Source organism: Phyllobates terribilis, unplaced genomic scaffold (assembly GCF_046119375.1).
Source record: "Phyllobates terribilis strain yellow unplaced genomic scaffold, ASM4611937v1 Scaffold_2__4_contigs__length_985480577, whole genome shotgun sequence".
Taxonomy (NCBI): Eukaryota; Metazoa; Chordata; class Amphibia; order Anura; family Dendrobatidae; genus Phyllobates; species Phyllobates terribilis.
This window is the reverse complement of record NW_027362762.1, coordinates 235,228,170-235,300,258: the sequence shown is the minus strand read 5'-3', so window position 1 is coordinate 235,300,258 and position 72,089 is coordinate 235,228,170.

Below are 72,089 nucleotides of genomic sequence, written 5' to 3'. Positions count from 1 at the left end.
GCATGGTACCCCTCATCCCTATCCTGGTATGCATGGCACCCCTCATCCCTATCCTGGTATGCATGGCACGCCTCATTCCTATCCTGGTATGCATGGCACCCCTCACCCTCAATCCTGGTATGTATGGCACGCCTCATCCCTATCCTGGTGTGTATGGCACCCCTCACCCCCATTCCTGGTATGCATGGTACCCCTCACCCCAATCCTGTATGCATGGCACCCCTCACCCCCAATCCTGGAATGCATGGCACCCCTCATCCCCAATCCTGGTATGCACAGCACCCCACATCTCTATCCTGGCATGCATGGCGCCCCTCATCCTGGTATGCATGGCTCCCTTTACCCAATCCTGGTATGCAGGGTACCCCATCCCTCTTCCCTATCCTGGTATGTATGGTACCCCTCATCCCTATCCTTGTATGCATGGCACCCCATCCCTCATCCTGGTATGCATGGTACCCCTCATCCCAATCCTGTTATACATGGTACCCCTCATCCCTTTCCTGGATTGAATGGCCCTTCATCCGAATCCTGGTATGCATGGCCCCTCCAGATCCCTATCCTGGTATGCATGGTACCCCTCATCCCCAAATCCTGGTATGTATGGCACCCCACATCCCCAATCCTGGTATAAATGGCATCCCTCATTTCAAATCTGGTATACATGGCATCCCACATCCCAATCCTGGTATGCATGGCACCCCATCTCTCATCCTGGTATGCATGGCACCCCTCATCCCCAAATCCTGGTATGTATGGCATCCCCTTCCCCAATCCTGGTATGCATGGCACCCCATCACTCATCCTGGTATGCATGACACCCCTTATCCCCCAATCCTTTTATGTATGATACCCAATCCCTCACCCTGGTATGCATGGCTTTCTCATCCCTGATCCTGGTATGTATGGCCCCCTCATCCCTATCCTGGTATGCATGGTACCCTTCATCCCCCGATCCTGGCATGCATGGTACCCCTCATCCCCCAATCCTGGTATGCATGGTGCCCCTCATCCCCCAATCCTGGTATGTGTGGTCCCCTCACCCCCAATCCTGGTATGCATGGTCCCTTCATCCCCCAATCCTGGTATGCCTGGTCCCCTCATCTCCAATCCTGGTATGCATGGCACCCCTCACTCCCCAATCTTGGTATGCATGGTACCCCTCACCCCTCAATCCTGGTATGCATGGTACCCCTCATCCCACAATCCTGGTATGTGTGGCCCCCTCACCTTCCAAACCTGTATGCATGGTCCCCTCACCCCAAATCCTGGTATGTATGGTACCCCTCATCCCCCAATCCTGGTATGTATGGTACCCCTCATCCCCCAATCCTGGAATGTGTGGCCCCCTCACCTCCCAATCCTGGTATGCATGGTACTCCTCATCCCTTTCACGCTGCACACATACAAAAAAAAAACACTTATACTCACCTTTTTTCCCTGTGCTCCAGCTCTGCTGTGTCCTCTTCTGCTGGAGGCTGGGGGAAGAGTGTGGCACATGCCCATACCGTGCTGCCCCGCACCATTTTGCTGAAGACACACTGCAAATGTGTCTTCAGTAAAATGGCGCCAGATAGCGCTATGTGCATGCGCCGATTCCGACGCCTTCACTCCACCCTGGTCTCCAGCCAGAAGAGAGGCACTGCTCCTCCTGGTCAGGTAAATATGTAAGTATGGTGCCGGAGATCGCGGTATGCGTTTAGTGTCTATGCATACTGCATACACTCCTCTTACCTGTAACGGCTCCATGCGTTCTTCTGTCTGGAGCCAGACTGCGCAGACGTGTTGAGCTTGCGTAGTCTATAGAGGCTTCAGACAGAGGGATGCTTGTAGCGTTATATTAAAGATTGTAGGGTGTAATTTTGCTAAATTGTACAACGTTTAAGAATAAAAGTAATACCCACAACCCTTTCTAAAAAAGGACAGGACAAAAAAATTAGGTCAGTTAATGTCCCAAACGCAAGCAACTGCAACACTATATTCAGTAGCTTATGAAGGTCAAATGTTGGACTATTTCAACAAGGCAGTGTTATCTTGTTTATTTTACCTTCTTATCGGTGTCTGAAGAATACAAAAAATGATGTTATTAAGGTGTTTTAACTGAGGTATATCACAGATCAATCAGTTCATGGTAATACTATGCAGGTCCATCACTTCCCTATTAGTGTTGAGCGAGCACTAAAATGCTCGGGTGCTCGAAGCTCGGGCCGAGCTCGCCGTGATACTCGGATGCTCAACTCGAGCAACGAGCCCAATGTTAGTCTGTGGGAGACCCGACAGCCTTTTAAAAGCCTAACAAGTGGCCAAAACGATAGTGACAGTGCTCAAATGATATGGGGACAGCATGGGGATCGCCCCAGGTAGCATTTCTGACCCCCAGGTCACTGCTGTGAACAATGTGGTCAGAGGTATTAAGCCACATTTAAGGGCTCACAATAAAACATTCAAAAAAGAAACTGAAACTGCTTTCCTGTGAAATATGTTAAGGAAGTTCCTTTCCAGGGTAAAATATATAACAAAAAAAAAAATACTCCTCCACACTTTGGGCTATGTTCACAAGTAGCATTTTTATGCGTTTTTGCACTTTTGTATTGCTTTCAACCGTGACAAATGCATTCACGGGGAAATGTCATTTTAACATTTTACAACCTTATCTGGCCACGTGCTGTGTGATTCATGCATACAGTGCTGAAAAGACATGGGAACAGCATGGGGAAGACCCCTGGAAGCATCTCTGACCCCCATGTCACTGCCTAAAAGTGTGCCAATCAGAAGTCATCCTTGCCGCATCAGAAAAAGCAGACTTGCAACTATCCCCGTGCAAGTCCTTCTCCCAGAGCAGTGTTCAATTGTACCTCCCCTATTCCTTGCAATGCAAGCTCAAGTATGCAGCCTGCCACCCACCCACCCCCAGGCTGCAATTCCATACTGCTTGCTTGCACGTGAAATTGGGCCTTTAAGGCATGTGGAGGCGGAATCTGGCCACCACGTCATGGCTGCATTGGCGGCCTGGTATCCATACTCAGTCCCCAGCCGCCCGGCGGCCGGGTGTCGACACTCGGTCCCCAGCCGCCAGGGGACAGCCGGGTGTCCATAAACGGTCACCAGCCGCCTCTATTTCTCCTGTCAACTTCCCCCACACACTTTTCTTAGCTCGGCCTGCTTTAGGGCAGCATTGGAAGAGCCAACCAGAGAACCAGACTCCTCCGGTGGGCCCTGGCTTCTCCATCAGGGGAGATGAGAGTGCCAAGGTGAGGAGCATGACGATGATAGAAGTTAGCATCTGCTTTGTTCTTGGAATGCAAGCGCATGTATGTAGTAGCGGCTAGGCCTGCGGTGGTCAGCATTTTGGCTTACATCCTACCTCCTCCGAGGATTGCTGGATGTTTTCCTGCTACTATCCCAGTTCTATGACTCCCGTTAAAACAAAGGTGATAAATGATTGATAAGGTGGTGGCAAAGGAGAAAGAGCAAGAGGAACAGGGACCATTCACATCAATATCAGGCCAGTCAACCACATATGTCTTGAAGGTTATGTTTCTGTAACAAAAGGAGCGGTTCGGCTTCACAGTTATAGCGCATTCAGTGAGTGTAATGCCTACCAATAATTTCGAGGCACTCCAATGCCCCTTGGAAATGACATGGAGGTCAGAGGTCCTTAACTAAACCGTTTTTTCCATTTATAGCTACTGGGTCTCCTGTAGACTGTTGGCCTAAGCAGTGAATGAAGGCTTTCCAAAAATTATGAGGAACTGCAATGCCCCTTGAAACAGACGTGGATTACAGATTATTAAAATCCTTCTACACATTATTGGGGAGTGGGTCTCCCTTAGTTTTCGCCTTTGCATTGAAAAGCAAAAGCTGTCTAAAATTAGGAGGAAATGCAATGCCCGTTGGAAGAGTCGTGGAGGTTAGAGATAATTAAAAACAACATTTCAATGCCCTTTGGAAGAGCTGTGGAGTTCAGAGTGGCTTAAGAATACGCTTTTAATTCCCCTTTGAAGAGACGAGGAGGTCACTGAAGAGTAACAAGATGGTTTTAATGCCCCTCGGAAGAGGCTTGGAGGTCCCAATTGCTTAACAAGATGCTTTTAATGCCCCTCAGAAGAGACGTGGAGGTCCCAGTAGCTTAACAAGATGGTTTTAATGCCCCTTGGAAAAGTGGTGGAGGTCACAGTAGCTTAACAAGATGGTTTTAAATGACCCCTCAGAAAAGACGTGGAGGTCCCAGTAGCTTAACAAGACAGTTTTAATGCCCCATGGAAAAGTGGTGGAGCTCACAGTTGCTTAACAAGACGCATTTAATGTCCCTCAGAAGAGACGTGGAGGTCCCAGTAGCTTATCAAAACGGTTTGAATGCCCCTTGGAAGAGAAGTGGAGGTCCCAGTAGCTTAACAAGATGCTTTTAATGCCCCTCGGAAGAGACGTGGAGGTCACAGTAGCTAAACAAGACAGTTTTAATGACCCCTTGAAAAGTGGTGGAGGTCACAGTAGTTTAACAAGACGCTTTTAATGCCCCTCAGAAGAGACGTGGAGGTCCCAGTAGCTTAACAAGACGCTTTTAATGCCCCTTGGAAAAGTGGTGGAGGTCACAGTAGCTTAACAAGACAGATTTAATGCCCCTTACAAGAGCCATACAGTACAGCATCTTAAAAATATTATTCCCATTATTGGGGAGTGGGTCTCCCACATTCTTTGCTATGCCTTCCAAGCAAAACCTGCCAAAAATTAGGATGGAGGAACTTGCAATACCCCTTAAAAGAGCCATGCAGTACAGCATAATACAAACATTATTCCCATTATTGGGGAGTGGGTTTCCCATAGTCTTTGCTTATGCCTTCCAAGCAAAAGCTGCCAAAAATTAGGACGGAGGAACTTGCAATGCCCCTTACAAGAGCCATGCAGTACAGCATATTACAAATATTATTCCCATTATTGGGGAGTGGGTCTCCCATAATCTTTGCTTATGCCTTCCAAGCAAAAGCTGCCAAAAATTAGGAGGAACTTGCAATGCCAGTTCGAAGAGTCGTGGAGGTTAGAGTTAATAAAAACAACATTTCAATGCCCCTTCGAGAAGTGGTGGAGGTCACAGTAGCTTAACAGGACGGTTTTAAATGACCCCACAGAAAAGACGTGGAGGTCCCAGTAGCTTAACAAGACAGTTTTAATGCCCCTTGGAAAAGTGGTGGAGCTCACAGTAGCTTAACGAGACACATTTAATGTCCCTCAGAAGAGACGTGGAGGTCCCAGTAGCTTAACAAGACGCTTTTAATGCCACTCAGAAGAGACGTGGAGGTCCCAGTAGCTTAACAAGACGGTTTGTATGCCCCTTGGAAAAGTGGTGGAGGTCACAGTAGCTTAACAAGACAGTTTGAATGCCCCTTGGAATAGTGGTGGAGGTCCCAGTAGCTTAACAAGACGGCTTGAATGCCCCTTGGAAAAGTGGTGGAGGTCACAGTAGCTTAACAAGACGGTTTGAATACCCCTTGAAAGAGACGTGGAGGTCCCAGTAGCTTAACAAGATGGTTTGAATGCCCCTTGGAAGAGACGTGGAGGTCCCAGTAGCTTAACAAGACAGTTTGAATGCCCCTTGGAAAAGTGGTGGAGGTCGCAGTAGCTTAAAAAGATGGTTTGAATGCCCCTTGGAAGAGACGTGGAGGTCCCAGTAGCTTAACAAGACGGTTTGAATGTCCCTTGGAAGAGACGTGGAGGTCCCAGTAGCTTAACAAGACGGTTTGAATGCCCCTTGGAAGAGTGGTGGAGGTCACGGTAGCTTAACAAGATGGTTTGAATGCCCCTTGGAAAACTGGTGGAGGTTGCAGTAGCTTAACAAGACGATTTGTATGCCCCTTGGAAAAGTGGTGGAGGTCGCAGTAGCTTAACAAAATGGTTTGAATGCCCCTTGGAAAACTGGTGGAGGTTGCAGTATCTTAACAATACGATTTGTATGCCCCTTGGAAAAGTGGTGGAGGTCGCAGTAGCTTAACAAAATGGTTTGAATGCCCCTTGGAAGAGACATGGAGATCCCAGTAGCTTAAGAAGACGGTTTGAATGCCCCTTGAAAAAGTGGTGGAGGTCGCAGTAGCTTAACAAGACGGTTTGAATGCCTCTTGGATGAGACGTCGAGGTTCCAGTAGCTTAACAAGACGGTTTTAATGCCCCTTGAAAGAGACGAGGAGGTCCCAGTAGCTTAACAAGATGGTTTGAATGCCCCTTGGAAGCAACGTGGATGTCCCAGTAGCTTAACAAGACGGTTTGAATGCCCCTTGGAAAAGTGGTGGAGGTCGCAGTAGCTTAACAAGATGGTTTGAATGCCCCTTGGAAGAGAAGTGGAGGTCCCAGTAGCTTAACAAGAAGGTTTGAATGCCCCTTGGAAGCAACGTGGATGTCCCAGTAGCTTAACAAGACGGTTTGAATGCCCCTTGGAAGAGACGTGGAGGTCCCAGTAGCTTAACAAGACGGTTTAAATGCCCCTTGGAAGAGATGTGGAGGACCCAGTAGCTTAACAAGACGGTTTGAATGCCCCTTGGAAGAGTGGTGGAGGTCGCAGTAGCTTAACAAGATGGTTTGAATGCCCCTTGGAAGAGACATGGAGGTCCCAGTAGCTTAACTAGACAGTTTTAATGCCCCTTGGAAAAGTGGTGGAGGTCACAGTAACTTAACAAGACGCTTTTAATGCCCCTCAGAAGAGACGTGGAGGTCCCAGTAGCTTAACAAGACGCTTTTAATGCCCCTTGAAAAAGTGGTGGAGGTCACAGTAGCTTAACAAGAAGGTTTTAATTCCCCTTACAAGAGCCATGCAGTACAGCATCTTAAAAATATTATTCCCATTATTGGGGAGTGGGTCTCCCACATTCTTTGCTTATGCCTTCCAAGCAAAGCTGCCAAAAATTATGACGGAGGAACTTGCAATGCCCCTTACAAGAACCATGCAGTACAGCATATTACAAACATTATTCCCATTATTGGGGAGTGGGACTCCCAAAGTCTTTGCTTATGCCTTCCAAGCAAAAGCTGCCAAAAATTAGGACGGAGGAACTTGCAATGCCCCTTACAAGAGCCATGCAGTACAGCATAATACAAGCATTATTCCCATTATTGTGGAGTGGGTTTCCCATAGTCTTTGCTTATGCCTTCCAAGCAAAAGCTGCCAAAAATTAGGACGGAGGAACTTGCAATGCCCCTTACAAGAGCCATGCAGTACAGCATATTACAAACATTATTCCCGTTATTGGGGAGTTGGTCTCCCATAGTTTTTGCTTATGCCTTCCAAACAAAAGCTGACAAAAATTAGGAGGAAATTGCAATGTACGTTCGAAGAGTCATGGAGGTTAGAGTTAATTAAAAACAACATTTCAATGCCCCTTGGAAAAGTGGTGTAGGTCACAGTAGCTTAACAAGATGCTTTTAATGCCCCTCAGAAAAGACGTGGAGGTCCCAGTAGCTTAACAAGATGGTTTTAATGCCCCTCGGAAAAGTGGTGGAGGTCGCAGTAGCTTAACAAGACACTTTTAATGCCCCTCAGAAGAGACGTGGAGGTTGCAGTAGCTTAACAAGACACTTTTAATGCCCCTCAGAATAGACATGGAGGTCCCAGTAGCTTAACCAGACGGTTTTAATGCCCCTCGGAAAAGTGGTGGAGGTGTAGCTTAACAAGATGCATTTAATGCCCCCAAGAAGAGGCGTGGAGGTCGCAGTACCTTAACAAGATGCTTTTAATGCCACTCAGAAGAGATGTGGAGGTCCCAGTAGCTTAACAAGACGGTTTGAATGCCCCTTGGAAGAGACGTGGAGGTCCCAGTAGCTTAACAACACGGTTTGAATGCCCCTTGGAAGAGACGTGGAGGTCCCAGTAGCTTAACAAGATGGTTTGAATGCCCCTTGGAAGAGACGTGGAGGTCACAGTAGCTTAACAAGACGGTTTAAATGCCCCTTGGAAGAGACGTGGAGGTCCCAGTAGCTTAACAAGACGATTTGAATGCCCCTTGGAAGAGACGTGTAGGTCCCTGTAGCTTAACAAGACGGTTTGAGTGCCCCTTGGAAAAGTGGTGGAGGTCGCAGTAGCTGAACAAGATGGTTTGAATGCCCTTTGGAAGAGATATGGAGGTCCCAGCCGCTTAACAAGACAGTTTGAATGCCCCTTGGAAGAGACGTGGAGGTCCCTGTAGCTTAACAAGACAATTAGAGTGCCCCTTGGAAAAGTGGTGGAGGTGGCAGTAGCTTAACAAGATGGTTTGAATGCCCCTTGGAAGAGACGTGGAGGTCCCAGTAGCTTAACAAGACGGTTTGAAAGTCCCTTGGAAGAGACGTGGAGGTCCCAGTAGCTTTACAAGACGGTTTGAATGCCCCTTGGAAGAGTGGTGGAGGTCGCAGTAGCTTAACAAGATGGTTTGAATGCCCCTTGGAAAACTGGTGGAGGTTGTAGTAGTTTAACAAGACGGTTTGTATGCCCCTTGGAAGAGACGTGGAGGTCCCAGTAGCATAACCAGACAGTTTGAATGCCCCGTGGAAGAGACATGGAGGTCCCTGTAGCTTAACAAGACGGTTTGAATGCCCCTTGGAAAAGTGGTGGCGGTCGCAGTAGCTTAACAAGATAGTTTGAATGCCCCTTGGAAGAGACGTGGAGGTCCCAGTAGCATAAGAAGACAGTTTAAATGCCCCTTGTAAGAGACGTGGAGGTGCCAGTAGCTTAACAAGACAGTTTGAATGCCCCTTGTAAAAGTGATGGAGGTCGCAGAAGCTTAACAAGATGGTTTGAATGCCCCTTGGAAGAGACGTGGAGGTCACAGTAGCTTAACAAGATGGTTTGAATGCCCCTTGGAAAAATGGTGGAGGTCACAGTAGCTTAACAAGTCGGTTTGAATGCCCCTTGGAAAAGTGGTGGAGGTCGCAGTAGCTTAACAAGACGGTTTGGATGCCCCCTGGAAGAGACTTGGAGGTCCCAGTAGCTTAACAAGACGGTTTAAATGCCCCTTGGAAGAGACGTGGAGGTCTCAGTAGCTTAACAAGATGGTTTGAATACTCCTTGGAGAGACGTGGAGGTCCCTGTAGCTTAACAAGATGGTTTGAAGGCCCCTTGGAAAAGTGGTGGAGGTCGCAGAAGCTTAACAAGACAGTTTGAATGCCCCTTGGAAGAGACGTGGAGGTCCCAGTAGCTTAACAAGATGGTTTGAATGCCCCTTGGAAGAGACGTGGAGGTCCCAGTAGCTTAACAAGATGGTTTGAATGCCCCTTGGAAAAGTGGTGGTGGTCGCAGTAGCTTAACATGACGGTTTGAATGCCGCTTGGAAAACACGTGGAGGTCCCAGTAGCTTAACAAGACGGTTTGAATGCCCCTTGGAATAGTGTTGGAAGTCACAGTAGCTTAACAAGACGGTTTTAATGCCCCTTACAAGAGCCATACAGTACAGCATCTTAAAAATATCATTCCCATTATTGGGGAGTGGGTCTCCCACAGTCTTTGCTTATGCATTCCTAACAAAAGCTGACAAAAATAAGGACGGAGGAATTTTCAATAATGGCAGCACGGACCACGGTCACCCTGGTGGTATAGTGATGGTAAAGGCTGAGGATAAGGAGAAGAACATAAAAGAGCCGAAATGAGGAAGCGTATACCCATGTGTGGTGTGAAGCGGTGCATGTGAATACACCTCCCGAAATAACACAGTGGATTTGACTTTATGTTGCTCTGCTGTCATTTGATGGTGATGAGAAGTCTGGCCCAATCCAGCCCTTGTTCATTTTGATAAGGGTCAGCTTGTCAGCATTGTCAGTTGACAGGCGAGTGCGCTTATCAGTTATAATTCCCCCAGCGGCACTAAAAACACGCTCCGATAACACGCTAGTGGCAGGGTAGTCCAGGACCTCCAAGGCATACAGAGCAAGCTCATTCCAAGCGTCCAGCTTGGATACCCAATAATTAAAAGGCACAGAGGAATCACGGAGGACGCTGGTACGGTCGGCAAGGTACTCCCTTACCATCTTTTGAAACTTTCCACTCCTTGTGAGAGTACCCCGCGCCTCAGGGTCTGTCCGAAGGGAGGGTCTGAGAAAACTGTCAGAGAACGTTGACAGTGTTCCCCTGCCTCTGCGGGATTGGAGTTGCGTCTCTCTCGCCTGTACGCCTTTGTTGGGCAACAAACTGTGAACTCTGCTGCTAGCGTGTTCAGATGGGAATTTTTTTAACAGTTCTGCAGTAAGGGCCTTCTGGTACTGCCCCATTTTTTAGACCTCTCCACCTCAGGATTAAGAGAGTGAAAGTTCTCCTTTTAGCAGGGGTCTAAAAGTCACCAACCAGTAATGACTGTCACCCAACAATTTGATAACGCGAGGGTCACGGTTAAGGGAGCGTAACATAAATTCAGCCATGCGTGCCAGACTGGTAACGGGCAAGACTTCCGTGTCCTCACCAAGATGACGACTGACCATGCTCTCCTCCTCCTCCTCCCCCCTGTCCTCAGGCCACCCACGCTGAACCGACGGTATGACAGTTGTACAGGTACTACCATCTACAGCGCATGATACAAGCTCCTGTTCTTCCTCCTCCTCCTCCTCCTCTCCCTCATTGTCCCCCAATGCACGTTGGGATGAGATGAGGCTTGGCTGTGTGTAATCGACCGCTACATCTTCTTGATCCATCTCATCATACTCTGGCTGCAATGCCTCCTCTTTAATTCTCTGCAGAGAGCGTTGCAAAAGACAGACAAGTGGAATGCTGATGCTAATGATGGCGTCATCGCCACTCACCATCTTGGTGGACTCCTCAAAGTTTGTAAAAATGGTACATATGTCAGACATCCAGGTCCACTCCTGAGGTCTTATATGTGGGGTGTGACCTGAATATCGACGGCCTTGTTGCAGCTGGTACTCAACAACTGCTCTCTTCTGCTCACAAATCCTTTGCAACATGTGGAGGGTAGAGTTCCAACGTGTGGGGACATCACACACCAGTCGGTGTGACGGAAGCTGCAAACGCTGCTGCAACACAGCAAGGGCGGCGTAAGCTGTAGCCAACTTGCGAAAATGAGCTGACAGGCGGCGTACTTTGACGAGCAGATTTGGCAACTCGGGGTACGATTTAAGAAACCGCTGAACCACGAGGTTAAGCACATGAGTCAGGCATGGTACGTGTGTGATCTCGCCTCGCCTCAGAGCCGCCACCAGGTTACGGCTCCTGTCACACACGACCATGCCTGGATGTAGGTTCAGCGGTCTCAGCCACAGATCTGCCTGCTCTTTCACAGCTGTCCACAACTCACAAGCAGTGTGAGGTTTCTCACCTAAGCTTATGAGTTTCAGCACAGCCTGTTGCTGCTTGGCGGAGGCAGTACTGCAGTGCTTCCAGCTTGTAACTGATGTGGTGATATCTGAGATGGAGGCTGAACATGAGGAGGAGGAGGAGGAGTATGATGCGCAGGAGCTGTACACTGTGGGGGCAACTCTGACTGACATAGGGCCCGCAATCCTCGGTGTGGGGAGGATGTGTTCCATCCTAAGGTCCGACTTGGTCCCAGCTTCCACTATGTTTACCCAGTGTGCCGTCAGGGAGATGTACTGACCCTGGCCACAAGCACTTGTCCGCTTGTCAATTGTCAGGTGGACTCTCCCATTAACGGCATTGTTGAGGGCACGGCAGATGTTTTGGGACACGTGCTTGTGTAGTGCGGGGATGGCACCCCGGGCAAAATAGTGTCGGCTGGGGACCGAGTACCGAGGGTCGGCCACCGCGATAAGGTTGTGGAAGGATTCCATCTCCACCAGCCTAAAAGGCAGCATTTCCAACGCAAGCAGTCGTGAAATGTGCAAATTTAGGACTGTGGCCTGTGGGGCGTTGGCGGCGAATTTCCACTTTCGTTCAAAGGTCTGGGATATGGACAATTGAACACTGCGGAGGGACGTGGACGTGGACGTTGATGCTGTTTCTTGAGAAACTGCCAGAACAAGTGAAGACTGAGAGGAGGGGGTATCTTTGCATGCAGTATGGACAGGGGATTGCCTTGCACACACAGCAGCGGAAGAAGCAGTGGTGACACCCGCTGACACTGGTCGTGGACCCTGGGGTTCACCCCACAAAGTCGGGTGCTTTGCTGCATGTGCCTGATCATGCTGGTGGTGGTCAGGCTGGTAGATTTGTCACCCCCGCTGATGCTGGCATGGCAGGTGGTACAAATGGCCTTTTGGGGTTATCAGCAGAGTCTTTAAAAAAACTCCAGACTCTGGAAGACCTACAGGTTGTACTGCAACTTCCCTCGTGTTGGTGTTACAGGGAACTGTTGCCTGCCTTCTGTGTGCGGCCACCACACTGCTTCTTCCTGCCTGTTGGGGAACTCTGCCTCCCTCACCCTGTGTGCTGCTGGCCTCGCTCTGCATGTCCTCCTCCCACGTTGGGTCAGTTACCAGATCATCCACCACCTCCTCCTCTTCCACTTGCGCACCACGATCCTCCTCCTCACTTCCTGGCAATTGTGTCTCGTCTTCGTCCACCTCTTGTGACAAATTTCCATCGTCTAGTAACTAAGAAAATGACGGCACTTCCACTACAAAAAATACGTGTGAACAGGTGCTTACTAAGAGCAGCTACCTCCATATATAATGAACAAATAAAGTAGCACACTGTAACCCTGAGTATATAGATATGAAATATGAATAGCATAACTGCTGTGGAAAATAGAAATAAATGAAAAAAATTTTGAACATTTTTTTTGGCGCATGTAAATATGAAGTATGAAAAATGAATAGCATTACTGATGTAAATAAATGAGAAATCTTAGCGCATAAATTGGCCAATTCATGTGTACCTGACAGCCGCGATAAGGCATTTCTCGATGTCAGGACCTACCAATGTGAATACCTCTCTAAGAGACCTCCGTCTGCTTATGTGTGGGAAAGTCAGATCCTGATGCATTTAAAACCACCTGCGGCATGGGGGTGGGGGTGGAGTGCTCAGTCAATGCTAAATCTAGTAACAAAGAAAATGACAGCACTTCCACTACAAAAAATAGGTGTGAACAGGGGCTTACTAAGAGCAGCTACCTCCATATATAATGAACAAATAAAGTAGCACACTGTAACACTGAGTATATAGATATGAAATATGTATAGCATAACTGCTAGTGTGGAGCATTCCGATACTGAAATATCGGGTATCGGCCGATATTCGCGGTATCGGAATTCCGATACTTAATTCCGATACTTTTGCAATATCTTATACCGGAATCGGAAGTTCCCATAATGCAATGAGCCATTTTCATTTTATTCAGCCAATGAGGATCCTAAGAAGTGTGGGCACATCCTGTTAGGCATGTAGGCATCTTAACTAATGGCATGGCTGTGATTGGCTGCTGAAATGATGTCATGATGCACTATAAAAGCCGCCGCCGCCATTTTGAGCTCACTCTGCTGTGAATTCAGTTAGGGATAGGATGCTGTTGTTCTGAGGGACAGTTTTAGCTACCTATTTGGTCTATTCTGCTTTACCCAAGCTACTTTATAAATCGCTGTGCCTTGCAGTGCTAGTGCACAGTTCTCTGTGCTGTTCACGCCTTTCTGCAAGGTCTCTGTGTGTGAGTGCAGCTCACCCTGTAGTGTGTGCTTCAGCCACGTCTGGTTATAGTGCACTCAGTGTGTGTCACTGCCTCATACATTGTCCTTTTTTGCCAATTCATAATTTTTCCTGATATCTCCTATTAGTGTGGTGGTTCCATCCGTATTCAGCTAAATTTGTTCCAAACACACTATATAGGAGTAGATAGAGAATTTTTTTTGGTCTTGCAGCGCTAGTGCACAGTGCTCTGCATCTGTACTGTTCACCGCTGTCTGCAAGGTCTGGTGTGTGAGTGCAGCTCACCCTGTAGTGTGTGCTTCAACCACGTCTGGTTGTAGTGCACTCAGTGTGTGTCACTGCCTCATACATTGTCCTTTTTTGCCAATTCATAATTTTTCCTGTTATCTCCTATTAGTGTGGTGGTTCCATCCGTATTCAGCTAAATTGGTTCCAAACACACTATATAGGAGTAGATAGAGAAATTTTTTTGGTCTTGCAGCGCTAGTGCACAGTGCTCTGCATCTGTACCGTTCACCACTGTCTGCAAGGTCTGGTGTGTGAGTGCAGCTCACCCTGTAGTGTGTGCTTCAACCACGTCTGGTTGTAGTGCACTCAGTGTGTGTCACTGCCTCATACATTGTCCTTTTTTGCCAATTCATAATTTTTCCTGATTTCTCCTATTAGTGTGGTGGTTCCATCCGTATTCAGCTAAATTGGTTCCAAACACACTATATAGGAGTAGTTAGAGGAGCCTTTCTGCAGCATTGGGCCCTGCAGCCCCAGCCAGATTAGTATTAGCCTATTTTTTGCAGCCTCATCTATTGCATTGTAGGTTACCTTCCTACATTGTAATAGCTACAAAAAGTTTGTGATACTATCGTTATTACATCTTTAGGCACATCCAGTGTCTTTTTGTGACAAAAAAAACCTAAATAAAGTTCACCAAACACTCCACTTTACAGTTGTGTAGGCCACATTAGCTCATATTAAAGTCTAGTCCACACTTTATAAAATTAGTGTTTCTTATACCTGTTAGCAGCTGTTCAGGAATAAGCACACTAAGCCCTTAGTACTTTTCTGCCTATCTTTATAAGTCTACCAAGATGAAGAAGGCAGGGAGTAAGGCATGTGGTCGTGGGCGTGGGCGTGGAGTTTCTGCAGGCAGAGGACGTGAGGATTCTGTGCCTGCAGGGAGAGGACGTGGGGATTCTGTGCCTGCTGTGGGCACCAGTGACTAAGCATCCCCCAGTTTTACCAGGGAACAGTCCTTTATGCGCAGCTTTGTAGGAGCTAGCCGTACCCCACTGCTGCGGGAGGACCAAATTGAAGCCGTTGTCGGATGGATGGCAGCTAACACATCGACTTCAATTAGTTCCAGATCCTCTCAGGTCCTGAGCACTGAAGAGCACCCATCTGTCTCTTCACCACCTGCCAAATTGCCCAGGCAGTCAGAAAGCCCTGGACAGGAGCCATCTCTACTTCTGTTCTCTGAATCTCTTGGCTTGGAAAGAGGGGGCCAGCCAAGCAGAATTCGAGAATTTGAAGAAGAGGTAGTATGCAGTGATGCGCAACCGTTTTGTCTCTCTGAATCTGAAGAGGCGGGTGGGCCAGTGCCTATGGTCAGCAGCACACCTCAGTACGTATCTGATGATGAGACTCAGGTGCCACTTTCTGGTGCGTACTGTGCTGTCGAGACTACCCAGGAGAAGCAGTTGTTTGAAGAGGGTGGTGTAGATGATGAGGTCCTTGACCCATCATGGCGTGAGGGACAGGAATGTGGTGGGAGCAGCTCTGAGGAAGAGATTCCCCGAACAGCCCAAAAAGGAGGGAGAGGGAGGGGGCAGACTTGGTTGCCTGTAGCCTCCACTTCGGCACCCATTAGGAGCATGGCTCTTCCAAAATCCAAAGCGGGCACTCCCAAGACTTGCAGTGCCTGGTCCTTTTGTGACACAGTTGCAGATGACATTTGCTTTGTCAAATGCAAGCTGTGTAATCAGATGGTGAAAAGAGGGAAAAGTGTCAGCAACCTCAATACCACAAATATGTGGAAACATGTGCGGACCAAGCACGTGGTGGAGTTACAAAAACACACTGAAGACCTAGGCCAACCTACAGCGCCACCTACCACCTCTTCAGCTCGTGTTGTAGCCTCTTCCTCCAGCTCACACACAGCTGGTTCGGCTTCCTCACAGGATCGCCATGGAAGAATCTCTGGCACTGTTGTACTGAGACACAGTGTAATTCCACCCACAGCACCACTTTCCCAGTCATCCTCACACTCCCAGGCCAGTCTACAGCCATCGTTAGCACAGGCATGGGAGAAAAGGCGCCCATAATCGGCAAACCACCCCCGAGCACAGGCTCTGAATGCTGGCATTGCTAAACTACTGGCCCTTGAAATGCTATCATTCAGGCTGGTGGAGACTGACACATTCCGTAACTTTATGGCATTGGCAGTCCCACAATACAACGTGCCCAGCCGATTTTATCTCAGCAGGCAAGCCGTCCCTGCCCTGCAACATCATGTGGAGGGAAAAATTAAACATGCGCTACAAAACGCCGTCAGTAGCAAGGTCCATCTGACCACCGATGCGTGGACCAGTAAGCATGGACAGGGACGATACCTTTCCCTCACTGCCCATTGGGTAAATGTTGTGGAGCCGGGTACAGATCTTGAGAGTGGCGCTGTACGTGTTCTGCCAACTCCAAGGATTGCAGGAATCCAGTCTGTACACATTGACTCCTCCTCATACTCCAGTTCCTCTGAATCAGCGCTGCAGGAGCCGTCACGGTCTACCTCCACATCGACCCGTGAACGGTTACCTGTTATGGTGACTAATATGAGCACAGCCGTGGCCAAACATCAACAGGCCGTATTAAAATTAATTTCTTTGGGGAATCGAAGCCACACAGCGCAGGAGCTCTGGAATGCCATCAAGCAGCAGAGCGACGTGTGGTTTGTGCCAGCGAATCTCCAGCCAGGCATAGTAGTGTGTGACAATGGCCGAAATCTGGTGGCAGCTCTGGGCCTAGGCAACCTCACTCACATCCCATGTCTGGCACATGTGCTCAACTTGGTCGTGCAGAGTTTTTTGAGGGACTATCCGGATCTTGATGCACTGCTTCACAAGGTCCGCATAGAGTGCGCTCACTTGCGGCGTTCCAGCAATGCAAGATCACGCATTGCAGCTCTGCAGCGCCGATTACGTCTTCCGGAACATCGCATCATATGTGACCTACCCACCAGGTGGAATTCAACGTTACATATGTTGGAGAGGTTGTGTGTGCAGCAGGCAGCAGTAATGGAGTACCAGCTGCAGCAGGCGCAAAGAAGTCGCAGTGCGCGCCGTTCACACTTCACCACCACTGAGTGGGCCTCTATGAAGGACATTTGCCACGTTTTGCGTGCCTTCGATTATTCCACGCGGATGGCGAGTGCAGATGATGCACTAGTCAGCATGACTATCCCCCTTATCTGCCTGCTTGAAAAAACACTGCAAGCACTAAGGGACGAGGTTTTGGAAGAGGTGGAGGATGAGGAGTCACAAATGCCATCTGCTTCTCTACAGTCTGCGCAACGTGGTTCCTCACAAAGGCCTAGGCAGGGGACACTTTGTGAGGAGGATGAGGAGGAGTCAATGGATGAGGAAGACATCTGTCCAGAGGAGGGAGGTACACAATGCTCTAGTAGTCAGTATCTAGAGCGAGGGTGGGGTGATGCAGAGCAGGCAGAGATCACGCCTCAAGCAGGGGACAGCGTTTCTTGGCCAGTTGGCAGTCTGCAGCACATGGTTGATTTCATGCTGCAGTGCCTGAGAAACGACCGCCGCATCGCCCACATTCTCAACACGGCTGATTATTGGGTGTCCACCCTCCTAGATCCTCGCTACCGGGACAACTTACAAAGCCTCATAACACCGTTGAACCGGGAGCGCAAAATGCGGGAGTACCAAGACGCACTGGTGCATTCCATCATGTTCTCCATTCCAACCGAGAGCAGTGCTGCTAGTGCTTTACAAAGCAGCTCAGTGCGTCGAGGCAGTGGAGGAAGCTCTGCACAAAGAGGGAGCAGAAGCAGCGCCTCAGCACAAGGCAAGATCAGTATGGCCAAAATGTGGCAAAGTTTTGTGTCCCCGCCGCCACAAATGTCTACACCATCACAGACGGCTCCAGTCAGCAGGAGGCAACGTTTCCGTCAGATGGTGACAGACTACATGTCTTGCCCTCTTAGTGTACTCCCAGACGGCTCTTCTCCCTTCAAGTTTTGGGTCTGTAAGCTAGATACATGGCCAGAGCTAAGTCAGTATGCATTGGAGGTGCTAGCTTGCCCTGCTGCTAGTGTATTATCGGAACGCGTCTTTAGTGCCGCAGGTGGTGTACTAACAGACCGTCGCATGTGACTATCCTCCGATAACGTTGACCGGCTTACTTTTCTCAAAATGAACAAGGCCTGGATCTCTCATGAATTTGCCAGTGCTCTTCCAGAAAAATAATTGTTGGCAAAAGTATCCAGGTCTCCTGTTCTGTTCATGTTTCTACCACCTGAACTGTAATCCCTGAGCTCCAACACCGCCAGTTGGCGCTCGGAAGTGCCGTCTGCACAGTCAACACTTGCTGCCGTGTCATTGGGGTTCAGTAACGTCAGCTGTTCCCCGGCTGTGCGGACGGCAATTTCTCCTGCTCTGTCCACATTCTCACTACTACAGATTTTAAAGTTGCTCCAATTACTCCTCTGGCTCCTCTGTTTTCAGTATTATCCCTGAGCTCCAACACCGCCAGTTGGCACTCGGAAGTGCCGTCTGCACAGTCAACACTTGCTGCCATGTCATTGGGGTTCAGTAACGTCAGCTGTTCCCCTGCTGTGCGGACGGCAATTTCTCCTGCTCTGTCCACATTCTCACTACTACTGATTTTAAAGTTGCTCCAATTACACCTCTGGCTCCTCTGTTTTCAGTATTATCCCTGAGCTCCAACACCGCCAGTTGGCGCTCGGAAGTGCCGTCTGCACAGTCAACACTTGCTGCCGTGTTATTGGGGTTCAGTAACGTCAGCTGTTCCCCTGCTGTGCGGACGGCAATTTCTCCTGCTCTGTCCACATCCACTGTACTACTGATTTAAAACCTCCTCCAAATACACCTCTGGCTCCTCTGTTTTCAGTATTATCGCTGAGCTCCAACACCACCAGTTGGCGCTCGGAAGTGCCGTCTGCACAGTCAACACTTGCTGCCGTGTTATTGGGGTTCAGTAACCTCAGCTGTTCCCCTGCTGTGCGGACGGCAATTTCTCCTGCTCTGTCCACATCCACTGTACTACTGATTTAAAACCTCCTCCAAATACACCTCTGGCTCCTCTGTTTTCAGTATTATCTCTGAGCTCCAACACCGCCAGTTGGTGCTCGGAAGTGCCGTCTGCACAGTCAACACTTGCTGCGATGTTATTGGGGTTCAGTAACGTCAGCTGTTCCCCTGCTGTGCGGACGGCAAATTCTCCTGCTTTGTCCACATCCACTGTACTACTGATTTAAAACTTGCTCCAATTACACCTCTGGCTCCACTGTTTTTAGTATTTACCCTGGGTTCCAGCACCGCCAGCTGGTTCTCGGTAGTTCCATTTGCTCTTGTACCTTCTACTACCCATCCGGGTTCCAGTACCGTCAGCTGGTTCTCGGCAGTGCCTTTGGATTAGGTGCCTCCTTCTCGGTATCCAAGTTCCACCAACGTCTGCTGGTCCTTGGTAGTGCTTTCTGGCACAGGTACCTCCTGCTTAGTAACCGAGTTCCAGTACCGTCAGCTGGTCTTCGTCAGTTCCATTGGCTCTTGTACCTTCTACTACCCATCCGGGTTCCAGTACCGTCAGCTGGTTCTTGGCAGTGTCTTTGGCACGGGTACTCCCTCCTGCCCAGCCTGGTTCCAGCACGCCAGCTGTTTCCGGGTAGTGTCAACGTCACTTTGCCTCCAATGCGTTGTCCTGTCGTGTTGCGGTCGGGTTAGCCGACTCTATGGTGCCTGCAGTTTAGGTGACTCCTATGTGGGCTGCGGGATCTGGCAATGAAGGCTGGTTCCATAGTGCCTATAGGACAAGCACCCCCTGTAGGACTGTGGGTTTTGGTAACTGCGGCCGGCTCGCGGCCTTGAACTTTTTTTTACATGGGTACCTTCTGCTACCCATCCGGGTTCCAGTACCGTCAGCTGGTTCTCGGCAGTGCCTTTGGATTAGGTGCCTCCTTCTCGGTATCCAAGTTCCACCAACGTCTGCTGGTCCTTGGTAGTGCATTCTGGCACAGGTACCTCCTGCTTAGTAACCGAGTTCCAGTACCGTCAGCTGGTCTTCGGCAGTTCCATTGGCTCTTGTGCCTTCTGCTACCCATCCGGGTTCCAGTACCGTCACCTGGTCCTCGGTAGTTCCATTTGCTCTTGTACCTTCTACTACCCATCCAGGTTCCAGTACCGTCAGCTGGTTCTCGGCAGTGCCCTTGGATTAGGTGACTCCTTCTCGGTATCCAAGTTCCACCAACGTCTGCTGGTCCTTGGTAGTGCTTTCTGGCACAGGTACCTCCTGCTTAGTAACCGAGTTTCAGTACCGTCAGCTGGTCTTCGGCAGTTCCATTGGCTCTTGTACCTTCTACTACCCATCCAGGTTCCAGTACCGTCAGCTGGTTCTCGGCAGTGTCTTTGGCACGGGTACTCCCTCCTGCCCAGCCTGGTTCCAGCACGCCAGCTGTTTCCGGGTAGTGTCAACGTCACTTTGCCTCCAATGCGTTGTCCTGTCGTGTTGCGGTCGGGTTGGCCGACTCTATGGTGCCTGCAGTTTAGGTGACTCCTATGTGGGCTGCGGGATCTGGCAATGAAGGCTGGTTCCATAGTGCCTATAGGACAAGCACCCCCTGTAGGACTGTGGGTTTTGGTAACTGCGGCCGGCTCGCGGCCTTGAACTTTTTTTTACATGGGTGCCTTCTGCTACCCATCCGGGTTCCAGTACCGTCAGCTGGTTCTCGGCAGTGCCTTTGGATTAGGTGCCTCCTTCTCGGTATCCAAGTTCCACCAACGTCTGCTGGTCCTTGGTAGTGCTTTCTGGCACAGGTACCTCCTGCTTAGTAACCGAGTTCCAGTACCGTCAGCTGGTCTTCGGCAGTTCCATTGGCTCTTGTACCTTCTGCTACCCATCCGGGTTCCAGTACCGTCACCTGGTCCTCGGTAGTTCCATTTGCTCTTGTACCTTCTACTACCCATCCGGGTTCCAGTACCATCAGCTGGATCTCGGCAGTGACTTTGGCACGGGTACTCCCTCCTGCCCAGCCTGGTTCCAGCACGCCAGCTGTTTCTGTGTAGTTTCAACGTTACTTTGCCTCCAATGCGTTGTCCTGTCGTGTTGCGGTCGGGTTAGCCGACTCTATGGTGCCTGCAGTTTAGGTGACTCCTATGTGGGCTGCGGGACCTGGCAATGAAGGCTGGTTCCATAGTGCCAATAGGACAAGCACCCCCTGTAGGACTGTGGGTTATGGTAACTGTGGCCGGCTCGCGGCCTAGAACTTTTTTTTACATGGGTACCTTCTGCTACTCATCCGGGTTCCAGTATCGTCAGCTGGTTCTCGGCAGTGCCTTTGGATTAGGTGCCTCCTTCTCGGTATCCAAGTTCCACCAACGTCTGCTGGTCCTTGGTAGTGCTTTCTGGCACACGTACCTCCTGCTTAGTAACCGAGTTCCAGTACCGTCAGCTGGTCTTCGGCAGTTCCATTGGCTCTTGTACCTTCTGCTACCCATCCGGGTTCCAGTAACGTCAGCTGGTCCTCGGTAGTTCCATTTGCTCTTGTACCTTCTACTACCCATCCGGGTTCCAGTACCGTCAGCTGGTTCTCGGCAGTGACTTTGGCACGGGTACTCCCTCCTGCCCAGCCTGGTTCCAGCACGCCAGCTGTTTCCGGGTAGTGTCAACGTCACTTTGCCTCCAATGCTTTGTCCTGTCGTGTTGCGGTCGGGTTAGCCGACTCTATGGTGCCTGCAGTTTAGGTGACTCCTATGTGGGCTGCGGGATCTGGCAATGAAGGCTGGTTCCATAGTGCCAATAGGACAAGCACCCCCTGTAGGACTGTGGGTTTTGGTAACTGCGGCCGGCTCGCGGCCTTGAACTTTTTTTTACATGGGTACCTTCTGCTACCCATCCGGGTTCCAGTACCGTCAGCTGGTTCTCGGCAGTGCCTTTGGATTAGGTGCCTCCTTTTCGGTATCCAAGTTCCACCAACGTCTGCTGGTCCTTGGTAGTGCTTTCTGGCACAGGTACCTCCTGCTTAGTAACCGAGTTCCAGTACCGTCAGCTGGTCTTCGGCAGTTCCATTGGCTCTTGTACCTTCTACTACCCATCCGGGTTCCAGTACCGTCAGCTGGTTCTCGGCAGTGTCTTTGGCATGGGTACTCCCTCCTGCCCAGCCTGGTTCCAGCATGCCAGCTGTTTCCGGGTAGTGTTAACGTCACTTTGCCTCCAATGCGTTGTCCTGTCGTGTTGCGGTCGGGTTAGCCGACTCTATGGTGCCTGCAGTTTAGGTGACTCCTATGTGGGCTGCGGCATCTGGCAATGAAGGCTGGTTCCATAGTGACAATAGGACAAGCACCCCCTGTAGGACTGTGGGTTTTGGTAACTGCGGCCGGCTCGCGGCCTTGAACTTTTTTTTACATGGGTAACTTCTGCTACCCATCCGGGTTCCAGTACCGTCAGCTGGTTCTCGGCAGTGCCTTTGGATTAGGTGCCTCCTTCTCGGTATCCAAGTTCCACCAACGTCTGCTGGTCCTTGGTAGTGCTTTCTGGCACAGGTACCTCCTGCTTAGTAACCGAGTTCCAGTACCGTCAGCTGGTCTTCGGCAGTTCCATTGGCTCTTGTACCTTCTACTACCCATCCGGGTTCCAGTACCGTCAGCTGGTTCTCGGCAGTGTCTTTGGCATGGGTACTCCCTCCTGCCCAGCCTGGTTCCAGCATGCCAGCTGTTTCCGGGTAGTGTTAACGTCACTTTGCCTCCAATGCGTTGTCCTGTCGTGTTGCGGTCGGGTTAGCCGACTCTATGGTGCCTGCAGTTTAGGTGACTCCTATGTGGGCTGCGGCATCTGGCAATGAAGGCTGGTTCCATAGTGACAATAGGACAAGCACCCCCTGTAGGACTGTGGGTTTTGGTAACTGCGGCCGGCTCGCGGCCTTGAACTTTTTTTTACATGGGTAACTTCTGCTACCCATCCGGGTTCCAGTACCGTCAGCTGGTTCTCGGCAGTGCCTTTGGATTAGGTGCCTCCTTCTCGGTATCCAAGTTCCACCAACGTCTGCTGGTCCTTGGTAGTGCTTTCTGGCACAGGTACCTCCTGCTTAGTAACCGAGTTCCAGTACCGTCAGCTGGTCTTCGGCAGTTCCATTGGCTCTTGTACCTTCTGCTACCCATCCGGGTTCCAGTACCATCAGCTGGTTCTCGGTAGTTCCTCAGCTTTCTTGTACCTTCTGCTACATTTCCAAGTTCAAGCTTTTTTAAATGGTTCTTGGTAATCACTCTGGATCTCCCTGACGAGGACCCTGAAGACGAGGACCCTGAAGACCAACCCTAAGAAGATGAGGACCCCGAAGACAACGACCCTGAAGACGAGGACCCTGAAGACCACCCCGAAGAAGACGAGGACCCTGATGTCCACCCCGAAGAAGATGAGGACCCTGAAGACCACCCCGAAGAAGACGAGGACCCTGAAGACCACCCCGAAGAAGACGAGGACCCCGAAGTCGAGGACCCAGAAGACCAACCCGAAGAAGACGAGGACCCCGAAGATGAGGACCCCCGAAGACGACGACCCTGAGGGCCACCCCGAAGAAGACCAAGAAGATGACCCTGAAGAAGTTGACCAAGAGGACAAAGAAGAGAAGACAAGCACCAAGATACAGAAGAACAAGAGACAGAAAACCAAGAAGCAGAAATACAAGAAGCTGCAGAACAAAAAGAGGAAGAACATTAAGCATAAGACTAAAAATCAGAGCAAAAGATAATATCTAAATTATAAGCAGAAGATGACTAAGCAGTGTATGGGGGTGAGTCCATTCCTCCTCGTGGTGCCCCTGTAAAAGACCTGCTGCTGCAGGCCAAACTGAACGCGGACAAATCCTGTTGTAAATCTTTTGTGACGGGCAGAACGAAAGGTGTAATGTCCAACCTTTTATAGATAACAACTACAGGAATGCCTGTCACAAATAAGAATATGATGAAGAAGAAGAATATGAAGAAGATGAAGAAGTAGAATATGAAGAATGTAAAAAAAAAGAATAATACGAAGAAGGTGAAGAAGGTGAAGAAGAAGAAGATGAAGAAGGTGAAGAAGAAGAGGATGAAAAAGATGCTGAGGATGATGAAGGAGAAAGTTTGGGAGAAGTAAAAAAGAAGGTGAAGAGCATGGAAGTAGTGAAACATAAATATCTGACAAAATATAAAAATACTTAACATAGTCAATATTTCCGTAACTCAGAACGTCTTAAAAAAAATATTAATTCCTGCTATTCCATTTGATTGGGCTAAACCTCTATGCCTTTATTGTCTCCCCCACCTCCCCCAATACATTCTACATTATTCTTAGTTGTTTTCCTTCATGTAGAATTAACCTACAAGGAAAGAAAGGGTTTATTTTCATTCCGATATTTCTGTCCCATTGACTTGCATTGGTTTCTGATATCGGAATCGGCGATATCCGATACTTTTTCGGTATCGGTCCGTTCCATCCGATCCGATATTTCCCGATATCGGAAGGTATCGCTCAACACTAATAACTGCTGTAGAAAATAGAAATAAATGAAAAAATTTTCAAACATTTTTTCATTTATTTCTATTTTCTACAGCAGTTATGCTATTCATATTTCATATCTATATACTCAGTGTTACAGTGTGCTACTTCATTTGTTCATTATAAATGGAGGTAGCTGCTCTTAGTAAGCACCTGTTCACACCTATTTTTTGTAGTGGAAGTGCCGTCATTTTCTTTGTTACTAGATTTAGCATTGACTGAGCACTCCACCCCCACCCCCATGCCGCAAGTGGTATTAAATGCATCAGGATCTGACTTTCCCACACATAAGCAGACGGAGGTCTCTTATTGAGGTATTCACATTGGTAGGTCCTGACTAGTGTTGAGCCACCCCCGTAGTGTTCGAGTTCCGTTCGGTTCGTCGAACACCCGTGTGTTCGCCGAACTGTTCGTCGAACTGTTCGTCGAACACCGTTAAAACCAATGGCAGGCAAACAAAAACACATAGAAACACATAGAAAACACCTTCAAAGGTGTCCAAAAGCTGACAAACTGCTCTGAAGACACAACTAACACATGGAAAAGTGACAAGTACATATAGTCATGCGAAAAGAAAAGAGGTGGAGGAGTAAAAGGAGGGGGAGACACAGATATAGGCATGTCATGCCCTTCTAAAATCCAAAAAGTGAGAAGCCGACACGTTCAGTCCGCTCCTGCCCGTGCCAACTCCATGTCGCCGGGTTTGTGCCAGAGACGCGGTGAACCCTGACGGCCAGCCCCCCTCTCCCAGTACTGGTGCCTGTCCGCTGGTGGGTCGAGCGAGCCCCCCTGTGGTGGAGGCAGCTCTAAGCTTTTTAATTTAAATTGTCTCTCTAATTTGAATGAATACACTTTAAATCCATTTACAAGGATCTATTGGAGGGCAAGTCTCATGCCAGCAGCTGCGTAATTCCAGCTCCAGTAGCGTCCACTAAAGCTGCTGCAGTTAAAAAGCTTTTATAAGGATCGAGCTCGGCTGTCCACCGCAAGGCATCCTACTGCCAGTCCCAGCCCCTATGCCTTGGGGTGCCTCCTGATGCTCTTCACTGAGTATCCCGTGGTCCCGAAGCATTTCCTTTGAAAAATTTAAGTGTCAAAACTACAGGTGGTGTAGCTTGCTTAACAGCCGGGATAATCCGCTGACTAGCAGACACTGCTACTAGGCACAAAGTATTTCCTGGGCTAGATGCAGTTAAAAATTTGTAATTAGATACTCTCGTTGGATGCTGAGAAAGCATTCCATAGAGTCTCCTGGCACGCCATATATGATTCTCTTAAAAAGCTTGGGGTAGGGGTCTAGGGGACCCTTTTATAGCCAAAATCACGGCCCTGTATCGCAATACGTCACCTAGGCTGAAGATAAATGGAACTGTATTACCCTGAGGACTCGGTTGCTACAGAGGTATTGCACCTCACCCAGAGGTGTGATATCTCACTCTCAGGTAAGGATGGAGTGTGGATCAGGACCTGACACCTGCATGCATTACACCACATTGCCGTGGGGCAGGGCGACCAATATGCCCCTGAGATGGGCACGACAGTCCCTGTCCCTGGCTGGAGTCGGGGGAGGGAACACTGAGGAAGGGGAACCCTGTAGTGCAGGAGCAGGGAGGAAGCAGTTCCTGGGTGCATTGAGAAGGGAGTATAAAAGGTGGGCACCATCTTAGTTCAGTGCAGAGAAGTCTGAGCAGAAGTGGCAGGGAGCAGGGGCTCTGCATGAGCTCTGCTCCAGAGGCGGGCCTAGTAACAGAGGCCCAGGCCTGGAAGAGGGAGAAGGAAGGAAGAGGAGCGGAGAAGGCTCCAGGAACGAGGAATGAAGGGATCCCAGGGGTGCGGATGGGCGAGTCGCCACCGCACGCCCGAATCCACCTGCGTGGAGGGGTCAGGCCAAAGTGGGAGACCGGTCCCCGAAACTAGTGGAGGCAGGAAACGACCCTCAGCTAGAAACCGGAGGCTGTGACATTTTATGTGGCGCAGCCCCTCGCTACACCCGCTAGGAAGGCACCACATAGGGTCAGGGAAACTGGCGCCAAGTTTACCAAGAGAAGGCCCGAGGCAGCCGGACAGAAGGGTTGGTAAGAAAGGCCAGACAAAGGACACACAAAGGGGGTCCTGTGAAGCGCTCCAAAGTTATCTGGGAGTTGACTGAACCCCTCACCTGGTGAGCACAGTACGACGTGGGCAGCCGTTACCTGCAGACGTGGTATGGATAATAAGAACTGTGAGTAAAGGCCCTGGACTGCATCACTGACTCCGTGTCGTTACTGCTGCTGCCCTGCACCATCACCCCCATCCTCCGCATACACTGCCCTGAGGCTATACTCCTCCCGTGGGGAGTTATGCTACGCTCTGCTGCACCCACAACACCAGCCTCAGCGGTCTGCCCTGGAGCAGCGGTTCACTCTGACCGCAATCCACGGGTGGCGTAGTCGGATATTTAAACATCAAAACCACATAAATAGTTCCGCCACTGGTTTGACCGCCCTGAGCCACGGAACCGGGTCGCCGCCACGGAGACTACAACCACCAGCATCCACCAAAAAGGGTCCGGCTCCGGGTGTCCCAAGGCCCAGGGGGCGCGTCAGAACATTTTCATCACCTTTCACAATCACCAATGGGACAAGGCAGGGATGTTCTCTGTCCCCTCTCTTATACATCCTAGTGACGGAGCACCTGCTCTCATCAATTCGCCATAACCCCAATATTAGGTGGATTGAGGTGGGAGGCACCGAGTACAAGTGCTCTCTATTTGCTGATGATGTCCTAGCATATATCACTCAATCACATATATCCATCCATGCTGTTATGGCTGAAATAGATCACTTTGTTACATGGTCAAATTTTAAAATCAATGCAGCGAAGTCTGAGGCCCTCGATGTCACCCTCCCCAAATCCATATAGGATTCCATCCAGTCCAACTTTCCCTTTGTCTGGCCCTCACAGGGTATCAAATACTTAGGAATTCCTATTCAGAGAGACCTCTCCCATCTATGTTATCTTAATTTTGGGCCCTTTATTGAACAACTCCATACAGACCACGGTTGGCAAGTTAGAACTGTAAGATTCACTACGTGAACCACTGGTGTTTTGTGGAAAAGCACATGTACACTGTGTTCCAAATTATTATGCAAAAAGTGTTTAGGAGTGATAAGGGAAGAATTTGTTTGTTTGTCAGTTAAACTCATTGATGGTGATGTGTGTCAGGGCTCTTTATATCACTGTAAGCAATTGCAGACACCTGTGCTAATTAGTTTGGCAGGTGTGTCCAATGAAAGGCAAGACTACTTAAGAAGGCTGTCTCACATTATTAAGCAGCCTACATTTTCTGCCAAAATGGGAAAGAAAAAGGATGTGTCGGCTGCTGAGAAGCAACAAATTGTGGAGTGTTTAGGTCAAGGCATGACTACAATCAACATTGTGCGATGATCAGGATGAAGTGTCTTGGCAATCAAGAAGTATGTAGCTGATTCACAGTACACACGTGTGCGTGCTGATAAGGGCAAATTGAGGACTCTTTCCTACAGGCAATTACGTCAGGTTGAAAGAGCAGCGGCAAAAAAGCCTTGGCAGCAGACAAGTTTTTGAAGCTGCTTGTGCCTCCAACGTCCCCCGAACAACAAGATGCAGGGTCCTTCAGAGGTTTGCAGCTGTGCATACGCCATCCTGTCGACCTCCTCTATCCACTTCACACAAGCAGAAACGGCTCCAGTGGGCCAAACATTACATGAAGACTGATTTCAAAACTGTTTTGTTCACGGATGAGTGCCGTGCAGCGCTCGATGGTCCAGATGGATGGAGTGGAGAATGGCTGGTTGATGGACACCCCACGTAAACACGGCTACAGCGCCAACAAGGAGGAGGTGGAGTAATGTTTTGGGCTGGAATCATGGGGAGAGAGATTGTCGGCCCCTTTAGGATCCCTGAAGGCGCTAAAGATGAACTCCATAATGTATGTGGATTTTCTCAAACACCACTTCCTGCCATGGTTCAAGAAGAATAACCGTGTATTTCACAGCAAGATCATTTTTTTGCATGATAATGCACCATCTCATGCTGCACATAAAACATCTGCATCTCTGGCTGATATGGGCATAAAAGGGGACAAACTTATGGTGTGACCCCCATGCTCCCCTGACCTCTACCCCATTCAGAACCTTTGGAGCATCATTAAAAGGAGTGTCTATGATGGCGGGAGGCAGTTCACATCTAAGCAACAGCTCTGGGAGGGTATTCTGTCCTCATGCAAAACAATTGAAGCAGAAACCATCCAAAACCTGACAAATTCAATGGACGAGAGAGTTCAGAAGCTCCTTTCGAACAAGGGGTCCTATGTGAAAATGTAACATCACCTAGAATAAAGTTTTGAGTTGAAAACTGTTTGATTTCAGTTTCTAATAACCTGCTAATGCTTATAATTTCAAAAATGACCATTTTTTTGGTCTTTATTAAAATGAAAAGGTTGATCGAAAAGTTTGGCGGATCTAAGAGTGTGGCAACCCAGTAGTCATGATTACTTCGACTTCTGACAATATGAGGGTCATGTTGCAGGTAGTGAAGCAAGAAGGCACTTATGTGTCTTGCGCATCTCGGAGCCCCAAAATTATTTTCCGGGGTAGATGCAGCTAAAAATTATTATTAATTTTAAATCTGGTGGAGCTTAGTATAGATGGCCTAATAGGATCAGTGCTGCACACTGCTACAAAGCCCAAATTATTTTCCAGCCAAGATACAGATAAACATGATTAGTAATTTTAAATCTGATGGAGCTTATTATAGATGGCCTAATAGAATCAGTGCTGCACACTGCTACAAAGCCCAAATTATTTTCCAGCCAAGATACAGATAAACATGATTAGTAATTTGAAAGCTTAAAACGGTTGGTAGGGTGATTTTAACCAATCATCCATCTTTTACTCTCCTCAGGATGACACAGGGGTAGAAAAGTAGTTTCGGATCCATGATTTGTTCATCTTTATGAACGTGAGTCTGTCTACATTATCAGTGGAGAGCCGCGTGCGCTTATCTGTAAGCACACCACCAGCAGCGCTGAACACACGTTCAGACAGAACGCTGGCTGCGGGGCATGACAAGATCTCCAAGGCGTAAGTGGCTAGCTCCGGCCATTTATCCAGATTGGAAGCCCAAAAAGAGCAAGGGTCCAGTGACACAGTCATGGCTTCAAAGTTGACTTGGAGATACTCCTGTACCATCGTCTCTAGGCGTTGACTATGTGTCAGACTTCTTGTCTCCTGTGGCCTTGCAAAGGATGGGCTAAAAAAGTGGTGAAATGATTGCGCAAAATTGATGTTACCAGCAGATACTGTGGTTCTGTTATGGTTTGAGTGCTGAACACTTGACGGTCCCACGGTTGGCAAGTTGGAACTGTGAGATTCACTACGTGCACCACTGGTGTTTTGTGGTAAAGCACATGTAAGATTCTGCAACAGTCTCTGCTGATACTCCTGCATGCGTGCATCCCTTTCTATGGCAGGAATAATTTCTGCAAATTTACTTTTGTACCGGGGATCTAACAGTGTGGCAACCCAGTAGTCAGGATTATTTCTAATTCTCCAAATTCGAGGGTCATGTTGCAGGTAGTGCAGCAAGAAGGCACTCATATGTGTTGCGCATCCAGGAGCACCAAGTCCCTGTTGTGTTGGTGGCGAGGTAACAATCATGCTTCCTTCCTCTGTCCTCTCCCCCCAACCTCGCACAACAGAAATGTGATCAAGGTCTCCCTCATCTGATGAGTCTTCCATCAGTTCGTCCTCCACTTCTTCCTGGGCTCCTGCACCTTCCTCACTAGTTTGGCTGCTACCATGCGCCCTGGTAAAACCATCTTCCCCACCCTCACATGCCTGCCGCCTTGGAGCTGCCGACCGTCTGGACCTTGCAGATTTTAGCCCTTCCGCATATAACTCCTCCTCCTCTACTTCCTCCACCTCCTCTTGTGCCACCACCTGACTCCGAATTCTGTTTAACATGTGCTCCAGCATGTAAATCACCGGAATAGTCATGCTGATAATGGCATCGTCAGCACTAAACATCTTCGTCGCCATTTCAAAACTGTGCAGAAGGGTGCATAGGTCCCTGATCTGAGACCACTCCTCCAGCGTGATTTGCCCCACCTCTGGATCTCGTTGGCCCAGGCTATACGTCAGAACGTATTGCACCAGGGCTTGTCGGTGCTGCCACAGTCGCTGCAACATGTGCAGAGTTGAATTCCACTGGGTAGGCACATCGCATTTTAGCCGGTGAAGTGGCAGGCCCAACGACTTCTGTAGAGATGTAAGTCGCTGAGCTGCGGGATGCGAACGGCGGAAGTGAGCACACAGCGACCGTGCCCTCTGCAGAAGGCCATCTAGTCTGGGATAGTGGGCTAAAAATTGCTGGACAACCAGGTTCAACACGTGAGCCATACAAGGCACGTGTGTGACATTGCCCCGGCGAAGGGCCGCACCCAGGTTTGCAGCATTGTCGCACACGGCCTTCCCTGGTTTCAGGTCCAGTGGAGACAGCCATTCATGAAATTGGTTCTCCAAAGCTGACCACAACTCCTCAGCTGTGTGACTCACATTTCCCAGACATTTCAAAGTAAAAACCGCCTGATGACGTTGAGCCCTACTGACAGCATAGTAAGGAGGTGTGCAGGATCCCTTCTGCGCAGTTAGAAAGCTTGTGGCATGACCAGACAGGCTTTGGGTGCAGGTGGAAGACCGAGAGGAGGTTGAGGAGGCAGAAGCAGTGGAGGAACTTTGACATAAAGAGGATTGACGCACAACTCGTGGGGACGGCAAGACTTGGACAGCAGCCCCTTGTCCTGCTGTCACCATAGTTACCCAGTGCCCAGTCAGCGACATGTAACGCCCCTGTCCATGCCTACTCGTCCAAGTGTCTGTGGTGAAATGCACCCTGTCACACACAGAGTTTCTCAAAGAAGCGGTGATGTTGTGTGCGACATGCTGGTGGAGCGCAGGCACACCTTTCTTTGAGAAGTAGTGCCGACTGGGCATCTGGTACTGGGGCACTGCGACGGACATAAGGTCTCGAAAATCCTCTGTGTCCACCAGGCGGAAAGGCAGCATTTCTGTAGCCAAGAGCTTGCAGATGGTGAAATTCAACCTCTTAGCTTTCTCATGGCTAGGAGGAAATGGTCTTTTACTTGTCCACATCTGAGGGACCGATGGCTGGCTATTGTGCTTAGACGGGGTTGATAAGGGTGTCCCCGGCAAACTGCCGGTCTGTGAGGAGGATGCAGGCGGACTTGTTAGGTTGCCTTGATCCAAAGGTGGTGCTATCGATGTCGGACAGCGCTCAACACCAGCTGGTGTTACCACTAGTGTTGAGCCACCCCCGTAGTGTTCGAGTTCGGTTCGGTTCGTCGAACACCCGTGTGTTCGCCGAACTGTTCGTCGAACTGTTCGTCGAACACCTTCGAACACCGTTAAAACCAATGGCAGGCAAACAAAAACACATAGAAACACATAGAAAACACCTTCAAAGGTGTCCAAAAGCTGACAAACTGCTCAGAAGACACAACTAACACATGGAAAAGTGACAAGTACATATAGTCATGCGAAAAGAAAAGAGGTGGAGGAGTAAAAGGAGGGGGAGACACAGATATAGGCATGTCATGCCCTTCTAAAATCCAAAAAGTGAGAAGCCGAGACGGCCAGTCCGCTCCTGCCCGTGCCACCTCCGTGTCGCCGGGTTTGTGCCAGAGCCGCGGTGAACCCTGACGGCCAGCCCCCCTCTCCCAATACTGGTGCCTGTCCGCTGGTGGGTCGAGAGAGCCCCCCTGTGGTGGAGGCAGCTCTAAGCTTTTTAATTTAAATTGTCCCTCTAATTTGAATGAATACACTTTAAATCCATTTACAAGGATCTATTGGAGGGCAAGTCTCATGCCAGCAGCCGCGTAATTCCAGCTCCAGTAGCGTCCACTAAAGCTGCTGCAGTTAAAAAGCTTTTATAAGGATCGAGCTCGGCTGTCCACCGCAAGGCATCCTAGTGCCAGTCCCAGCCCCTATGCCTTGGGGTGCCTCCTGATGCTCTTCACTAAGTATCCCGTGGTCCCGAAGCATTTCCTTTGAAAAAATTAAGTGTCCAAACTACAGGTGGTGTAGCTTGCTTAACAGCCGGGATAATCCGCTGACTAGCAGACACTGCTACTAGGCACAAAGTATTTCCTGGGCTAGATGCAGTTAAAAATTTGTAAGTAGATACTCTCGTTGGATGCTGAGAAAGCATTCCATAGAGTCTCCTGGCACGCCATATATGATTCTCTTAAAAAGCTTGGGGTAGGGGTCTAGGGGACCCTTTTATAGCCAAAATCACGGCCCTGTATCACAATACGTCACCTAGGCTGAAGATAAATGGAACTGTAGCACCGAGGGCTCGGTTGCTACAGACGTATTGCACCTCACCCAGAGGTGTGATATCTCACTCTCAGATAAGGATGGAGTGTGGATCAGGACCCGACACCTGCATGCATTACACCACATTGCCGTGGGGCAGGGCGACCAATATGCCCCTGAGATGGGCACGACAGTCCCTGTCCCTGGCTGGAGTGGGGGGAGGGAACACTGAGGAAGGGGAACCCTGCAGTGCAGGAGCAGGGAGGAAGCAGTTCCTGGGTGCATTGAGAAGGGAGTATAAAAGGTGGGCACCATCTTAGTTCAGTGCAGAGAAGCCTGAGCAGAAGTGGCAGGGAGCAGGGGCTCTGCATGAGCTCTGCTCCGGAGGCGGGCCTAGTAACAGAGGCCCAGGCCTGCAAGAGGGAGAAGGAAGGAAGAGGAGCGGAGAAGGCTCCAGGAACGAGGAATGAAGGGATCCCAGGGGTGCGGACGGGCGAGTCGCCACCGCACGCCCGAATCCACCTGCGTGGAGGGGTCAGGCCAAAGGGGGAGACCGGTCCCCGAACTAGTGGAGGCAGGAAACGACCCTCAGCTAGAAACCGGAGGCTCTGACATTTTATGTGGCGCAGCCCTTTGCTCCACCCGCTAGGAAGGCACCACATAGGGTCAGGGAAACTGGCGCCAAGTTTACCAAGAGGAGGCCCGAGGCAGCCGGAGAGAAGTGTTGGTAAGAAAGGCCAGACAAAGGACACACAAAGGGGGTCCTGTGAAGCGCACCAAAGTTATCTGGGCGTTGTCTGAGCCCCTCACCTGGTGAGCACAGTACGACGTGGGCAGCCGTTACCTGCAGACGTGGTCTGGATAATAAGAACTGTGAGTAAAGGCCCTGAACTGCATCACTGACTCCGTGTCGTTACTGCTGCTGCCCTGCACCATCACCCCCATCCTCCGCATACACTGCCCTGAGGCTATACTCCTCCCGTGGGGAGTTATGCTACGCTCTGCTGCACCCACAACACCAGCCTTAGCGGTCTGCCCTGTAGCGGCGGTTCACTCTGACCGCAATCCACGGGTGGCGTAGTCGGACATTTAAACATCAAAACCACATAAATAGTTCCGCCACTGGTTTGACCGCCCTGAGCCACGGAACCGGATCGCCGCCACGAAGACTACAACCACCAGCATCCACCAAAAAGGGTCCGGCTCCGGGTGTCCCAAGGCCCAGGGGGTGCGTCAGAACATTTTCATCACCTTTCACAATCACCAATGGGACAAGGCAGGGATGTCCTCTGTCCCCTCTCTTATACATCCTAGTGACGGAGCACCTGCTCTCATCAATTCGCCATAACCCCAATATTAGGTGGATTGAGGTGGGAGGCACCGAGTACAAGTGCTCTCTATTTGCTGATGATGTCCTAGTATATATCACTCAATCACATATATCCATCCCTGCTGTTATGGCTGAAATAGATCACTTTGTTACATGGTAAAATTTTAAAATCAATGCAGCGAAGTCTGAGGCCCTCGATATCTCCCTCCCTAAATCCATATAGGATTCCATCCAGTCCAACTTTCCCTTTGCCTGGCCCTCACAGGGTATCAAATACTTAGGAATTCCTATTCATAGAGACCTCTCCCATCTATGTTATCTTAATTTTGGGCCCTTTATTGAACAATTCCATACAGACCACGGTTGGCAAGTTAGAAATGTAAGATTCACTACGTGAACCACTGGTGTTTTGTGGAAAAGCACATGTACACCGCGTTCCAAATTATTATGCAAAAAGTGTTTAGGAGTGATAAGGGAAGAATTTGTTTGTTTGTCAGTTAAACTCATTGATGGTGATGTGTGTCAGGGCTCTTTATATCACTGTAAGCAATTGCAGACACCTGTGCTAATTAGTTTGGCAGGTGTGTCCAATGAAAGGCAAGACTACTTAAGAAGGCTCTCTCACATTATTAAGCAGCCTACATTTTCTGCCAAAATGGGAAAGAAAAAGGATGTGTCGGCTGCTGAGAAGCAACAAATTGTGGAGTGTTTAGGTCAAGGCATGACTACAATCAACATTGTGCGATGATCAGGATGAAGTGTCTTGGCAATCAAGAAGTATGTAGCTGATTCACAGTACACACGTGTGCGTGCTGATAAGGGCAAATTGAGGACTCTTTCCTACAGGCAATTACGTCAGGTTGAAACAGCAGCGGCAAAAAAGCCTTGTCATAGCAGCAGACAAGTTTTTGAAGCTGCTTGTGCCTCCAACGTCCCCCGAACAACAAGATGCAGGGTCCTTCAGAGGTTTGCAGCTGTGCATATGCCATCCTGTCGACCTCCTCTATCCACTTCACACAAGCAGAAACGGCTCCAGTGGGCCAAACATTACATGAAGACTGATTTCAAAACTGTTTTGTTCACGGATGAGTGCCGTGCAGCGCTCGATGGTCCAGATGAATGGAGTGGAGGATGGCTGGTTGATGGACACCCCACGCAAACACGGCTACAGCGCCAACAAGGAGGAGGTGGAGTAATGTTTTGGGCTGGAATCATGGGGAGAGAGATTGTCGGCCCCTTTAGGATCCCTGAAGGCGCTAAAGATGAACTCCATAATGTATGTGGATTTTCTCAAACAGCACTTCCTGCCATGGTTCAAGAAGAAGAACCATGTATTTCACAGCAAGATCATTTTTCTGCATGATAATGCACCATCTCATGCTGCACATAAAACATCTGCATCTCTGGCTGATATGGGCATAAAAGGGGACAAACTTATGGTGTGACCCCCATGCTCCCCTGACCTCTACCCCATTCAGAACCTTTGGAGCATCATTAAAAGGAGTGATTATGATGGCGGGAGGCAGTTCACATCTAAGCAACAGCTCTGGGAGGGTATTCTGTCCTCATGCAAAACAATTGAAGCAGAAACCATCCAAAACCTGACAAATTCAATGGACGAGAGAGTTCAGAAGCTCCTTTCGAACAAGGGGTCCTATGTGAAAATGTAACATCACCTAGAATAAAGTTTTGAGTTGAAAACTGTTTGATTTCAGTTTCTAACAACCTGCTAATGCTTATAATTTCAAAAATGACCATTTTTTTGGTCTTTATTAAAATGAAAAGGTTGATCGAAAAGTTTGGGGGATCTAAGAGTGTGGCAACCCAGTAGTCATGATTACTTCGAATTCTGACAATATGAGGGTCATGCTGCAGGTAGTGCAGCAAGAAGGCACTTATGTGTCTTGCGCATCTCGGAGCCCCAAAATTATTTTCCGGGCTAGATGCAGCTAAAAATTATTTTTAATTTTAAATCTGGTGAAGCTTATTATAGATGGCCTAATAGGATCAGTGCTGCACACTGCTACAAAGCCCAAATTATTTTCCAGTCAAGATACAGATAAACATGATTAGTAATTTGAAAGCTTAAAACGGTTGGTAGGGTGATTTTAACCAATCATCAAGCTTTTACTCTCCCCAGGATGACACAGGGGTAGAAAAGTCGTTTCGGATCCATGATTTGTTCATCTTTATGAACGTGAGTCTGTCTACATTATCAGTGGAGAGCCGCGTGCGCTTATCTGTCAGCACACCACCAGCAGCGCTGAACACACGTTCAGACAGAACGCTGGCTGCGGGGCATGACAAGATCTCCAAGGCGTAAGTGGCTAGCTCCGGCCATTTATCCAGATTGGAAGCCCAAAAAGAGCAAGGGTCCAGTGACACAGTCGTGGCTTCAATGTTTACTTGGAGATACTCCTGTACCATCGTCTCTAGGCGTTGACTATGTGTCAGACTTCTTGTCTCCTGTGGCCTTGCAAAGGATGGGCTAAAAAAGTGGTGAAATGATTCCGCAAAATTGATGTTACCAGCAGGTACTGTGGTTCTGTTACGGTTTGAGTGCTGAACACTTGACGGTCCCACGGTTGGCAAGTTGGAACTGTGAGATTCACTACGTGCACCACTGGTATTTTGTGGAAAAGCACATGTAAGATTCTGCAACAGTCTCTGCTGATACTCCTGCCTGCGTGCATCCCTTTCTATGGCAGGAATAATTTCTGCAAATTTACTTTTGTACCGGGGATCTAACAGTGTGGCAACCCAGTAGTCAGGATTATTTCTAATTCTCACAATTCGAGGGTCATGTTGCAGGTAGTGCAGCAAGAAGGCACTCATGTGTGTTGCGCATCCAGGAGCACCAAGTCCCTGTTGTGTTGGTGGCGAGGTAACAATCATGCTTCCTTCCTCTGTCCTCTCCCCCCAACCTCGCACAACAGAAATGTGATCAAGGTCTCCCTCATCTGATGAGTCTTCCATCAGTTCGTCCTCCACTTCTTCCTGGGCTCCTGCACCTTCCTCACTAGTTTGGCTGCTACCATGCGCCCTGGTAAAACCATCTCCCCCACCCTCACATGCCTGCCGCCTTGATGCTGCCGACCGTCTGGACCTTGCAGATGTTAGCCCTTCCGCATACAACTCCTCCTCCTCTACTTCCTCCACCTCCTCTTGTGCCACCACCTGACTCCGAATTCTGTTTAACATGTGCTCCAGCATGTAAATCACCGGAATAGTCATGCTGATAATGGCATCGTCAGCACTAAACATCTTCGTCGCCATTTCAAAACTGTGCAGAAGGGTGCATAGGTTCCTGATCTGAGACCACTCCTCCAGCGTGATTTGCCCCACCTCTGAATCTCGTTGGCCCAGGCTATACGTCAGAACGTATTGCACCAGGGCTTGTCGGTGCTGCCACAGTCGCTGCAACATGTGCAGAGTTGAATTCCACCGGGTAGGCACATCGCATTTTAGCCGGTGAAGTGGCAGGCCCAACGACTTCTGTAGAGATGTAAGTCGCTGAGCTGCGGGATGCGAACGGCGGAAGTGAGCACACAGCGACCGTGCCCTCTGCAGAAGGCCATCTAGTCTGGGATAGTGGGCTAAAAATTGCTGGACAACCAGGTTCAACACGTGAGCCATACAAGGCACGTGTGTGACATTGCCCCGGCGAAGGGCCGCACCCAGGTTTGCAGCATTGTCGCACACGGCCTTCCCTGGTTTCAGGTCCAGTGGAGACAACCATTCATGAAATTGGTTCTCCAGAGCTGACCACAACTCCTCAGCTGTGTGACTCACATTTCCCAGACATTTCAATGTAAAAACCGCCTGATGACGTTGAGCCCTACTGCCAGCATAGTAAGGAGGTGTGCAGGATCCCTTCTGCGCAGTTAGAAAGCTTGTGGCATGACCAGACAGGCTTTGGGTGCAGGTGGAAGACCGAGAGGAGGTTGAGGAGGCAGAAGCAGTGGAGGAACTTTGACATAAAGAGGATTGACGCACAACTCGTGGGGACGGCAAGACTTGGACAGCAGCCCCTTGTCCTGCTGTCACCATAGTTACCCAGTGCCCAGTCAGCGACATGTAACGCCCCTGTCCATGCCTACTCGTCCAAGTGTCTGTGGTGAAATGCACCCTGTCACACACAGAGTTTCTCAAAGAAGCGGTGATGTTGTGTGCGACATGCTGGTGGAGCGCAGGCACACCTTTCTTTGAGAAGTAGTGCCGACTGGGCATCTGGTACTGGGGCACTGCGACGGACATAAGGTCTCGAAAATCCTCTGTGTCCACCAGGCGGAAAGGCAGCATTTCTGTAGCCAAGAGCTTGCAGATGGTGAAATTCAACCTCTTAGCTTTCTCATGGCTAGGAGGAAATGGTCTTTTACTTGTCCACATCTGAGGGACCGAGGGCTGGCTATTGTGCTTAGACGGGGTTGATAAGGGTGTCCCCGGCAAACTGCCGGTCTGTGAGGAAGATGCAGGCGGACATGTTAGGTTGCCTTGATCCAAAGGTGGTGCTATCGATGTCGGACAGCGCTCAACACCAGCTGGTGTTACCACCTCCAAAGAAAATGATGACCTGCCAATCACGCTGGCTGTTGCGGGTAAAGAGGTGGCAGGTCTGCGCCCCAAAACAGGTGTGACTGCTGTCCCCCCAGTCACAGAGGATGAAGAGGCCGCGGATGCACAAGATATGGCAGACGGTGATTGGCCCGGCCGGCTAGGCCGCATTGTAGCACACTGAGCTTCCCACTGCAACTTATGCTTCATGTCCATGTGCCGGTTCATGCATGAAGTACTCAAACTATGTATTTTTTGGCCTCTACTTAGCTTTTGCTGACAAATGTTACAGATAACACGAGTTGGGTCATCTTTATCGATCTGAGAAAATGCCCAGGCTATGCAAGGCTTAGCACCCATGCGACCTGAAGAGCCACCACGACTTGTGGTGAGAGGCAGAGTTGTGTTTGAGGATGCAGTTGTTGACGTGCTTCCAGTACTACGTCTCTGTCCAGGAAGGCGCAACCTGACCTCGTCGTCACTAGCATCTTCCTCCACCTCCTCTGCTGACCTCATCTCTTGGCTGACTGTGGGTTGACAGTAAGTGGGAGCTCCAACCTCATCATCATCACCCTGTGTGTTATCACACCCGTCGTCCTCAGAGCCAACCTGTTCCTGCCCTGACAAAAAACTAAAGTTGTCGCTCCAATCAGGTATTTGAGTCTCATCATCGTCTTCCTCATTGTCTCCACCAACAGGAGTTACAGTTTGGGAATGAGGGTCTACATTATGGTCAGAACCTTCTGCGTCTGGTCCTGGATCCGACTCATAAAGATTCTGGGCATCAGTGCAGATCATTTCCTCGTCTGGATTCACAGAAGCGCTGGAGTCGACCTCTGATTCCCAGGCTATAGTATGAGTAAACAGCTCTGCAGACTCAACCATCTGTTCTACCTCATACTCAGACGGGCAGCTGGAGATTTGGGAGCTGTGAGGAAGCAAGTGCGATTTGGGTGACACCTTTGAGGACTGGAGTATTTGTGATGTTGAAGTTGATGTGGAGGAGAGCCCACTTAAAGGAGCAATTGATATCCGTTGAAGCACCTGCTGTTTTTGTGCCTCATCTGGAATTTGTAGCGATTGGCGTGGCCGTAAGAAAGGGATCTTATCACATTGTCCGCTAAAAGAAGTAGACATTTTAGTTTGGCTGGAAGATGGTCTTTCTTCGGCAAATGTTACTGTTGCTTTAACACCTACCCCACGGACACAACCTTTTTTCCCCTTCCCAACACGCCTATTCCCCTTTCCACCTGCAGCAGGCCTTTTTCCACTCATTTTGGTGGTTAACTAATTCACAACTCTGGAGTTGTTTGCACAAAAAAACAATGGATGGTAACCGAGCAGAGCTGAGTGGCCAAACTGTGGTATTAGGCCAAAACTATTGGCTGGGTTAGATGCAGAAAAAAATTATATTCAATTTGCAACCTGATGGAGGTCAGTATAGATGGATTAATAGAACAAGTCCCACAAACAGCTAGAAGCCCAATATTTTTTCAGAGGTAGATGCAGAAAAAAATATATTCAGTTTGCAACCTGATGGAGGTCAGAATAGATGGACTAATACAACAAGTCCCACACACAGCTAGAAGCCCAATATTTTTTCAGAGGTAGATGCAGAAAAAAATATATTCAGTTTGCAACCTGATGGAGGTCATTATAGATGGACTAATACAAGTCCCACACACAGCTAGAAGCCCAAATATTTTTTCAGAGGTACTGTAGATGCAGATAAAAATTATTTTTAATTTGCAACCTGATGGAGGTCAGTATAGATGGACTAATAGAGAAAGTCCGACACACTGCTAGAAGGCCAAATATTTTTTCAGAGCTAGATGCAGAAAAAAATTATATTCAGTTTGCAACCTGATGGAGGTCTGTATAGATGGATTAATAGAACAAGACCCACACACAGCTAGAAGCCCAATATTTTTTCAGAGGTAGATGCAGAAAAAAATATATTCAGTTTGCAACCTGATGGAGGTCAGTATAGATGGACTAATACAACAAGTCCCACACACAGCTAGAAGCCCAATATTTTTTCAGAGGTAGATGCAGAAAAAAATATATTCAGTTTGCAACCTGATGGAGGTCAGTATAGGTGGACTAATACAACAAGTCCCACACACAGCTAGAAGCCCAAATATTTTTTCAGAGGTACTGTAGATGCAGATAAAAATTATTTTTAATTTGCAACCTGATGGAGGTCAGTATAGATGGACTAATAGACAAGGTCCGACAGACTGCTAGAAGGCCAAATATTTTTTCAGAGCTAGATGCAGAAAAAAATTAGATTCAGTTTGCAACCTGATGGAGGTCAGTATAGATGGACTAACAGAGAAAGTCCCACACACTGCTAGAAGGCCAAATATTTTTTCAGAGCTAGATGCATACAAAAAATTATTTTGAATTTGCAACCTGATGGAGGTCAGTATAGGTGGACTAATAGAACAAGTCCCACACACTGCTAGAAGGCCAAATATTTTTTCAGAGCTAGATGCAGAAAAAAATTATATTCAGTTTGCAACCTGATGGAGGTCTGTATAGATGGATTAATAGAACAAGACCCACACACAGCTAGAAGCCCAATATTTTTTCAGAGGTAGATGCAGAAAAAAATATATTCAGTTTGCAACCTGATGGAGGTCAGTATAGATCGACTAATACAACAAGTCCCACACACAGCTAGAAGCCCAATATTTTTTCAGAGGTAGATGCAGAAAAAAATATATTCAGTTTGCAACCTGATGGAGGTCAGTATAGATGGACTAATACAACAAGTCCCACACACAGCTAGAAGCCCAAATATTTTTTCAGAGGTACTGTAGATGCAGATAAAAATTATTTTTAATTTGCAACCTGATGGAGGTCAGTATAGATGGACTAATAGAGAAAGTCCGACACACTACTAGAAGGCCAAATATTTTTTCAGAGCTAGATGCAGAAAAAAATTATATTCAGTTTGCAACCTGATGGAGGTCAGTATAGATGGATTAATAGAACAAGACCCACACACAGCTAGAAGCCCAATATTTTTTCAGAGGTAGATGCAGAAAAAAATATATTCAGTTTGCAACCTGATGGAGGTCAGTATAGATGGACTAACAGAGAAAGTCCCACACACTACTAGAAGGCCAAATATTTTTTCAGAGCTAGATGCAGAAAAAAATTATATTCAGTTTGCAACCTGATGGAGGTCAGTATAGATGGACTAATACAACAAGTCCCACACACAGCTAGAAGCCCAAATACTTTTTCAGAGGTACTGTAGATGCAGATAAAAATTATTTTTAATTTGCAACCTGATGGAGGTCAGTATAGATGGACTAATAGAGAAAGTCCGACACACTACTAGAAGGCCAAATATTTTTTCAGAGCTAGATGCAGAAAAAAATTAAATTCAGTTTGCAACCTGATGGAGGTCAGTATAGATGGATTAATAGAACAAGACCCACACACAGCTAGAAGCCCAATATTTTTTCAGAGGTAGATGCAGAAAAAAATATATTCAGTTTGCAACCTGATGGAGGTCAGTATAGATGGACTAACAGAGAAAGTCCCACACACTACTAGAAGGCCAAATATTTTTTCAGAGCTAGATGCAGAAAAAAATTATATTCAGTTTGCAACCTGATGGAGGTCTGTATAGATGGATTAATAGAACAAGACCCACACACAGCTAGAAGCCCAATATTTTTTCAGAGGTAGATGCAGAAAAAAATATATTCAGTTTGCAACCTGATGGAGGTCAGTATAGATGGACTAATACAACAAGTCCCACACACAGCTAGAAGCCCAATATTTTTTCAGAGGTAGATGCAGAAAAAAATATATTCAGTTTGCAACCTGATGGAGGTCAGTATAGGTGGACTAATAGAACAAGTCCCACACACTGCTAGAAGGCCAAATGTTTTTTCAGAGCTAGATGCAGAAAAAAATTAGATTCAGTTTGCAACCTGATGGAGGTCAGTATAGATGGACTAATAGAATGATGCTATGCCCAAAAGATTTTACTTCACTAGGTGCAGTAAAAAATTGGTATTCTATACACAGGTGGTATATCTTGCAACACAGATAGGCTACTCCACTGACTAACACACTCTGCAATAGGCCAAAAAGGATTAGCTTTGCTAGATTCAGCCAAATGCTGTGAAAAAAACTTGCACAGCACTGGCACAGACCTGCCTGGCAAAAACTGATAGGAACTGATGTAACCTAGTCCTGAAAGGGACTCCAATTACAATTAGTCTTTACTCCCACAACCTATCTATTTAAGAGCACAGACCTGCCTGATAAAAGTCGTAGGAAATGCTGTAACCTAGTCCTTAAAAGGACTGCAATCACAACTATTCCCTACTCCCAAGCTATCTGTATATTTGTGCGAAAATTGGCTTGAAATTAACAAGGTATAGCGCACACAGCAACAGCGGTGCCGTCTAACACGCAGCTGCAGCAGTGAGAAAATGGTGGCGACGGGGAAAATGGCTTGGTCTTATAGGGCAAGGACATGTGACATACACTGCCAATGACACATGCCCTTGCTTGTGTGAAAAAAAGCACTTCGCTCCGTGTGTGCGCTGCTGATAGGCTGACAGATTGCACCTCCCCACTGTAAATGCGGGAAAGAGAAAAAAAAATGGAGATCTTCATTATTCCTGCAGAGATCCATCCCCTGCCCCTCCCCCCACCCCGCTGTACACTCAAACTGCGTATTAACATTAATTTTCATCATTACTGAGAAAAAAATCCAGTTATGATTTTGGTGCACGAACAGTTATCGAACATAACCTCGAACAGCCGAATTTTTCTCAAATTGTTCGTGTTCGCCGACCGGCTCGAACACCGCCCAAAACAGCTCGAATTTGAGATTGGCGAACAGTTCGAGTAGAACAACGCTCATCTCTAGTCCTGACATCGAGAAACGCCTTACCACGGCTTTCAGGTACACATGAATTGGCCAATTTATGCGCTAAGATTTCTCATTTATTTACAGCAGTAATGCTATTCATTTTTCATACTTCATATTTACATGCGCTAAAAAAAATGTTCAAAAATTTTTTCATTTATTTATATTTTCTACAGCAGTTATGCTATTCATATTTCATATCTATATACTTAGTGTTACAGTGTGCTACTTTATTTGTTCAAATTTCCATCGTCGACTTCCTTTGGCCGTGGCTGTTCAAATATTTGGGCATCGCTACATGGGATCTCCTCTTCCACCACTTCAAGGGGAGCAGGCGAGGGGCACAAATCTGGAAATGGACCAGTGAACAGCTCTTCAGAGTGTCCAAGTGTGGGATCAGTTGCTTTCTGACGACACTCGGCATGGTGGGAGGAAGGAGCATCAGGGTGAAGAGGAGTATGCGGTCGAGACTCACAGCTACTAATATTTGACCGTGTGGAAGACAAACATTTTCACCTTGGCCACGGCCCCATCCTCTGCACGCACAATCACCAGAACATCCACTTCTACGTCCCTTGCCACGCGCCTTGCCCATTGTAAAGGAAGTAAAATAGCTTACACTCGCACTATCAATAGAAAAAGGGTAATAAAAGTAGATTAGAACCGTGGAAGAGGAAAACCACAGTTCTATTTCTCTGGCCTACACCTGACTCTTTTAAACAATCTGAACAATCAGGGAGAAACTATTACTGCTTTTTTTTATGTAAAAAATAGCAAAAGCTGAATAATATATTTGTGTTTGAAAAATCAGTCAGACACTATATGTTTTTCTTTATGGCAAAAAACGCCAAAAGAAGGATAATAGAGATTTTTTACCGTGGAATGGCAAAACCACAGTTATTGTTTACCAGACAATTTTAAATAGATATATTTGCGGCTGAACAGTGAGCGACACACTCAAACTGTTTTTTTTTAGATGCAAATGGCCCAAAAGTGGATAATACAGAGGTTTGGACCGTGGATCTGCAAAAGCACACTTCTGTTTCTCTGGCCTACACCAGACTATTTTCAACAGATATATTTGTGTCTGAACAATCAGGAGACACTATTACTGTTTTTCTTTATGGCAAAAAATGCCAAAAGCAGGATAATACAGAGATTTGACCCGTGGAACTGCAAAACCACACTTCTATTTTTCGGGCCTACACCAGACTATTTTCAACAGATATATTTGTGTCTGAAAAATCAGGGAGACACTATTAGTTTTTCTTTATGGCAATAAATGCCAAAAGCAGGATAATAGAGATTTTTTACCGTGGAACAGCAAAACCACAGTTATAATTTACTGGTGTATACCAGACTTTTTTAAATATATATATTTGCGGCTGAACAGTGAGCGACACACTCAAACTGTTTTTTTTAGATACAAATGGCCCAAAAGCAGGATAATACAGAGGTTTGAACCGTGGAACTGCAAAACCACAGTTCTATTTCTCAGACCTACACCAGACTATTTTCAACAGATATATTTGTGTCTGAAAAATCAGAGACACACTTTTTTTGGGGGGGGGGGGGGCACACCAACTGTTTGATAAGACGGGTATTTGTATAGTGTGAAGGAGGAAAAAAAAAAGAGGATTTAGATGAAAAAAAAAGGATTTTTCCTGGCCCCCGAGACCTGGAGCCAAGTCCAGCAATTTCAGCAACAGGAGCACACAGGACTGTAATGCAGCGTTTGCTGGTATAACCACTGCCTCTCCTATACAGCCTGCCTGCATTCCTGCCTGATATCTGGGATGGATATTAGTCCTGAGAAGGACTGTTTGTTTGATCTGGCAGCCTTTACAGACCCTACACTAACTATTTCGCAGTATATATCTCCCCCTAAATCAGCAGCGCTGTCCCTACACTGTCTGATCCCGGCCTTCTGTGTCCAAGATGGAGGCGCCCGGTTTTATATACTCGAGGTGATGCTGTGCGGCCAGCCCATCAATGTAATGCCCGCAACCAACATGGCTGCGGGTTTACAGTGACTGGCTGGCAATCCCTGCATGTTCATTGGCTCTGTAAAGAGCGCCAAACATGCAGGGCGGAGACCCGAGCTCCCGCCCGAGTAACCCAGAAATGCTCGGTGCTCGCCAAACATCCCGAGTAGCATGATGCTCCGGCGAGTAACGAGCAGTGTCGAGCATGCTCACTCAACACTATTCCCTATAACTTGAACCTTTGGATTATTATTCACTGCAATATGCTGGAAATTTAAATAGGGAGTGGTACTACCACATTGGCCACAGTAGGGTCCTAACTGCTCCTGCTGAGCTGCTGGACAGCAAACATACACATTTTGACTGACTAGTTGGCTTTACAGAGCTGGGTACTAGTCAGTGGCACTCTTGAGTGAAACAGCAGTCTAATGCCCCGTTCACACATTCAGCATTTAGTTAGTATGTTATATTAATATTTGTAAGCCAAAACCAGGAGTGGGTGAAAAATGCAAAAGTGGTGACGTGTTTCAATTATACTTTTCCTCTCATTTTACCATTCCGGAATTTGGCTTAGAAATACTGATGTAAAATACTGACCAAAAGCTGAACATGTGAACGCGACCTAAGATTGTGCTGACATTTATAATAGTCACCAATATTGTTGTGAATGGGCACATTCTTCAATTATACCTTCTGCAAGCTACTGGAAGAGGAAATTCAGGAAAGTGTTTTTTCCCATAATAAAGATTAAAGTACTCTACCCCATGTTAGGGATAGTGAATATCCAGTCAGAATACTATTGTAGGATGTTAATTACTTTGGATGGACACTCCTTAAACAGACGATAAAAAGCTTGAACATAAGGTCACTCTGGGCAAATGCTGGTACTGAAGAATGTAATTAAACACAAATATATGTATACATTAAATAGAGATATTAAGAGTTGGTAACACTTGATGCATCTATTCTTTCAATAATAGTACTAAGATAAAAGCATCAGAATTCCTTATTGGCAATGTACAATGTTGATATATTTATGTATGCTGCTGCTGTAAATGCACTCACCTACCTAGAGACATTCAAAAGTCAGTGAAAGAACTTTTTCCTTAGCATTGTATTTACCTTTCTAAGAATATATATATGTATGTTTGCATTCTTTAATTCCCAATAGTGATAAATATTGTGATGAAAGCCGGCCGGTGGGTGCAGCTCTCTGGCGCCCCCTTACCTCTCAGGTCAGTCAAGGTACTGCACCTAGAGAAAGTAGTGCCAGGAAGCTGCAACCAGCGCAGGGAACACGGTAGATTGTTATCCCTTCAACGTCACTAAACCGTAACGTCACTACACAGCACAACCCGCTAGCACCCTCTTAGCCTCAGGTCAGTCAGGGAACTGCACCTAGGATAAGCGGTCACCAGAGAGACTGTCCTGTAACCTACTGGGTATCAGGGCCCTCTGTAGTGAGGGCGGTATATATATATCTTCCTTGGCCGCGCCAGGAATATATGTATCTGAACCTCCGACCGTCACTACCAGCCTTCCCCAATCCCCAGTTGGTATGCTGCCACCAGTCCCTATTTTAGATATATGCCCAGTCCGTGAATGGGCCTATATCGGGTCAGGAACCAACCCTGGGTAGCGTTTTTGGCTTGAGCCGAGCTCACACGGACGTGCATTTGTTATGCAGAATAAAAGGCAGGCCCACAATTACTTGAGGTAATTGATTATAATAATACACTAGATACACGATATACAATTAAATATACACAGGTATAAGGTCAGGCTAAACGATACAACAATGGAATACAACACACAGAATCACCACAGCATATCAGTTAACGGTTTCTTGATTTTCTTGTGACGCAGGGAGAGGATGCGGTCGCAGGCACGGTCCTTTGTTACAGGCTGAGGCCTACCACCGCATGGTCAAACTGCCCCTCCCCTTGGTGGCCTCAGCTGATGGTCAGATGTTCAGCACCCCACTCTTGGGTCAAGACTGAGTTATCTCTTGTCTGTCCTGCTATCTTACCTGCCCCGTCCCGCCCACTGCTGGTGAGGTCAGCTGGCTCAGTCTCCACCCTCAGGTCTAACTTCGATCAGAAGCCCAAATTCTAAGGAACCCAATAACTTCTTCTGGGATGGTCTCATGATACCCCCAGGGGTTCCCATGGATTCGGGCCGCTGTAACCGACCTTTTGATATCAATTATGATACCATACGGTCCTCAGGAATGGCTCAGCGCTATATCTTGGCTTCCAGAGCACGTACAAACGTCTACCGTGGAGGCTTGTGTGGGAAATGGCTCCGGGACGCCGTGATATTATTTATTGGCCCATCCCACGCAACATGCGTGTACTATTCATGTTTCTATATCTTATGCCTCCATGCTTGTGACAGACAAAGAAACTAGTCCTATGGGACAAATGGTCAGAGTTACAGATGGACTAAGCACCCCCCCTGCTAGCTGTGTTTCCTCTCGAAGTCTTTGAAGCTCCTAGCATTCAAGTGTTAAGTAGGCCCTGGGGGCTTCTTATCTCACAGGAGCCTGGATGGGGGAAACTATCTAGTTGACGTTTTAACAGAAGGTCCCAAGGATGGGGGCTGCTGAAGTGTGGCCATCCCTGGATATGATTTATCATTACCAAGATGGCGGCTACGGGTTCATCACACCTCCCCCTTTACGAAGGCGTGAGGGGGTAGCACATTCCTGTGTTCCCCCGTGCGTCCTTCTGCACCCTCCCCTTGCCGGGATAACCCGTCAGCGTTACCGTGGTCACGGCCTCTTCTGTGGTGAATGGAGAAGTGGTACTGCTGGAGAGCGAGGCTCCAGCGTAGCAACCTGCCATTCGACCCAGAGACCGTGTGTAACCAGCTGAGGGGGTTGTGGTCCGTCTCCATGGTGAAATGGCTCCCGTACAAGTAGGGCTGCAGACGCTGCAGGGCCCATACAATTGCCAGGCATTCTTTTCCACCGTGGAGTAAGCCACCTCCCGGGGCAGTAGCTTCCTGCTCAGGTACAAGACAGGATGTTCCTGGCCTGTCGTGTTGACCTGACTTAGCACAGCACTGAGGCCAAAGTCACTGGCGTCGGTCTGTACCACAAACGGCTGGTCGAAGTCGGCAGCTTGCAGTACAGGGGAGCTACTTAGAGCGGCCTTGAGTGCCCCGAAAGCTGTCTCGCAGGCGACTGTCCAGTCGACTGCGACGGGCAGCTTCTTCTTGGTGAGGTCCGTCAGGGGCTTGGCCAGGGTGCTATAGTGTGGGACGAACCTCCTATAGTACCCGGCGGTCCCCAAGAAGGACATCACCTGCTTTTTGGTCCTAGGAGTGGGCCAGGATGCGATGGCATCCACTTTCCCAGGTTCCGGCTTCAGAATCCCCCCGCCTACCCGGTGACCCAGGTAGAGGACCTCACTCATGCCCAGCTGGCACTTTTCCGGCTTGATGGTCAAGCCTGCCCGGTGGATCCGACCGAGCACCTGCCGCAGGTGCTCTAGGTGATCCTCCCAGGTGGGACTGAAGACTGCAATATCGTCCAAGTACGCAGCCGCGTACCCTTCAAGTCCCTCAAGCAGCGTTTTGACCATCCGCTAAAAAGTGGCAGGGGCATTCTTCATGCCGAATGGCATCACTGTGGACTCGTACAGTCCAAAAGGGGTGATAAAGGCAGAGCGTTCCCTTTCCGCGGGGGTCAGAGGAATCTGCCAGTACCCCCGGCTCAGGTCCATGATGGTCAGGTACTTAGCCCCGGCCATCCGATCGAGCAGGTCATCGATGCGTGGTATGGGGAACACATCGGTGGCCGTTACAGCGTTGAGCCCCCGGTAGTCCACGCAGAACCGTGTAGTTCGGTCCTTTTTTGGAACGAGGACTACAGGCGAGGCCCACGCGCTGTTGGATGCCTGGATCACCCCCAGCTTCAGCATCTCGTCTATCTCTTGGCGCATGTTTCCCTGCACCTCGAAAGAGACCCGATATGCTGAATGCCGGATCGGCGGGTGATCGCCAGTGTCCACGTCGTGGACAGCCATCTCAGTCCTTCCGGGCAGGCTGCTGAACAGCCCCCGGAAGGGGTGCAGGGTGGCCCCCAGCTGGGACCGTTGGTCCTCCGTGAGCTGGTGGCCTTCCCCCACATCCTCGATGGACCCACCCTCCTTGGCTTGGGTGAGCAGATCCAGGAGGGTTTCTACCTCTCCTTCCTCGGGAAGGTTGCACACTGGGTGGGCAGTCGCTTCCCGCTCATGATGAGCCTTCATCATGTTCATGTGGAAGGCCTTCCTCCTTCCACGGGCGTGATCCAGGGTGACCAGATAGGTGACGGCGTTGAGTTTCTGGTGCACGAAGTATGGACCTTCCCAGGCTGCCTGAAGCTTGTTCTGTGGTACGGGGACCAGTTCCCACACTTTTTGACCCACCTGGTAGGTCCTCTCACAAGCATTCTGGTCGTACCACTGCTTCTGGTCGGCCTGGGCCATATTGTCCTGCACCAGCTTTGCCAAGGCCATCATCCTGTCCCGGTGGCGCACGACATACTCGATGACCGACACCTCGGGGGTGGCCAAATCCCCTTCCCATGCTTCCTTCACCAGAGCCAGGGGGCCCCGTACCCGTCGCCCGTACAGGAGCTCAAAGGGGGAGAACCCCGTTGAGGCCTGCGGAACCTCCCGGTAAGCAAACAGGAGGTGTGGGAGATAACGCTCCCAGTCTCTCCCGTGGGAGTCGACCAACATCTTAAGCATCTGCTTTAAGGTGCCATTGAACCGCTCACACAGGCCATTAGTCTGTGGGTGATACGGGATGGCCACCAGATGTTGCACCTGCATTTGCTTACAGAGAGACTCCATCAGCCGCGACATGAACTGGGTCCTTCGGTCGGTGAGCATTTCCTGGGGGAACCCCACTCTGGAGAAGATCTCCAGTAAGGCGGTAGCCACCTTGTCGGCCCGAATGGACGACAAAGCTACCGCTTCCGTGTACCGGGTGGCATAGTCCACTACCGTGAGTTTGAAGCATTTCCCGGAGTGGCTGGGAGTGGACAGAGGTCCAATAAGATCCACAGCGACCCTCGAGAAAGGCTCTTCGATGATTGGCAGAGTTACCAGTGGGGCTTTGGGGCGCGGCCCCGCCTTCCCCACCCTCTGACAGGTGTCACACGAACGGCAGTAGGCACCCACCGCGGCTCCCATCCCAGGCCAGTAGAAATGCTGAGCTATCCTGGCCTTGGTTTTAGCGATCCCTAGGTGTCCGGTCATCGGAATCTCGTGTGCGATCTGCAACAATTCTGCCCTGAACGGATAGGGTACCACTAACTGTCGGTCCCTGGGCCACGCCTCCGGTGAACCCTGCTGGACCGTTACCCGGTACAGCCGTCCCTGGTCCCAGACCACACGCTCGCAGTCTGACTCCATGGGAGGCTGTGCCGCCTGTTCCTTGAGAGCTTTCAGGCTGTCGTCTGCTTCCAACGCAGCCTGAAATTCCTGACTCGATGTGGCCAGAATCGACGAAACTGCCACATCCTCCATCAGCCCCTCCGGGCATGTCACCTGGCCGCTGTCTGACCCGGCAGCCACTTGGTCAGAAGTGGGGAAGCCGTTGGACCTCTGCAAGGCTCCTTGTGCTCCGGCGCTCCCACTCCTGGTGACAGTGGCTATGACCGCTGTGACCGTGGGTAGTGCCCACTTCCCCTCTGTTTCTGACCAAGCCGCCCGATCAGGCAGGCTTCCTAGGCCTTTGGACATCTCGGATGTGGGGAACTCCTGCCCTGGGGTCTTACCTGGCGGCTCCTCTCTTGGGACACCCCCACCCCCCATGGCCTGTTCCTCCCCCTGCAGTGGGCCTATACTCAGCGGCCTGGATACCCCTGGGAGCCCTACACTGCCAGTAGCTGCCCCCCTCTCCATCCCTGAGCTTCCCTCTACAGAATCCTGCCCGCCCCCTCCCTCACCAGAGGACAAGAGGTCACGGCACGCCGGCTGAGCACCTCTGCGGGCATCCCCACACTCCCCACCTGCTCTCACTAACCATGTTTGTGTTGTGTCTGTGCAGGTGTTACCCTCAGGTTTCACTCCCTCCTCCTCAGCAGGATGCACACTACATACAACATGGTTGGCATTAGCAGCAGACAAATCAATACACTCTTGGGGGGCCGAACTTGGGGGTTCAGAGGGTACATACTGCGATACTAGACGCACCAAGTCGGTCCCTAATAAAACATTCGCGGGAATATTTGGCGTTACTCCCACCTCCCGCATCCCCCTCCCGGCACCCCAGTCCAAATACACCATGGCAACGGGAAGTGCCGGCTCCACGCCTCCAACCCCGGAGACGGAAAGAGTCTTTCCTGGTACCAAGTCCTGGGGGGACACCACCTCAGGCCGTACCAGTGTTCGTTCAGCGCCAGTGTCCCGCAGCCCCATGACCGCAGAACGGCCTATGGTGACGGGTTGGATGTTGTCCAGGGACCTACCACCACCCCCTCCCACACACAAAATATTGGGCGCTCTCTGGGACTGGGATGGGGTCTTTTGGCGCTGGGGACAATCAGCCCTAAAGTGTCCTGGTTTGTTGCATAGATGACAACGTCTTACGTCTGGTCCTTTCCTGGAGAGGGCAACAGGGGGATACACCCCTTGTGTTCTAGGGGCCGGGGAAACAGGGGCAGGATTGGGCTTACCCCCTCTCCAGGTGCTTCTGGCAGACTTCTTCAGCTCAGGCGCCCTGTTATTGGCATACTCGTCTGCCAGGGCGGCTGTAGCAGAAGCCCCTGTTGGTTTTCGGTCACGGAGGAACTGTCGGAGGTCCTCTGGGCAGTTCCACAAGAACTGCTCCGTGACGAACAGTTCCTGGACCTCCTGGCGGGTAGTAAGCGCTAGACCCGAGGTCCAGTGCTCTGCGGCTCTCAACAGCGCCCGCATATGATCGGTCCAGGTGTCCTTGGGGCCACGCAGCAGGCTCCAGAACTTCTGGCGGTACGACTCGGGAGTGAGGTTGTACTGCCGGATCAGGGCCCGCTTGATGCAGTCGTAGTCCTGTACCTGCCCGGCAGTTAAGTCCCCCAAGGAATCCAGGGACTTACCCCTCAAACGGGGGGTCAGGTATCTGGCCCACTGATCCCGGGCCAGATGGTGCTGAAGACAGGTCCTTTCAAATGCCACCAGAAAGGAGTCCAGGTCTCCATCCTTCTCCAGTAGAGGGAAATCCTCAGCTCGGACTTTGGACGACTTGGTCTCCTGATGGGTTGGTTGCTCTAGCGGAAGCCCCCGCTGGGCCAGGTCCAGTCGGTGCTGGCGCTCCGCAGCTCGCTCTGCACACTCCGCAGCCTCCCGGCGCTCCGCAGCTTCGCGCTCCTCCTCCGCTGCCTTGCGCTCCTCCTCCGCTGCCTTCTCTGATGCTGCCAGGAGGGTTTTGTAGACGTCATCGCCATGAGACCGGAGACTTGCCATAGCCGCTTGTAAAAGGGCTTGTGATCTGGCAGGCTGGGCTGGGTAGGTGGTGGGCAGCCCACTGCGGGACCGTATACTGGGGACTGGCTCCCTGAGGTACCCGGGCTGGACTCCTCCTCGCCATGCGTAACATTGTCCTCGCCTCCTGCCACACGGACCGTAGCATTAGCCTCCTGCAGGGTCTTGCTCCTAGTGCCCTCTGCCATCTTGGTAACCGACACCGCTGCAACCCAGAGTTTGCACACACCTTGTTATACTTTTAGCCTGACCGTCTAGCGTTGGGCTGACCTTAAGACTCCAGCAGTGGAAGTTACCACTGGCAGTCTTTAGTGCCTGGGAGTAGGGGTCCCACAACACTATTATTCTGCAATCCCACCGCTCTGCCACCAATGTGAGGAAAGCCGGCCGGTGGGTGCAGCTCTCTGGCGCCCCCTTACCTCTCAGGTCAGTTAAGGTACTGCACCTAGAGAAAGTAGTGCCAGGAAGCTGCAACCAGCGCAGAGAACACGGTAGAGTGTTATCCCTTCAACGTCACTAAACCGTAACGTCACTACACAGCACAACCCGCTAGCACCCTCTTAGCCTCAGGTCAGTCAGGGAACTGCACCTAGGATAAGCGGTCGCCAGAGAGACTGTCCTGTAACCTACTGGGTATCGGGGCCCTCTGTAGTGAGGGCGGTATATATATCTTCCTTGGCCGCGCCAGGAATATATGTATCTGAACCTCCGACCGTCACTACCAGCCTTCCCCAATCCCCAGTTGGTATGCTGCCACCAGTCCCTATTTTAGATATACGCCCAGTCCGTGAATGGGCCTATATCGGGTCAGGAACCAACCCTGGGTAGCGTTTTTGGCTTGAGCCGAGCTCACACGGACGTGCGTTTGTTATGCAGAATAAAAGGCAGGCCCACAATTACTTGAGGTAATTGATTATAATAATACACTAGATACACGATATACAATTAAATATACACAGGTATAAGGTCAGGCTAAACGATACAACAATGGAATACAACACACAGAATCACCACAGCATATCAGTTACCGGTTTCTTGATTTTCTTGTGACGCAGGGAGAGGATTCTGTGGTCGCAGGCACGGTCCTTTGTTACAGGCTGAGGCCTACCACCGCATGGTCAAACTGCCCCTCCCCTTGGTGGCCTCAGCTGGTGCTCAGATGTTCAGCACCCCACTCTTGGGACAAGACTGAGTTATCTCTTGTCTGTCCTGCTATCTTACCTGCCCCGTCCCGCCCACTGCTGGTGAGGTCAGCTGGCTCAGTCTCCACCCTCAGGTCTAACATCGATCAGAAGCCTAAATTCTAAGGAACCCAATAACTTCTTCTGGGATGGTCTCATGATACCCCCAGGGGTTCCCATGGATTCGGGCCGCCGTAACCGACCTTTTGATATCAATTATGATACCATACGGTCCTCAGGAATGGCTCAGCGCTATATCTTGGCTTCCAGAGCACGTACAAACGTCTACCGCGGAGGCTTGTGTGTGCAATGGCTCCGGGACGCCGTGATATTTTTCATTGGCCCATCCCACGCAACATGCGTGTACTATTCATGTTTCTATATCTTATGCCTCCATGCTTGTGACAGACAAAGAAACTAGTCCTATGGGACAAATGGTCAGAGTTACAGATGGACTAAGCATCCCCCATGCTAGCTGTGTTTCCTCTCGAAGTCTTTGAAGCTCCTAGCATTCAAGTGTTAAGTAGGCCCTGGGGGCTTCTTATCTCACAGGAACCTGGATGGGGGAAACTATCTAGTTGACGTTTTAACAGAAGGTCCCAAGGGTGGGGGCTGCTGAAGTGTGGCCATCCCTGGATATGATTTATTATTACCAAGATGGCGGCTACGGGTTCATCACAAATATGATGCTTTCTGATGTTCTATTTTCTTTAGTTACCTTATCAAGTGGAAAATAACTGTTAAAGGAATATGCCATATACAGCAAGTAGAGGTCATTTTTAGCGTATAATTTGCAAAACATGACTGTTATATCAGTGCTCCTTCTCCGGTGTAATTGAAACTTACATGAGATAATAAAAGATATTTAGATTAAATGCTTCTCTCCCATAGAAAGTAAAATGTACAATATGTAGGATTCACAGATAGCATACAGTGATCCTACAATGACTCTTCAATATGCTAATTATATCACAAGGATAAAGATAAATCTATCACAAGCAGGATATATGGCTGCAATGTTATAATTTACATAATTGCTTCCAGGGGCACACAGATAAAGTTTTCAGTACAGAGATATAAAAGTCTTAAAATTATACCCTGAGACCTTAGTATGCCATAATGCATATTAATATGAGTTATAGAGCATACATAGTGTATTGTTTTTTTATGTTTACTGTGGTGCCTTTTTTGTTTGTTCAAGGTCACTATACAACTCCCAACATTTCTATATGACAAAATTAAATTATTCCTATAATTAGGGTTTTTCTTTATTCTGATGAACAGAAAGCAACTCTTTAAAATTAAACTGAAGTCAAATTTTACTTTTTTTTCATTATAATTGAACCCTCTTTTTTAACAGTTTAATACGGAGATTTAATACTCGTGACATAATTACAACCTTGATTCTTTGGACAAGTCTCAAGTTTGACATGTACTTGCAAATATTACTATATGTGCAATATTAATATTAGTTCACACATGGTTATTAGTGAGGAGCGAGCACTAAATTGATCGGGCACTCGTTGTTCGAGTTGAGCAAATTGGAATGCTTGAGTGCTCAGACCGAGTAACGAGCCCAATGTAAGTCTATGGGAAACTTGAGCATTTTTCTGGCAACCCCCCCCCCCACCCTGGCAGTTTGCAGAGGGCCTAAAAATTGCCCAAATTGATGGGAACAGTGTTCAAATGACATGGGAACAGCATGGGGAAGACCCCTGGAAGTATTTCTGACTCCCAGGTCACTGCTGTCAACAATTTTGTCCGAAGTATTACGTCACTTTTACGGACTCACAATAAAACATACAAAAACGAAACCAAAATGAATTTTCCTGGGAAATATGTTAAGGAACATCCTTTACAGGGTAATGACTTGTATATAAAGCAAAATAAATAACCCCCCAAAAAATGCTCCTCCACACCTTAGGATATGTACACACGTAGCATTTTTAATGCATTTTTGCACTTTTGCATTGCTTTCAATGGTGAAAAAATATTTACCAGTAAATGTCAGTTTAACATTTTACTACCTTATCTGCCCATGTGATATGTGACACATCATCAGACACATCCTGTTTATTTATGATGGAGGGACTCTGAAAGTCACAAAGACTATTCTTATAGGGCCATCAGGTGGCCCTTACTATTCTTAAAGGGCCAGCAGTCGGCAATGCTTTGTTGTTCCCATTATTAACGAGTGGGTTTCCTATACTGTTATTGCATATGCAGTGACTGCAACAGCTGTCAAACATTTGAAGGAACTCCAGTGCCCCTTGTAAGAGACGTAGAGGTCGGAGAGCCTCCTGAAAACAATGTTCTCATTGTTAGGAAGTGTGGCTCCTATACTGTTTGCCTATGCAGTGAAGCAAAGGCTGCCAAAAATTTGGAGGAACTCCAATGCCCCTTGAAAGAGATGTAGAGGTCGGAGAGCCTCCGGAAAGCAATGTTCCCATTATTAGGAATTGTGTCTTCCATACTGTTTGCCTATGCAGTGAATCAAGGGCTGCCAAAAATTTGGAAGAACACCAATGCCCCTTGTAAGAGACGTATAAGTAGGAGGGTCTCCTGCAAAAAATGCTCCAATTATTAGGAAGTATGTCTCCCATACTGTTTGCCTATGCAGTGAAGCAACTCCATTGCCCCTTGAAAGAGACGTAGAGGTCAGAGGGCCTCCTGAAAACAATGGTCTCATTATTAGGAAGTGTGTCTCCCATACTGTTTGCATATGCAGTGAAGCAACGGCTGCCAAAAATTTGGAGGAACTCCAATGCCCCTTGCAAGAGACGTAGAGGTCAAAGGGCCTCCTGCAAAAAATTCTCCCATTATTAGGAAGTGTGTTTCAAATACTGTTTGCCTATGCAGTGAAGCAACAGCTGCCAAAAATTTGGAGGAACTGCAATGCCCCTTGTAAGAGATGTGGAGGTCGGAGGGCCTCCTGAAAACAATGTTCTTATTATTAGGAAGTGCGTCTCCCATACTGTTTGCCTATGCACTGAAGCAACGGCTGACAAAAATTTGGAGGAACTCCAATGCCCCTTGTAAGAGACGTAGAGGTCAGAGGGCTAATACTATCCTTCACAGACACCTACAATAGTGTGAATAGCTTGACCAACACACTGCAATGGAATGAAAATGTAAAAATTTCTGATTTTGGAACACTCTTATAGATGTTATGTCTGAAAAAGACCCACAGTTTTAAACAGCAGGCCTGTAATTTGCTTATACCATTCTTCACAGACACCTAGTGTGAATAGCTTGCCTGACACACCTCAACAGAATGGAAAAGAAGGCAAGCATTTTCAACGTTCTGTTTACATTTCTGAATTTTTATCACTGAAATATGGAATAGATATGGCTTTATTCTGCAGTGAGAACAAGCAAATGGAGCAGAAAAATGGTGTACTCTGGATTGCTTTTTAAGCCAATAACCAGGATTAAGATAAAAAAAATTGCCCTTGCCCCTGATATCTGGGGCTATGTCCACAAATATCTGTAAGAACAGCAGCAGGAACGTTCAATGGACCCTCTTGCACTATATGCACTGCAGTCTGCCACATACAGTGCCTGTTTGCCTAATTCCTGCTATCACCACTGAATATATGCAGCTGGATTAGTCCTCAAAAAAACTGTTAGTTCAGATGGATATATATATATATATATAGATATATGTTGTGGAATACCTATACTAACAGGATGTTCAATTTACTCTATTGTGCTGTATCATACACTGCAGTCTGCTACATACCCTGCCTGCCTAAATCCTGCTATCACCATTGAATATACAGTACAGAACAAAAGTTTGGACACACCTTCTCATTTAAAGATTTTTCTGTATTTTCATGACTTTGAAAATTGTACATTCACACTGAAGGCATCAAAACTATGAATTAACACATGTGGAATTATATACTTAACAAAAAAGTGTGAAACAACTGAAAATATGTCTTATATTCTAGGTTCTTCAAAGTAGCCACCTTTTGCTTTGATAACTGCTTTGCACACTCTTGGCATTCTCTTGATGAGCTTCAAGAGGTATTCACCGGAAATGTTCTTCCAACAATCTTGAAGAAGTTCCCAGAGATGTTTAGCACTTGTTGGCCCTTTTGCCATCACTCTGCGGTCCAGCTCACCCCAAACCATCTCAATTGGGTTCAGGTCTGGTGACTGTAGAGGCCAGGTCATCTGGCGTTGCACCCCATCACTCTCCTTCTTGGTCAAATAGCCCTTATACAGACTGGAGGTGTGTTTGGAGTTATTGTCCTGTTGAAAAATAAATGATGATGCAACTAAACGCAAACGGGATGGAATAGCATGCCTCTGCAAGATGCTGTGGTAGCCATGCTGGTTCAGTATGCCTTCAATTTTGAATAAATCCCCAACAGTGTCACCAGCAAAGCACCCCCATACCATCACACCTCCTCCTCCATGCTTCACGGTGGGAACCAGGCATGTAGAGTCCTTCCGTTCGCCTTTTCTGCTTCGCACAAATAGACGGTGGTTGGAACCGAAGATCTCAAATTTGGACTCATCAGACCAAAGCACAGATTTCCACTGGTCTAATGTCCATTCCTTGTGTTCTTTAGCCCAAACAAGTCTCTTCTTCTTGTTGCCTGTCCTTAGCAGTGGTTTCCTAGCAGTTACTTTACCATGAAGGCCTGCTGCACAAAGTCTCCTCTTAACAGTTGTTGAAGAGTTGAGTCTGCTGCTAGAACTCTGTGTGGAATTGACTTGATCTCTAATCTAAGCTGCTGATAACCTGCGATTTATGAGGCTGGTGACTCGGATAAACTTATCCTCAGAAGCAGAGGTGACACTTGGTCTTCCTTTCCTGGGGCGGTCCTCATGTGAGCCAGTTTCTTTGTAGCGCTTGATGGTTTTTGCAACTGCAATTGGGGACACCTTCAAAGTTTGCCCAATTTTTCGGACTGACTGATCTTCATTTCTTTAAGTAATGATGGCCACTCGTTTTTCTTTATTTAGCTGCTTTTTTCTTGCCATAATACAAATTCTAACAGTCTATTCAGTAGGACTATCAGCTGTGTATGCACCAGACTTCTGCACAACACAACTGATGGTCCCAACCCCAATTATAAGGCAGGAAATCCCACTTATTAAACCTGACAGGGCACACCTGTGAAGTGAAAACCATTTCCGGTGACTACCTCTTGAAGCTCATAAAGAGAATGCCAAGAGTGTGCAAAGCTAAAGGTGGCTACTTTGAAGAACCTAGAATATAAGACATATTTTCATTTGTTTCACACTTTTTTGTTAAGTCTATAATTCTACATGTGTTAATTCATAGTTTTGATGCCTTCAGTGTGAATGTACAATTTTCATAGTAATGAAAATACAGAAAAATCTTTAAATGAGAAGGTGTGTCCAAACTTTTGGTCTGTACTGTATGCAGCTCGATTAGTCCTCAGAAGGACTGTTAATTCAGTTTGATATTTATATATATATACATATATATATATATATATATATATATATATATATATATGTTGCGGAATACCTATACTAACTATAAAGAAGCAAATCTCTCCCTGGTGCAGCAGCACCTCTCCCTACTCTGCCTGATTGCGGAGTAGACTGTGACGAGCATAGTGGGGCCAGGTCTTATATAAACCTGATGATGCTGTGCAGCCAGCCAATCACTGTAATGCCCACCACCAACATGGCTACAGCATCACAGTGCATGGCAGCCAATAACTGCATGTTCATTGGCTCTCTAAAGAGCGCCAAACATGCAGGGAGGGTCCCGAGTTCCCGCCCGAGCAACCCGGAAATACTCACCGAGCTCTGTGTACAGGGTGAGAGGAGAGATATACTACAGGATGGGGATATGTACAGGGGTACTGAGAGGAGATATATACTGCAGTATGGGGCTCTGTACAGAGGGTATAAGAGGATTCATATGGAGGGTTATTATAAAAGATTCATTGGGTTTCAAAAAGGTATATTTCAAAATGTATTACATCCACAATAGTGAATAGTACATGAAAATGAACATAAACTCTCCAAGTTTAGCACTTCATGGTTACAAATGTTCTATGTGTCTTCCTTTTGTCACACGACACACATCTATGCTGTAATCCAGTTTAACCCAAACACGCTGTCTACTTTCGGAGAATCTCTATCGATTTCCACTGTGGCATCGGGATTTTCCGTTCCCCATATTCAGACATTGTGACAGGTCACCTTTCCACTTAAGTTCGGCACTGAACACTAGCCGGGAAGCAAATTCATCATCTTCCAATGCTGTCTGAAAAAGTGCACAGAATTCGTATTGGATTCTGTGGGTGTTGCAATAGCTTTATGCGATATGATTTCTGGCACAGTTGCTGTCGCAGAAACCCAGTAGGTTTGGATTGTCAAGAGCTACATGCAAAGGTCTCTCGATCCCTCTCCAGTGCTTTGCCTGTAACACTCGATAATCCAGGGCTTTTACATTTACACAAGCATCCTGTGTCCCTAAATTGTTGATACCACCGCATGATGTTATCGTGACCAGGTGGGTCATTTTTATACTGTCTTCAGAACGTCCGCTGCGCGGCAACAATTGATTTCCACTTCTCATACTCTAAAACACAGAATGTTTTCTATTGCATAGTTGCCATTTTGGGATCTGATGCCACCCAGCCACCGGGTGAGTCACAAGCGAGTGTGCACGCGCAAGTTACAAACTCTGAGATATGACTTTTTGATACGTTATTATTACAAACAGGTGAAATTTACATCTTTGCAGTAATATGAATGAAAAACCAGATTACACTTTTATAATCACCCTGTATTTCAGGAGATTGCTAAGAGGAGAGATATTAAGCAGCATGCGCTGAATACAGGGGATGGAAAGAAGGATATATTGCAGGTGGGTGCTGAAAGGAGTGATATATTACAGGATGGGGATTTGTATAGAAGGGGTAAGAGGGAAGATATATTGGAGCAGGGGTTTGAGAGTAGATATCTACTGCAGATAGAGCTGTATACAAGGGGCTGAGTGGAAAGATATACTACAGGAGGGAGCTATGTGTACAGGAGATGATAGGAGATATATACAGCAGGAGGGGGCTCTCCGTACAGGGGCTAAGAGAAGAAACATACTGCAGGATGGGGCAATAAATAGAGCGGCTGAGAGAATAAGAGAAGATATATACTGCAGTATGGGGGTTTATATAGAGGAGATAATAGGGGAAATAAACTTCAGAAATGGACTGAGCGGGATATACTGCAGTAGAAGAATGAAAGAACCAATGTACTGCAGAATGGGACTTAATATACAGGAGCTGAAAGGAGAAATATATTTTACGATTGGGCAATGTATAGAGGGATTGAGAGGAGATATATACTGTAGTATAGGGCTCTGTATAGATGGGATAAGAGGAGAGATATGCTGTGTGTTTTCAATTAGTCTGACAAATCAATAATTGGCATGAATTGTCTCATTGCTATTAGTAGGACTCAAAAATGATTTTTCAGGCCTGGTGTCCGTTTTCTAGTACTTTTGCAAATTAATATATCGCATCAGTCTTCTTGATGCCACTTATAGGCCCCCGAAAAACTTTTTCAGGCCTATTGTGTGTTTGATAGTACTTTTGAAATTCAATATACCACATCTGCTTTCTGGGTGCCATTTCAAGGCACCAAAAATAATTTTTCAGGTCTGGTGTCAGTTTTCTAGTACTTTTGAAAATTAATATATTGGATCATTCTTCTTGTTGCCATTTATAGGCCCCAAAAAGCTATTTTCAGGCCTCTTGTGTGTTTCATAGTTGTTTTGAAAATTAAGATATCACATCAAGCTTCTCATTGACATTTTTAGGCCCCAAAAATACTTTTTCAGGCCTCTTGTGTATTTCATAGCACTCGTGAAAATTAATATATTGCATCAACGTTCTCGTTGCCATTTATAGGCCCCCAAAAACTTTTTCATGCCTGTTCTGTGTTTGACAGCACTTTGGCAAATCAATATATCGCACCTGCCTTCTCATTGCCATTTCAAGGAACCAAAAATAATTTTTCAGGCCTGGTTTCTAGTACTTTTGCCAATTAGTTAATCGCATCAGCCTTGTTTTGCCATTTATAGGCCCCAAAAAAACTTTTTCATGCCTGTTGTATGTTTGATAGCACTTTTGCAAATCAATATATCTCATCTGCCTTCTGTTGACATTTCTGGGCCCTAAAAATATTTTTTCTGGGCTGCTGTGTATTTTTAATTAGACTGGAAAAAATATTGGTATTATTCATGTCGTTGACATTTCTATGGCCAAACAAAAAAATTCTGGAGTGTTGTGTGTTTTTTATAAGTCTGGAAAATAAAAAATTGCGATCAGACGTCTCTTTGCAATTCCTAGTGGCAAAAAATAATATTTCTTGAGTGGTATTTTTTTTATTAGTCTGGGAAATAAATAATTAGCATCATCCATCTCGTTACTATTTGTAGGGCTTAAAAGAAAATGTTCTGGAGTGGTGTGTGTTTTTTATTTGTTTGTGAAAAAAAAATTGGCATCATCTGTATCATTTGCATTTGCCAACTTATTGCCATTAGTACTCAAAATAAATAATTTTTCATGAATGGTATCTGTTTTCTAGTAGTCTGGGAAATAAATAATTGGAATCAGCCATCTCATTGGCATTGGTAATCCAAAGAAATATTTTTTCAGGACAGCTGTGTGTTTTCTATTAGTCTGTGAAAAAAAAATGTCATCAGCCATCTCAAGGGCAATTTTAGGCAAAATAAATTATTTTCCTTTGCCGGTTTCTGTTTTTAGTAGTTTGGGAAATAAACAATTGGTATCAGCTGTCTTGTTGTCATTTCTACGCCAAACCAATCATTTTAATTTACCGCTGTGTCTATATGAGTAGTGTGTATAAAAAATAAGTGTACTCTGCAGCGTTTTTTTCCGAGTAGTGGGTGTAAAAAATTAGTGTACTGTGCAGCGTTTTCAGTCGAGTACTGTGTCTCAAAAATCTGTGTACTCTGCATCTTTTATTTGCAAGTACTGTGGGTCAAAAATAAGTGTACTCTGAAGCTTTTTTGGAGAGTAGTGTGTCTAAAAAAATTCTACTCTGCAGCCATCCAAAAATAACTTTAGTCTATTGCTGTGTCTATACGAGTAGTGTTTCTAAAATGTTACTCTACTCTGCAGCACTCTTTTTGTGAGGAGTGTGTCCACAAAAAAAATCTACTTTACCTCTGTATCTGTACAAGTTGAAGCTGTGCCTAAAAAAATTACTTTTCCTTTAAGCTTCAGCAACTCTGCCTCCGGGAGTAATGTGCCAAAAGCCTCTGGGAGTACTGTGCTAAAATAAGCCTCTCTGCATACTCTACAGCTGTGTGTGTGAGAGGAGTGTGCCTAAAAAATAGTTATACTCTGCATCCGTACCTGTGGGAATACTGTGCCAAGAAAACCTGTGTGTGTACTCTGCATTCATCTCTGTGTAAGTACTCTTAAAAAAGCCTTTATAGGCTCAACAATGATTGAGTGAGGCTGTTATACTTTTATATTCGGCTAAAAGTCTGGACAAGTCCTGTGGGATCCACACCTGCTTCATTTTAATGAATGGGAGCTTGCCCAAGTTGGCTGTGGACAGGCGCATGCGCCTGTCTGTGATCACATCCCCTGCTGTGCTAAACAGATATTCCGACAGTACACTTTTTGCAGGCCTGGCCAGCACCTCTAAGGCGTTAAGGGCAAGCTTAGACCATTAGTCCAGTTTGGAGAACTAAAAGTTTAATGGGCCAGAGCCATCAATCAGTTTGTGGAGATGTGTGGACACATACTTTACAACGATATTGTTGAAACTGTCATGGATTTGATCCCTTGAGCTTTTGTTTTGTGGTCAGATTCTCTATCAGCTGAGCCACAGGAGACACACCTTTTCATTAAGTATTTGGGTTCTGTTTTCTGCCTGCAGTCTGCCTAGCATAACACAGTTGTTTTCCTTTGTCCACCTATCACCTTTAGGGTCCAGCTTTATATTATGTCCCCCAAAGGGTGTTTCCTACAGGAGATAGATTCATTTAGATGTGCTGACATTGTATTAATGTTTGGAGCCAGTCTTTGAGCTTTCAGTTAAGGATTTCTCCCTGGTTGTTTCTTTGGTATATTTTGCTTTGCTCCAATCTTCTGTTTAACTTTAATAATTAGGCTGTATATTTGTTAAGAATAATTGCTATATTCTTTGTTTGATATTTTATTTAATTTACTCACTGTAATATCTTTCCTTTGTTCAGCACACTTCTCTGCCCTACTCTCCGATTCTTTATGAGGAATGTGAAGCAACTCGACGGCCATTTAGGGAGTTTAGGTCCGAGTTGCCATCTTATAGTTCTTGGGTTAGGGCTATCTCTGTACCTAAAGGCACCACAAGGGGCTATGGTATCAGGATATCTAGTCTGTACAGGAACCGGCAAGGTAATTTCTATTAGTGTCTAACCTATTAATCCCCAATGAGTTGCTACACAGGCATAACCTAAACACTGCCTCCTGCTAATACAGACCATATCAGACGGTGGTACTAGATGTTGTGACATGCTGAGTAAGGTTTAAAACATTTCTGCCATGATAACTGCATTGGTGACTTCCTCCTCCTCTGCCTTGTGCTTCCATTGAGCCACTCCTGTAAGGTGAGGATGCCGTCAATAGTGCATCAATCAGCTAATTTTCATACATTTTCAATTCATGATGTAGTGGCAGAAATAAGAATGGCACTTTGTGCTTGTAGTGGGGATCCAGCAGGGTGGCCACACAGTCATCAGCACTTGTAACAATCCTGACAACTCGGTGGTCATTGCGTAGGCACAGCAGCATGTATTGGCTCATGTGTGCCTGGCTGCCCAGAGGCAACAGCAAGCTGTCCTCGATGGGAGGTGTATTGTCTGTATCCTCTCTCTCATCTGTATACCCCTATCCACGCTCCAGTGATGCCCGTGAACTGCTTTGAGCCACCCTGTTGTGAACGCGGTTGTTCCTCATCCTCATTACGCATGAGCAAACATTTCAATGCTTGGTTCGGAAAAGTTTGCCGAACAAATTGATATTCGCCGAATTTATTGGCCGAATGTTCGTCGAACATTTCCAAATCCAATAGGAATCAATGGGGGGGCCAAAAAAATGCATATACAACACCTAGAAACGGGACCAAAAGCTGCCAAAACACATCAAAATAGGGGTAGACACCTGGAAAGTGCCATCAATTGACCCAGAGTACAAGTACTATAATTATTATTACTGTGACAGCCACATTAATTTAGTTGCGCTTTACATGTCAAAAGGGGTCACCGACTGGTACAACAGGAGAGAGGACCCTGCCTATGAGAGCACACTGTCATGGACGTGGTTTGTGGAACCACTGTGCCACGGACCCCAGAGAGCCTGGAGGGGAGTGACTAAGCGAGCACCGGACTGTTCACTAGAGCCTCTGATGGTGAGGTTAGACTTGGCTCTCGATGAACGCCAGGTGCCATTCCAGGACAGACCAACGAACGCGCAGCAGCTGGACCCAGTAGGACAGACTAGATAGTGTAGCACGCAGAGTCTGTATCAGAGTGCTGCAGGCAGAGACTGTATCTGGAGTGCATCAGGCAAAGTCTGTATCAGAGTTCATCAGGAAGAGTCTGTATCAGAGTGCAGCAGGCAGAGTCTGTATCAGAGTGCATCAGGCAGTGTCTGTATCAGGAGTGCAGCAGGCAGAGTCTGTATCAGGATTGCAGCAGGCAGAGTCTGTATCAGGAGTGCAGCAGGCAGAGTCTGTATCAGGAGTGCAGCAGACAGAGTCTGTATCAGGAGTGCAATAGAAAAAAGAGAGGGGTCGCTCACTGGTCTATTCGGGTGCTCTGAAGAAAAGAGTAATCTCAATTGCAAAAAGAACTTCGGCACTCCATACATGAAAACATAAGAAATATTGTATCTAGACTAATGTCACTTTGAAAAATGAAGGTTTTTTGCGCATAATTTGGCCAATTTATGTGTGCCCATCAACCACGACAAGGTCACCTTCGTATGATGGGAAACTACGCTACGCTACCACTGGATATGCCACTCTTGGGCTGTAAGCCTGTATGGACAATATGTCTCTGCTTGGGCTTTTAACCTACAATGTATGGGCTGGTAGAGCTAGTTAAAACCACCTGTGACTGAATGGGAGGGACACATGGTCAGAAAAAAGGCTGTCAAACTTCTAATAGTGTGAACACGTACCTGCTGCAATGCTCCAGGAGCGGGATCCCAAAAATGATTAATAGAAAAAAGAGAGGGGTCGCTCACTGGTCTATTCGGGTGCTCTGAAGAAAAGAGTAATCTCAATTGCAAAAAGAACTTCGGCACTCCATACATGAAAACATAAGAAATATTGTATCTAGACTAATGTCACTTTGAAAAATGAAGGTTTTTTGCGCATAATTTGGCCAATTTATGTGTGCCCATCAACCACGACAAGGTCACCTTCGTATGATGGGAAACTACGCTACGCTACCACTGGATATGCCACTCTTGGGCTGTAAGCCTGTATGGACAATATGTCTCTGCTTGGGCTTTTAACCTACAATGTATGGGCTGGTAGAGCTAGTTAAAACCACCTGTGACTGAATGGGAGGGACACATGGTCAGAAAAAAGGCTGTCAAACTTCTAATAGTGTGAACACGTACCTGCTGCAATGCTCCAGGAGCGGGATCCCAAAAATGATTAATAGAAAAAAGAGAGGGGTCGCTCACTGGTCTATTCGGGTGCTCTGAAGAAAAGAGTAATCTCAATTGCAAAAAGAACTTCGGCACTCCATACATGAAAACATAAGAAATATTGTATCTAGACTAATGTCACTTTGAAAAATGAAGGTTTTTTGCGCATAATTTGGCCAATTTATGTGTGCCCATCAACCACGACAAGGTCACCTTCGTATGATGGGAAACTACGCTACGCTACCACTGGATATGCCACTCTTGGGCTGTAAGCCTGTATGGACAATATGTCTCTGCTTGGGCTTTTAACCTACAATGTATGGGCTGGTAGAGCTAGTTAAAACCACCTGTGACTGAATGGGAGGGACACATGGTCAGAAAAAAGGCTGTCAAACTTCTAATAGTGTGAACACGTACCTGCTGCAATGCTCCAGGAGCGGGATCCCAAAAATGATTAATAGAAAAAAGAGAGGGGTCGCTCACTGGTCTATTCGGGTGCTCTGAAGAAAAGAGTAATCTCAATTGCAAAAAGAACTTCGGCACTCCATACAAGCAGAGACATATTGTCCATACAGGCTTACAGCCCAAGAGTGGCATATCCAGTGGTAGCGTAGCGTAGTTTCCCATCATACAAAGGTGACCTTGTCGTGGTTGATGGGCACACATAAATTGGCCAAATTATGCGCAAAAAACCTTCATTTTTCAAAGTGACATTAGTCTAGATACAATATTTCTTATGTTTTCATGTATGGAGTGCCGAAGTTCTTTTTGCAATTGTATCAGGAGTGCAGCAGGCAGAGTCTGTATCAGAGTTCAGCAGGCAGAGCCTGTTTCAGAGTGCAGCAGGCAGAGTCTGTATCAGGAGTGCAGCAGGTATAGTCTTTATCAGGAGTGCGGCAGGAAGAGTCTGTATCCAAGCGCAGCAGGCAGAGTCTGTATCAGGAGTGCAGCAGGTAGAGTCTGTATCAGAGTGCAGCAGGCAGAGTCTGTATAAGGAGTGCAGTAGGCAGAGTCTGTATCAGAGTGCAGCAGGCAGAGTCTGTATCAGAGTGCAGCAGGCAGAGTCTGTATCAGAGTGCAGCAGGCGGAATCTGTATCAGAGTAGGCAAAGTCTGTATCAGGAGTACAGCAGGCAGAGTCTGTATCAGAGTGCAGCAGACAGAGTCTGTATTAGAGCAGGCAGAGTCTGTATCAGAGTGTAGCAGGCAGAGTCTGTATCTGAGCAGGCAGAGTCTGTATCAGGAGTGCGTGCTGCATCTTAAAATCCTGTATCGCTTGCTGCTACATGCACAGTCTCTCCAGCATGTGCAAGGTGAAGTTCTACCTTGTGGGGAAGTGACTTTTGATGTGGTGAGCAGGAAGGCAGAAGTGAAGCTGCAGCGCAGACAGGCGAGCAGCATCAGGGTGAGAACACCGAAAGTGCGAACAGACGTCCAGCAGTTTCAGCAGCATCTCCGAAGTCTGTGTAATTTTTAACGAAGCTCTGAACCACAAAATTCAGCACATGAAACAGGCAAGGGATGTGCTTTAAAGCAGCTAGGCCCAGAGCTGCTACAAGATTTCGCCTGTTATGGCACACCATCCGGCTAGGCTTGAGGTTTAGCAGCACTAACTACATATCTGTTTGTTCTTTGATCCCCTTCCACAGCTCCTGTGCAGGGTGGGATATTTAACATGAACTAATGAGTTTCAGAACAGCCTGAAGTTGGTGGTGCAGGTGTTACACTGACCGAATGAGGAGGCATTTGAGTAAGCGGAGTAGGAGGAGGAGGCAACATGGACAGAAAATATACCAAAAACATCCATTAATCCTGTGTGATGGTAGGACATGCACCAAAATGCTTTCTGCCTCAGGCCCAGCTGCCACAACATTTAGGCAGTGGGCAGTTAAAAAGCTATAATGTCCTTGTCCATGCTTACTGGTCCATGTATGAATGGTTATGTGTACCTTTATACTGTTGGTGTTCCCAGTGCACTCCTGATTTGGTGAGCAACATTTTTGTGGAGGGCAAGGATGGCCCGCTGGCAAAGTAGTGGTGCTGGGAAACACATACTCTGGTTCCCGTGATCCCAACGTATTGCTACCCCTTTATAAATCTCTTATTAGGCCACATGTAGAATATGGGATCCAGTGTTTGCGGGATGTACAGCTAAATGCTTAATTGGGTTGGGGCAGACATTCTTGTTGACACTGGTGGTGATGGTGCACTCACATCCTCTGTTTGTGGGGAGCCAGGTGGCCCTGTTACTCGGGAGGGGGTGGAAGAGGCCAAAGCCACAGCAGAAGAGAGAGCAGGAGGAGGTTCAGATCCTAATTGTTTTTTCAGGTGTGTACTGTACTGCGGCTCATGCTTTGCATTCATATGCCTCATCATGCAGGTGGTGCTCAGGTTAACAACATTTATGCTTTGCTTCAGTCTCTGAAGGTACTGCACAGCATGCAAACCACCCGTGTATTGTAAGGAATCTCATTTGAGCTGGCTTTGGTGTGCTTTGGTGGCCAGCAGCAGCTGATGTACTGGCTAGGGACCGCATGTGGTGCTTTTGCACCCTGCTTCCTTTTTTGCTGTGCAGCTAAGGAAGCGTGACCATCACTTCTTCCTTCGAACTGCCCATCACTTCTTCCTCTAAACTGCCCATGTCACTCAGATGGCCTTGACTCTATGTGGGGTGTAGGAACTCCTCATCCCCCATCACATCATTGCACCTCTTTAGTTGGTCCTTAACTCTGCTGCCTGACTAATCCACCTCAATCTTCCCTACTTCCCTGCTTCTGCCCTCTGCAAATCCCCTCATTGGCTCCCAATTCAACAAGATATCCATTTCAAGATGCTAGCACTGATCAACAAAGCCATCCATAATCTGTCTCCCACATATACAGTACAGACCAAAAGTTTGGACACACCTTCTCATTTAAAGATTTTTCTGAATTTTCATGACTATGAAAATTGTACATTCACACTGAAGGCATCAAAACTATGAATTAACACATGTGGAATTATATACTTAACAAAAAAGTGTGAAACAACTGAAAATATGTCTTATATTCTAGGTTCTTCAAAGTAGCCACCTTTTGCTTTGATGACTGCTTTGCACACTCTTGGCATTCTCTTGATGAGCTTCAAGAGGTAGTCACCGGAAATGGTTTTCACTTTACCGGTGTGCCCTGTCAGGTTTAATAAGTGGGATTTCTTGCCTTATAAATGGGGTTGGGACCATCAGTTGTGTTGTGCAGAAGTCAGGTGGAAACACAGCTGATAGTCCTACTGAATAGACTGTTAGCTGTTTTTTTCTTACAATAATACAAATTCTAAGTAAAGAAAAACGAGTGGCCATCATTACTTTAAGAAATGAAGGTCAGTCAGTCAGAAAAATTGGGCAAACTTTGAAAGTGCAGTTGCAAAAACCATCAAGAGCTACAAAGAAACTGGCTCACATGAGGACTGCACCAGGAAAGGAAGACCAAGAGTCAACTCTGCTTCTGAGGATAAGTTTATCCGAGTCACCAGCCTCAGAAATCGCAGGTTTACAGCAGCTCAGATTAGAGACCAGGTCAATGCCACACAGAGTTCTAGCAGCAGACACATCTCTACAACAACTGTTAAGAGGAGACTTTGTGCAGCAGGCCTTCATGGTAAAATAGCTGCTAGGAAACCACTGCTAAGGACAGGCAACAAGCAGAAGAGACTTGTTTGGGCTAAAGAACACAAGGAATGGACATTAGACCAGTGGAAATCTGTGCTTTGGTCTGATGAGTTCAAATTTGAGATCTTTGGTTCCAACCACCGTGTCTTTGTGCGACGCAGAAAAGGTGAACGGATGGACTCTACATGCCTGGTTCCCACCGTGAAGCATGAAGGAGGAGGTGTGATGGTGTGGGGATGCTTTTTTGGTGACACTGTTCGGGATTTATTCAAAATTGAAGGCATACTGAACCAGCATGGCTACCACAGCATCTTGCAGCGGCATGATATTCCATCCGGTTTGCGTTTAGTTGGACCATCATTTATTTTTCAACAGGACAATGACCCCAAACACACCTCCAGGCTGTGTAAGGGCTATTTGACCAAGAAGGAGAGTGATGGGGTGCTACGCCAGATGACCTGGCCTCCACAGTCACCAGACCTGAACCCAATCGAGATGGTTTGGGGTGAGCTGGACCGCTGAGTGAAGGCAAAAGGGCCAACAAGTGCTAAGCATCTCTGGGAACTCCTTCAAGATGGTTGGAAGACCATTTCCGGTGACTACCTCTTGAAGCTCATCAAGAGAATGCCAAGAGTGTGCAAAGCAGTCTTCAAAGCAAAAGGTGGCTACTTTGAAGAACCTAGAATATAAGACATATTTTCAGTTGTTTCACACTTTTTTGTTAAGTATATAATTCCACATGTGTTAATTCATAGTTTTGATGCCTTCAGTGTGAATGTACAATTTTCATAGTCATGAAAATACAGAAAAATCTTTAAATGAGAAGGTGTGTCCAAACTTTTGGTCTGTACTGTATCTTACAACTAATCTTCCTCCTTCTCTTCTTCCTCCTGTGCAGCCACCTCATCCATGATCTCTTGAAGCGTTTATTCAAGGAAGCATAGAAGTCGGATAGAAACATTGATGATGGCGTCATCAGCACTGCCCATGTTAGTGGAGTACTCAAAGCAGTGGAATACGGCACACACATTTCTCATGGAGGCCCACTCATTGTTCTTAAAGTGGTGTTCTTCCACAGAATGACTCGCCCGTGCGTGCTGCAGCTAAAACTCTACTATCGCAGTAGCGGTCAAATAAAAGGCTATGGGCTGGCCTCAGCATTTTTGCACTCTGATCTTTCTTTTGCTGTGCAGCTGAGGCAGTGTGACCAACACCTCTTCCTCCAACTGCGCACATTACTTAGATGTCCTTGACTCCATGTGGGGTCTAGAACCTCATCATGACACCTCGCCAGTCTGTCCTTAACTCGGCTGCCCTTCTAATCCACTTATGTCCTTGCTACTTTTCCACTTCTCCCCTCTGCTAATCCCTTCATTGTCTCCCAGTTCCACAATGTAACCACTTCAAGTTACTAACACTGACCTACAAAGCCATCCATAATCTGTCTCCACCATATATCTCATGATTAGTGTTGAGCGAATTTGTTCGGCAAATGTTCTAAAGTTTCAAATTTGGCACAAATATGGCACATTGGGATTAGCGATCGCAAAGGCAAACAAATTTTCTTAAAATCGGAAAAGTTCGACAAATTTGCGCGGGACAGCGAATACATGGCAACCACGGCATTTTGAACAGTTTTGTTAGTATAGTGCAAGTGTATGATGAG